General features: G+C 46.8%; 2 protein-coding genes and 3 non-coding genes across 5 annotated transcripts in view; 2 read left to right on the top strand and 3 right to left on the bottom strand.

Moving 5' to 3' along the window:
* Positions 1-3,956: 3,956 nt before the first annotated feature.
* Positions 3,957-7,351, bottom strand: LOC119378051 (uncharacterized). The gene is made up of 4 exons (XR_007414727.1): positions 6,735-7,351; positions 5,036-5,393; positions 4,732-4,923; positions 3,957-4,155 (listed from the first exon to the last, which is right to left on the bottom strand). It is a non-coding gene; the product is annotated as an uncharacterized LOC119378051 (transcript).
* A 12,143-nt stretch (positions 7,352-19,494) lies between these two features.
* Trnas-gga (transfer RNA serine (anticodon GGA)) lies at positions 19,495-19,568 on the bottom strand. Its single transcript has one exon. It is a non-coding gene; the product is annotated as a tRNA-Ser (tRNA).
* Positions 19,569-37,743: 18,175 nt separating this feature from the next.
* LOC119378053 (chorion peroxidase) lies at positions 37,744-54,937 on the bottom strand. The gene is made up of 7 exons (XM_037647300.2): positions 54,829-54,937; positions 52,972-53,107; positions 50,624-50,833; positions 48,505-48,630; positions 45,545-45,763; positions 44,304-44,473; positions 37,744-37,850 (listed from the first exon to the last, which is right to left on the bottom strand). The coding sequence occupies exons 1-7, from the start codon at positions 54,935-54,937 to the stop codon at positions 37,744-37,746; spliced, it is 1,077 nt and encodes a 358-aa protein (XP_037503228.2).
* A 7,585-nt stretch (positions 54,938-62,522) lies between these two features.
* Trnar-gcg (transfer RNA arginine (anticodon GCG)) lies at positions 62,523-62,596 on the top strand. The gene has a single exon. It is a non-coding gene; the product is annotated as a tRNA-Arg (tRNA).
* Positions 62,597-69,285: 6,689 nt separating this feature from the next.
* The window catches only part of LOC119378052 (uncharacterized), a gene marked incomplete at its 3' end in the record, with an annotated part of 1,176 nt that continues 143 nt past the window's right edge, over positions 69,286-70,318 (top strand). The window contains exon 1 of the mRNA XM_037647299.1: positions 69,286-70,318. This exon is cut by the window's right edge and continues 143 nt beyond it. Coding sequence (XP_037503227.1) covers positions 69,286-70,318 — 1,033 coding nt within the window.

Here is a 70,318-nt window from a genome sequence, read left to right as displayed (position 1 = left end):
CCTATTTTATCCAAGTCTTCGTCAATTTTTTCGTTCACTTCCATCTTTCTTCCTGTACCCCTCCTCCTAACTACCTTTCCTCTGTCTCCTCCCTCCTCCTGAGAAGGTGGCAGGCGTTGTGCCGGCTTTAGGTGGCAGTTGCCAGCTTGCTCGCTCCCTCTTCTCTCTGCGTCCTTGTGTATCTATGTATGCCAATGAAATAAATAATAAATAAATAAATAAATGTTGTGGGCATGAACGACGAGAGAAAACGTTCCGTTTCGCATTTCACTCGGACAATGACGTGACTGACTGCCAGGGGCTTAACGAGAAATTCCTTTCGGGGTGAGGAGGGGTCCCCTTCCCGATAGACACACGCCTCACACACAGAAAAACTCCGGGGAGGGGGAGGGCGGCATCTGGCGAAGGTGATGTTACAATGCTGACTACTTCCAATGACCGCTCACGGCAGCGTCGCCTTATGGTGCTCGTTGCGCAACGAACCTGTTGTAATTGCTTTCCAAATATTATATTAGAAAGATAAATAATATTGTCTCCCGCAAAGTATAAAGAATGTTCTTGTATTTTTAGCGCCAATAGCCATGGCGAAGCTGAGGCCACACGACGTGCTACTTGGATGGAGGGATGGATGCTATGAGCGTCCCCTTTATAACGGGGCGGTGACAAGTGTGCCAAGGATGCCCTTCGCGATGCGGCTACACGCTGATTAGCGGGCTTCGCGCCTCCACGTGGACCCTTCGGACCCCGAAGGGGAGTTATTTGCTTAGAGCCGTTATTGTTAAGGCACAGTTGTAGCCGAGAAGTCTTGACAATGAAAATACTCCCCCTTTCGAGTGGTAGAGTGTTCAAGTGCTCGTCTTTGACCGCGGACCACCGACGTTTTGTTCTGTGGTTCCTGCGCGGGCTGGGGAAAGTCGTTGAAGACAGAGACGACGGTCTACGACGAAGCAGGTGCGACCAGCGCGACGCACCGGACGGGAACCGGAGGAGACACTCAGTTGTCCCTCTCGCCTCTGAACAAAAGAGTCGCAGCAAATATATTTTAGGGAGGTGCTTGGAGACAATGAAGTGTACGCGAATGGATCCATATCGAGGTCCCCCAATTCCCCAGGCAGAGAATCTGGGGAAACGAACGGCTATTTAAATGAAGCACATCACCCTGTTAACCGGTCTAGTCAACTCCAGCATCCCGTTGTAGCAGGGGTTAATCAGTTAGCGTCGCACGGTATCCGCCTGCCGCTTCACTTTCTGAACGACTAGTTGAGGAATAGACGTCAAACCGGCGTCTCCAGACATCGTCTACTGTGCACCCGTGAGCAAAAGTATACGGACCACGGGAGCGCATGGTGGCGAGCCGTTTGCTGTCGAGGGTATTGTTCCGGCGAATACGTGGCAGCAGAATGTTCGACACTAAACACCGCAGACACCAATGTCGACACGCGCTCCCGTGGACCGTATGCTTTGGCTCATGGGCGTACTTCTAAAGTTAGCTCAACCTGCTTGACGGAAACCATCAGAGCTGGACTCCTGGCAACCCCATCGGACGCGAAGAGATTGCCGAGCACTCCGCGGGACCGCGGGACTCCTTCACTTCTTGACTGCTGGAGACTTCACGTTACCCAGCCATGTGTATGATCTCTTTGGTTTCGTTTTGAGCTTTTGATTTATTTACCCTCTGTTCAGCGTGTGCTGTTGAATTATTAGCGAACTGCGAAAAAGGGATGCTTACCTTAATTTTAATCCTGCTGGTTCAATGTCGCCAATTTCCCACAGGGTGGGTGCCCTCTCAAGCGACTATGTACTTCGTTCTGGCGAGCACCAGGCCGGAAGTGCGCTCGTATCTACTTTACCGGCATGTCTCTGCCCTCTCACAGCAACGGCGGATGCTCGACTATTTCACCAAGCCTGTGGTGGATCAAGGTTCGCCAAGGGCCTTTTACAGAATCTTATGGGGCCACCTTTCGAGATGAGTACCCGAGAACAATATACCGCCAGGTCGGTGTACTCCCCTTCACCTTAGGAAAAATCGGTGAGTTTTTTGGTCGGCGCTGGGAATCGAACCCGGACAAGTACCATCGGAAGCGGGCGCTCAGCCATGTAGCCAGCGCTGCGGTTGTTGCAGCGGTGGCTTCATCCACAGCTGCAAATTTGCGGCCACCGCTGCAAATTTTTTATGCTTACTTTCGCAGGTGGAAGCTTCAGATGCAGAAGCATAGGCTCGCCGACTTTATCTTTCTTGCATCATGTCGGCACCTCCCGGAGAAGCAATGCTATCGTCTTCTTATCGTCGTTTCCAGGTATAACCTTCTTAAAAGGTCCGCAGTCTAACAGTTATCCCCAAATGCTCTCTGTCTCTCGCTATCCACGCTGCATGCGTTGCCTTCAGCACAGAAATCATAAGACGGCACCGTCCTTTGAAATATTTACCGCTTTCATTTTCCGTTGTGCGGTCTGTCCGTAAAAGTATGACGAGGAAGCTGCAGTGTACTAAAACATTTGCAATGCTTATGTTACGTGCTCCCAAGGGATGTGGCCGAAAGATGACCTATATGGAAGACGCGCGCATGGTTGGGAACGCGGTCCCCGGCACAATGTTCACCTCTGTCCAATAGCCGAGCGTAAGATACCGAAGCACAGGTGGGCTACGAGGTACGATTGGCGCCAGCCGCGATTAAGCGAGCTGCAAATAAAAAAGAACAAGAAATGTATCCCCATTGTTTGTTATGTACTTTATTATACTAAATTAGTATAATTCTAAACGAACCATCTGAACTTTGTCGGCAGCACTGCGCAAAGCCGACGAGTGCGTGTGGAAACGTGAAAGACGCCGCATCTTTCCGTTGCCCAGAGGAAGTGCACGGCGCAGTGAAACGGAGGCGTTTGAAACGGTAAAAAGAAGAGACGTGCTTGACCTAGACAGCTCTGTTAAGACAGCTCTTATGTCGCCGTTTTTTACTCTTCCTGTCCATACAATGGTGCTTTTTCGAATATACATTCACTTGTTAGACTGCTGGGCCCGAGGGACGGGGCGGATGCTTGATACAAATTTTTTTCCCGCTTATAACAAAATCACTCCGACTAAAGTTTCGCAAATGAATCTCCTTTGTCGACCCTTCCAAATGAGTGCAAGCATGCGTTTTTACCTGGAACGCATCACCAACATTCATGTACCTGAACATGAGTCATTTCAGACATTTTTCTACGTTTGCACCTCTTCGAAACTACCTGGTCATCAACCTCCATATCTTTTTATGCGCTTACTGTCAACTATCCAGCCATGTGATTGCTTGTATTGTGCTCTCGAAATTTGCAATGTTTTTAATAATATCAATGTGGGCGCAGAATCGCCTTATTACTTCACCACAAAGCATATCGTTAGATAAAGCAGCATAGGCCAATCGGAGAGAATGAAAAAAATCCCACCCTTTTGTAGCAAACAGCGGAGATTTAAGGAGCTCCGTGTAGTGTTATATTTTTTTTCAGGGCCTTTTTCAGCAACTTTTGTTTCACCCAACAGGGCAATACTCAAATCACTTCTAAGCACATAAACAACAATTTTTTTTTTGCTAGCAGAAACACTTTTGAGGGCAAATAGTGCGCTAAAATAATTGCCCGCAATTTTTAGAAAACAAGCGCCGGGAGTCGAGCGCAACATCTGGGATGTTTGGCATGGAGTGACCCAAGTAGATATCGTTTTCATTTAAGCTAACCTGTATATTTAATATATAGGTAAGGCTGGTGACTTCATTCACCGATTAGCTGCGCACTTCATCTGCGAATGGTACGCTAAGCAGGGTGGTCAGGGCCTACATTTAACGGGAGCCGAATGTGGGCACTGCTTGAAGATTTTTGGGACATCAACAGTAATGCCATAATCGGTACTACCATGGACAAGTGTCCGGAAACACAAAACTTCAGCCATGATTTACAGATGCTTAAAGATGTTTTTTTTTTTTATTCGTGCAATTTCGGGCATCTGCGATAATATTTTCGCCGGCCTTGTTGCGGCTCTCCTGTTGCCATGTTGAGCTGTCATCCACCATTTCTGGGATGTCTTCAGAGGGCTTTTGTCGACTGGCTTCGTAAGTCTCTTCTGGCGACATCCTTTTCGAGAACTCCGGTCTTTCCTTCATTGGGTACTGTTCACGGATATTTCTAAAACAAGCACAAAAAGAAAAAAAATGTATGGTAAGTACAAGTTTCTCGCTGCCACACCACATGTCTTTCAGCGACCTGGTTAAAACAAAACAATGTTTGAGACCCCTACAATATTATTTCCCGTGCTCTCAAACCTGTGCTATTATTCTAACACTAATGTACCAGCTATCCCAGCAAGAAGTTTTACCGATTGTTCGAACCACGAAAACAGCTGCCGTCATGATCAAGTGCTACAATTTCCTACTATGTTTTTCAGAGAGAAACAACTTTTAATAATATTAAGGCTTCTTGGTTAATGTGGGTGTAGCCCCTTGTCCAGGGCCCTAACCTGCATTGTCAGTGACCTGAGAAAAATGAGTGCGTTATTCTTAGGTGGCACTGTATGCGATTCATCTATGAGAAAGCCTGCCAGATGTTTCGAAACTCCTGAACCAGAAGCCAAGCGAGTTAAGGCCATGGATGTTATAAACGACTTCGAAGCTCCGATGTTAAGCTTTAATCATTCCGAGCTTTCCTTGCTATTCGACCCAGTACGTCGTGAAACCAAAGATGTGAATGGCAGGAAGCGCTCACCTGTATGAATATCCGCCTGTAGAGACAAATTTGGAGACGCGTACGTAGACATGTGCGATGAAATTCTTGAAGCACAGGTTCACTGTTAGGCTTGACACCCGCAGTCTGCAGAGCAGGTTCCATTTATCCGCTTTCGCCGCGAGCCTTCCAGCTTCTCAGACCACCAGTTTCGAGAGAAGAGAGCAGTAAAATCTGCAAGAACAAACAAAGGGCAAGAAGCATAAGCACTCGTGTACGACAACAGAACAATATGGCTAACACGAAATCACACGTTTCAGCTCAAACATTTGCTAACTTCACGCACCTGAGAGTTAAAGGTAGCAGTACGTAGGGACGTCGAGCCGGGCTGTGTTAACGATGTTTCCGAGACTTGGACCCTTCCCCCACTTTTCGGGTCGCTCCTCCACGTATTCCTCAAGAGATCATCACATGGTTGCACTTGGGTGGTATTCAGTGTTTCGACGGCACAGGAGTGGCACTAGGTTGCCGGTAGCCAGATGCGGCCCTGGGCTGGGCGGTCATTCCTGGCCCCGGGCGATGTGATGGATGGGAGACGCTTGTTCCCCAGCGTCTCAAAGGTCCAGGCTCGAAATGGCGTTTGTCGACGCTACGGCTGGAGCGAGCGCCGCGAAGTGCCGAATTACTTTTTCGGCGTGGGTCACCTGCGAAAAGAGGAAAGGCACTCATTATAAAACACATTCGGTACTCTCCAAAAGGAAAAAAAATGACAAGGGTTAACGAAAACGCCGACCTTTCTTTGCTATTGCTTTGAGTCGAAGCGCCTGCCCTACTTGTTTTCGGAAGCTGACGGTTTTATTGCGATAGTGGACAGTCTCGGCTGGATTTTGCCGTCGCCGTCGCCGTCGCCGCCGTCATGCACCGTAATGTATAAGTATGTATATATATATAAAGGCCCCAAAGAAAAATAACTCAGAAAAATGCTTCCGAAGCGCGGAATCGAACCAGGGACCTCTTGATCCGCAGCGAGCGGCGCTATCCACTACGCACGAAACGCAGATCCTCCACGTAGCTAACGGCGAGGGTTATATACACATCATTTAGCGCTGGACGGACTCAGAGAAAGCAGGCGATAATAAGCGTTTCTTCATTACCAGCGAGGTGGCGCTAGGAGCCCGACGGGCGCATTTAAAAGTCGTCGGCGAGCTCGCTCGCTTCTGCTTATATTTGCGCATGGGAGAAGCTTGCCCTTCCGCTGTCTGCTCGCGCGGTTTTCTCGTGGAGAGGGGTAGAGGAATGTTTCACGCTTTCACCGTGATGTCCGCGCTCATGTTACGGCGCGTTTTTTTTTAAATTTCCACTACTTATATGCAGCTGACGATACCTAGTTTTCTAGTGTAGCTTGGAGGTTAATAGTGTAGATAAAAATATTCGGGCAATTAATGTGCACATTGCCTGTATTCTGCATTTTGCCTGCTACTCGCTATACCTACACAAGGAAAACCACGGAGACAGGTTCGCAGAGACTTGCTTCACTATGTGTCACTTGATCAGTTCGCTTGTAACACCTCAAGTAGATGATCGTACGTAGTGTACAAGGCATAAAAAAAACAAAAAACTCTTGACTCTTGGTGATATTCTATCGCCGCTACTTTCATTGTGAAGAAAAAACAGCGCTACAAATGGACGAGGACTAAGGAAGATGATGGAATCACCAACTAGCCCAAGTTTCTCTTCTAGCGCCGCTACTTTCTTTAGCCTTATTTGTTTTCCGTACTAATAAAAATAAACGAAAGCTTTGTACCACACGCGGCGCGCCCATGGATTAAGTCTCACAAGAAACGCAAATGCCCTGTTGGAAAACAAGCGCTATACTAAAGAAAGGTGCATGTAGAGAAAAAGAAGACTATGAGGTTCGAACGGGTCATCTGTGTCTGAGTCAGTCTGTCGCGTTTTTAATAATAGTTTGGTGCCGAAACCCCGGATCTAACAAAAGACCTTAAGATGGCCGATAGAGATGAACAAGAGGTCAATAGAAGACGTACCTCATCTTCGCTGAGGGCGTTGGTGGCCGAGTTGTTGGCGGGAGGGAGTACGCCCAGAGGCTGGCGAGTCGACACCGCAGGGGCCGAGGACGACAGCTGTGTGGGATGCGCTTCCAGCGCGATCTCCAGGTCTAGAATGTAGTCGATCACGTTCTGGATGATCTCGAGCCTCGTAAGCTTCTTGCTACGGGGCATGTTGGGCACCAGATCTTTGAGCTTGTCCAGGAGACCCTGTATGGCGCCACCCTGGCTCACGTTCGCGCTCCTCGCGGCTTGCGCGCCCTTTCGCCACCTTGGTCAGGCCGATCACCTGCTGTTGCTCGGTCTGCACCTTCATGGTCATAGTCCGACTGGGATGACGCCCGTGAAACAAAGAGAAGGCGAGCTTGCTATCCAGCTGCACGTTGCGCACGGCACTCGGTGTCAACAGGCCTTGTTTTTCGCCACGCCGAAATGGACGAAGGTGAAAACGAAACCTGGAGGGCACGAAGGACTGTACTGGAGAGAGTTCTCGAAGCAGGCTCGATCGCTCACGGCAGCACGGATTTGATTTCGGGTAGCGAGCGCTCCGAGCTTTTATACTGCCGCCCCGGCTTCCTCCGATGGGCGGTTCCCGTGGGCGGAGCGACTCGGATTCACTCATGGAGGCGGCTGTTGTCGTTCGGTCCTCGGTCGCCATGTGGCGCCACATTCGCGCTCTTTCTTTTTTTTAATACTCGTTATACTCGTTTTTATACGCGCGTTCCATGCGCGCCGTTTTTCGAGCGCTCGGTATCGTACCGGTTCTCCTCTAAATTCAGCTGTTGGGAGCGCTTGATCGCTACATTGACTCTCTCGCGCTTCCCCGCCCCAACACCGCTTCTCTTCTGTCACATCTGCCGTGCATATTCTCGGCTCCCTCACTTTCCCTTACCCAGCTTGTCGGCAGGCAGGTCTTTTTCTCCTTTCCCGTTTCCCACGGGCCGCGCTCGCTCGCCGAGCGGCTGCCGGCTGTCCAGGTGGTCAACGCGGATACCGCGGCACCTGCGCTGACGACCAAGTGCTCCCCTCCTCAAACAGTACGAGGATAAAATTAAACGCAGCGTAGGCGCTTAACCAGGGTCTCTTCTCTGACGCTGGCTCGGGCCATCTGCACATAAGACGCCGCAGACAGCTGTTTTTACCGTTGAGTAAATACCGGGATTTTCAAGCTCTTGTGGCCATTTTCCAAACGATACTGAAACTATCTCAGTCAATCAATCAGTGTTATATACTAGCCACATTCCAGGCACCGGCCTGACATCCAGGAGCTTTTCGGAACGCGTGTGACATGAAACTATCAATCCATCTAGGATCTTTATTTTCCTCATTGAGTAAACATCGTTTTTTTTTAGTTCTTGCAGTGAACCTCAAAGCGATACTACAATTACGGATATTGCGACTGTATAGCGAAACGATTGCTTTGCTGAAACATCTGCAGCCATTCTCAAAGCGATACAACCATTACAGATACAGGCACTCCCTAAATAAACGACTGCTTTCGTTGAAATCTATTCAATATTTATCAATCTGCTCACCGTTTTAAAACTATTCTCATCGTCGTTATCAGGCTCATACGTCTTCTGCTGATCACGTATTGCGCCGGAGCGGTTACCAGTGATCTACTTATTACCACAATTCCTGTTAAGGGGAAGAAAATGTTGCAGAGGAAAACTACTGCAATCATGTTAAATGTTACAACACAGGTCATACCCGTTTACTGATCGAAGCTCTGAAGCGCTTGCATCAAAATGTTCTGAACCCTTGTTTGAGATTAAAGCACACTAAATCAGTAAACCTGTACGTCCTGCGTTCAACCTTTATATCTGGCGCAGCCGACAGGATCCCTACATCGTGTGATAAATTTACCCACTGCTGTGAAACCAAGAACATTGCAGCGAAACCAAGAACAGTGAAACCAAGAACCAAGAACATTGTTGAGGTCATGTTCTTCGAACAGATCACCTTGGTGAACAAAAAATAAAAAAAAAACTCGCTAAGACTGCGTATATGTGCCGGCTGATCTGCTTTATTTAGGGGATCAAACATGTGCTTCGTCAATAATATCGGAAATTTCAAATATTTGCGCATTATTGTACGAACAAATCTATGCACCTAATCTCACGGTTACAACGCACGTGGGGGCATGTTTTCATTCATGCTGCTGTTAATCACCCAACGCCCGCATATTACCGAGCAGTCCTCTGAGACAATGCGCTTGAAAATCTGAAAAAAAATGTTAAATAAATATGGATGACATAAGCTTATGAGAGCAACCGTTTAATTCCATGCGTTTCAGTAGTTCTTAACTAAACATAGCTGCTAGTTCATCTTTACTTGAGAAAAACCAATAACGTAATATATAACTTCCTTGCAGTCAGCAATCTTGAGTTGTTACCCTGGGGTAAAACAAGCTTATATTATTCTGAACTGGCTTACTACCATTGCAGCTCATTGGTGCATAAGCTGCGAAAATTTTTCAGAAATAGCGCAAATCGCAAGCACTCTAAAAGTGGATGTTCGAATTTTTAGTAACTCGAAATCTGGCACCTTCAAATTAACACTTTCAAATTTATACCGAAGTTTGATGCCACAATAGATTCTGAAGTGGCTTACTATCGTTGCAGCTCATTTTAATTTTGCGAAAAATTTTCAGGAATAGTGAAAATCGCAAGCACTCTAAAGTGGATGTTCCAATTTTCACGCAACGCGAAATCTGGCACCTTCAAACTAACACTTTCAAATTTGTACCAAAGTCTGATGCCACAATGGGTAATCCCCCTTTAGCGATATAAATTTTCACTGCTTTTTTTTTCACCAATCATTCCAGGTTCGTCTACATCGTTTCAGTAGTGTCAATTTCTGTTGACTTATCAGTTCTTTTTTTCGGAGTACCGCACAGATGGGTACTGGGACCTTAATTGTTCGTATTGATGATAATAACCTGCTGCATCATATCGAGTCCGATATGCGACTCGAAATGTCAGGTTTACTCTTGCTTCTTTATGAAATTGGTACGTGCACCACTGACCATCACCATCCTTAAGATATTGTTGCTCGTTGCTGTAGATGATCTTTCACATGGCAGATGAAGCTTAACCTGAATAAAACAGTTTTAATGTGATTCATCACCCGGTAAACTCCATTGTGTTTTCTTTATACCCGTGGAAGACGTTTCCGCAAAAAAGTGACAGAACTCAAATAGTATGGTGCTTTCTTCACAACTCAATTTTCGTGACACTAGTACATACATGATATTAGTGGTTCATCAAAAAAAGTTGAGCAGACAAGAAAGTAGTTCAGGATAAGATAGAGGATTGAACTGACGCGAAATCGTTGAACAGGCAATGTCTCTGGAGGTCCCGCGACATCCTATGTTCAAGAACTTCTGATCACTAAGAACGGTGCGTCGTTGATGTCGCCAGATCACTTCTCTAACTAAAAAGACCAAACTTCATTCACATTAAGTGTTATATCATTAAGTGTTATATATATATATATATATATATATATATATATATATATATATATATATATATATAATATATATATATATATATATATATATATATACATGTGTGTGTACATGTGTGTGTAATCCGCTGTTTTCCATCTGTTTAGTTTCCCGACGTGTCGATTCTCTGAAATTATTACATTGCACCATTAATAAATGTCTGTCAAGCTCACGGTGGATACATATTTCGCAATGAAGTCATGTAGTTGTCATTACCTTTAAATGAGCCTTTCTATTCTCCCCTCTAAATGTCTTCTCATAGTTTTCTCTTCGCTTCGTTGATAGTTCAATCTCACTTTCTCGTTGTAATGTATCTGCCATTGCGTCAATTTATTCTAAAAATTCGCCATTGCTAACGTTCACATCATACATGCGTGCGTTAACGTTTAGTTTCCAAAGTTGAGCTGAAGTTTTTAAAGAGCACTATACTTATGATAGCGACCCGTATTCTGTGTGATGTCAGTGCATGTTTCAGAAAACCAGATGGTCGAAATTTGCAGTGCCCTCCACTATGGCGTGTTTCATAATCGTACCCTGGTTTTCGCACGTAGAACTTAACAATTATTATTAAAGGGACTATATTTGATGAATTTTTGTTTTTTTGCCAATGTGTTCAAAGTACATTAGTAGATTTTGACACGAGAGGAGCATACGAGCGACTTATGCCGAACGGTTAAAACATCAGGCTGTTGCTGTAGATATCGTATGTTTCATTAAAAAATTGCTTCGCATTGAAACAACGGAAAGCATAGCGTCGGATTACGGTTTATCGACGAGAGAGAACACAAAACAGACAAAAAATTAGCATTATAACTTCAAGTTAGAGCGACATGTTCGTCTGTGATTTGTGTTGTATCTTGTATGTTACGTGCGCTACACGCCACAATCCTTCACTGCGCTTACAAGCAAGCCCTGCGTGCAACATCGACTTATTTACTTATTAAATATTAAATTGAATGTACCAGCGCTCAGCTTTGTATAGTGCACAACATTGGCACATTTTCCTCTCCAGTGCTGTTTTGCGCTTCTGTGCCGTAAACCCGCGCTGATACCATAGCTTCAGTCGCTTCACGCAGCTGGAAAATTTGCAAAGTAGGCCGCACATCGCCACATTTCACGTAACCTTGGAATACACCATACATTACTCAGGCCTCTACTTCTAGACGGGGGTTGAAGTATACGTCTTTTACTTCATTCCACCGAAACAAACTCTGAGCTTTGTTGCGCGTTCTACAAGATGGCTATGGAGTGACGTAAACGGATGGGAACTGCCTAAAACGAACGCATGTGTCATCTCTGTTTGTGCGGGTGGATGGAAAAGAAAACACGCGCTCAAAAAGGAAGTGTTCCAAACGCGCGCAAATATTTGCGAACTAGCCGCGTATTCCTACGCGCTCCGCTGCGCACCCCACAGCCGCGAACGGGAGGCGAACAGGATGTTGATGGTGTGGCAATTGCCGCCTCCTGGTGATCCCGTTCACGTGTTTTCTCACTTTCACGTGCTTGCTTAATGTAGCGTGAAGTGGAGTGATTAGCAGGCGCAGACATGTGGTTGCTGGCAGGGCCTACTAATGACCACAAACTGCGCCTTGACTCTGTAAAGTAGGGCGCCGTTGTTTGCACCATATGGTCAGCGTATGTCGTCCCATTTGTCCGCGTTAGCTTTGGTTCCGCGCTGCCGCTGCTTCGAGCGAAACTCTTGGCAACACGTGCAACCTTTCCGCTCCGTTAACGAAAACGACCTTCCAATTGGTTCGCTAGAAAAAACGAAGTAAAGAAAAAGATACCCGGGGTTATTTCTTGTGTATGAAGTTTGCTGCGCGCATTACGTAGTACAGTCTTACGAGACGTGGTCAAATGATGGCTATTCTTAGCGTTCTTTGTCCATTATTGTCAACCCTCACACACCGACCTTCTGCTTTGCTCGCACAGCATTTAAAGACTAAAGTATTACAGCACACTACGTTAGGTAAACCTACCGTTGCCTTTTTAATTTTTATTTTATTTAGAAATATACGTCTCGCCGGCCGCGTATGGATATGTTTATGTAATAAGTGTTGGTGATTTACGTTTCAGAAACTCGATATGATTATGAGAGACGCCGTACTGGAGGGCTCCGGAAATGTTCTTTAACGTGCACCTATATCTAAGCACACGGGCCTCAAGCAGACAAGAAAGTAGTTCAGGATAAGATAGAGGATTGAACTGACGCGAAATCGTTGAACAGGCAATGTCTCTGGAGGTCCCGCGACATCCTATGTTCAAGAACTTCTGATCACGAAGAACGGTGCGTCATTGATGTCGCCAGGTCACTTCTGTAACTGAAAAGACCAAGCTTCATTTACATAAAGTTATATATATATATATATATATATATATATATATATATATATATATATATATATATATATATATATATATATATATATATATATATGTGTGTGTGTGTGTGTAGTATATAATATATATATATATATATATATATATATATATATATATTGTGAGCGCTGACTATGCAGTTCCTCGTCTTCACCTGTATACACAAAACATTGTAATGATCATTATATTTTGTCACGCAAGCTGCTCCGCTTTTGCCTCGCGCGACTGCGATGAAATATAACCTTACTGTCGTACCGGACATATTTATATATAGAATGCTGCTGAAAGTTTTTCTTGACAGATCTATGTCGCAATTTGACAGAAGCTTCGCCAAAGTTTCAAATACAGTGTGGAGGATCCCTGCACTGTCGCAAGAATTCCGCCACCAGTCGGGTAGTGGGAGGAGTATTTCAAATCAAATAACCTGCTCAACTGTTACGTTAAAAAATGAACAGTGGTAAAGGACACCACGATAATTTCGTACAGAATAAATGCTCTTGTGTTTTTCAACCGATTGAAAGCTTCAGTGAGATCGGGCTAATGGCGATGATACCAGAAATTACTATGTCTAGCAAACGGCGAAGACTTCCAACTTGACCTTAAGATGAGTATGATATATGATAAGCTTAAAAATTAGGCATGCCATATTGATAGTACGACCTAAAATTTGCTTTAGAATAGGATAAGCGTTTCGTTGCGTATTATGCATCATTCATTAGAATGATGTTATGCCGTCAGAGTGACACTTGGCGTTATCCTCGTTAAGATGATGAAAAGTCACCGTTTGTGGTCTCCTGCGATAACAATTGTCGCCAAAGTGGAAGTGGAGAGTACGACTTCATCACGCGGAGCTTATATGTGTCACTTGAGCACCTGAACAAAGTGAACCACGCCGGAACATATCACCTTGTAATGTCCAGTGCATCATGTATACCCTAAAGTGTGCGCTGTTCTGATGTCTCTAAATTCTAATTTATACGGCACTCATAATAGCACTCACCTGTAATAAAGCACTCATAATAAGCTGCATAGAGTTTAAATTTGTAATTAGCCGAGCAGACCAATTGAGAATTAATTGATTATTGTATTATTCAAGTTACAAGCTCTTATAACACTTCATTGTTTTATCTTATCTCAACTATGTTCTCAGTGGCAGGAAATCAAACTGAACAAGGCGCGTTATTCCTACTGTAGAACTCTGTTTGGGCGTGAATGGGCTAAGCGCTTAACCTTGCAACCCCCGTGGAAAGTGTCCAACTGAGTTTGAAACGCTGTTCATGCAATTGCGTTGTAGCAAAACGACCCGCTTGTGTTCCCGTGCGCGACACGACTACCACGTTTCTTACAGAAACCACCCACATAAAACGCCCTTCGATTGCACAAGGAAGAATAAGCCGACATTGTGTTTCGAAATACGACTGTGTGCGACGTTGGCCTTGGCCATTTCCGCCTTCCGGGGTTATGCACGCAGTACTCACAAGGTTGGCAAGTTCGCACTGACTCAATGACACAGAATCCTAGAAATTCAGTCAGCTTTAAGCGGGGCTCAATGTGTCCAAATAGACGAGAAAAAAAGGAAACTGAAACCGAGGGTCACCGAGATATTCGTACTTCCTCCTGCAGCAAATGCACAACTTCTTTTTACTTTCAATCGAACCTCAACACCAGCCACGCAATCTTGAACCACAAGCTCCACCTAGTCCGGGTTCCCACAAGCTTGCGTTATAAATGAAGGTTGCAGGGCGTCACTTCAAACGTACAGACACCTTCCTTGTTGAGGAGTATGAGGAAGGGAAAAGAGCAACCTCGAAGAAATGCGGACGATATCGTACCCGCAACGACACAATAAACCGGCATCGGAATCGGAAGAACGAGAATGCCCTTGAAACGAAACCGAGCTTCCTGTAAAGTGCGGTAAGTTTTGCTTAAAACGTCATCGAAAAGCTCTTCCGTTCCGCGAACAACGTGCGAAAAAAAAAAGAGAGAACTCAGTAACACGGATTTAATATACACGCGCACACGTTACTTGGAACGCGTGCCCTTGGGAACAACCCGCACTAGGGAGCGAGGTCAGTGTTCCGTACACTGTATGCACTCAAGGCCATGAACGCACGATGACCGCGGAAACCGACTGTCCTTGTCGACGTAACCTTGTCGTAACGCGGAAGGGGCGTTTCTTTTCTATTATTATTTTCGCCTTCCACTTCCCACCCAACTTTACGCATCCGGGCTTTCTGAGCTTTATGGGAACTTTAAAAACGAAGTACAACGTCTCACGTCGGATATATTCGTTATAAGTAGGTAGTTCGTTTTGCTGAAGCAGTCGGTGATAGTCTATATGTCTAGACGCGGGCATAAGATTCGTGACCCGCAGCGACCATGTTCAGGTGGACACAATTAAGCGATTACAATGATTTGTGTATTTTTTTGAAGGTGCAGTGACCTATAGTGTTATTGCTGGTACGTCAGTTAACTTCTATGTTTTGTCTTTGAGGGAATTCCAGAGTATACTTTCGCGTTCTTTTCTATGAAAGTTAACTGGCCCTAATTTTTTTTATCAAGGACGCAAAATGAAATAACAGTACAAAAGCTGCATACATCCAGAGCATACCAACTCCAGAACATTGTAGAGTCACGAGGCCGCTCATATGAAGCCGTTAACTGCAGTGACCGTGATTTTAACATTTGTTCGCACTGCAAAGTGGCACCGCGCGCGCGCACTCACACACACACACACATACACACACACGTACACACACGCACACACACACACACTTTGGAGCATGGGTTGTACAACAAGGCCCTATAGCATACTTTCCACGACCGAGCAGAGCATGCTCCGCGCACGGGCATTTATACTATCCGTGCGCGCTGTTATCGTATGTTCTTGGCTAAAAAACACAGAATACTTTTTGTTCTCGCTTTTTTTAGAAGGTGAAACAATACAAGTGGCAGTGGGTGTCATAACGTCGCCCCGCTTGCGCGGACAGCTGGGGCGTGACAAAGCAAAAACATTACGTCCTGCTTCTACTCCGCCCTCGCCAATAGCTTGCATAGTCAACGTCAGCTACTGCCTGAAAACGGGCTCATCAGTCATCCGCACATGAAGCTCGCATAAATTTACATCAAGTGTAAAACCACGGCGAAGAGAGCATTCGTGGGCGACCGAGAGCAGCAAGTTCACTGCAGAGAGAAACTGTCCAAATGAAGAATTTTTGCCGCATTAAAGAGTGGTTATCGGCATAAGAATATGCAGTAAGCTGAGGTTGCGTTCCTCAGTCAACACGTGAATTTATAACGCAGCAGAAGGATTTATTCTTTGGGCCAGTTGGTGCTTGCTAATAATCATCATGTAACGCGAGAAGACAAAACGGACACACAGAACCACAAACCACAGGCCACCATAACGCAGCATTTGGCTTTTAGTTTGGTTTTTATCATCCTTGTCCTTGATAATGTTTGGGGTATGGGGATCAAGCATTTTATAAATATTTTTCTCCAGAATAAAATATACGTCACTTGCCCGCAGCGTTCCATCCTGTGATTTCTACTGTGACGTTCTTTTTCGTGCTTTTTTACGTCATAACGTCAGACACCTCAGTGTCAAGCTTCTTTAAAAACTATGAAAAGAAACCGATTATACAAAAAAAAACAATTATTCGCAAGACGCATTAATCCACAGGGCTACTGGTTTGTGTAACCTTTCAAACATCTACTAAAGGTCTCTCCTTATGTTTTGCTCACTGTCTTTCACTTTTTTTTCGCTTTGCAACAGGTGCTGTCATTTCATGTGAACACGTTCTGCAAAATTACGTCCCCGTTTCAGCTAGCGTAGAAAGGGACAAGGTGTTGAGAAAATATAAGGGAGAGCTGTAGAAAACTCTCTCCTCTCCTTCGACACCGGTCTCGGCTATAACTTCACAAAAGAAGAAGCCAGCTCGCGGTTCAAAATCCGCGATGGAACGCGCGGTTCCCAGTGCTCCTCACCTGTCGATCCACAGCGTTAGTAATACCACGCCCGTTCAAAGCAGCAGCTAGTTCCTCTGCCTATTCCCGCGACACGGCTTCGGTTACCCCACAAACTTCCCTCCCTTCGAACCCTTGCCCCTTTTCCTCGGTTGATAAGCGTTCGCCCATTTCATTCACCGCTTTTCCCTTACTAGCCTTTCACTACTCTTGTCTGTCCAGCTCAAACGGCCCACCGGACCCGAGACGGGAATCTTTTTTTTTACCCCTCTGTAACGCACAAAAAAGACCTATTGGCGTCCCCGTCAATGAAACGGCCACCAACCCCCTCGAACCATCTGCTTCCCTTGCCCCGCGGGACGAGCGTCGTCGGTAGGGAGTGAAAAGGACGCGATCGGGAAAGCGAACTTGGGTCGAACGCCGGCTCCGCATGAGGAGGGGGGGGGGGACGAACCCGCGGCTGTGAACGAAAGGGCCTCGGAATTCCCACAGGAGGGCACGACGACTTTTGCAGCTGCTTGACCTGAAACGACATGCACGCACGACTCTCAGCGATGGTGCAGGTACCAGACGATGGGCGATGCAGTGCTTGTGTGGTGGGGCTTTGACCGTCGGGGCCAGGGGAAACACGTTGGGAACATATCTGTCGCTTTCTGTGCCATAGACGCAGGGCGCGAGGTCTGCGACGCAGGAAAGTGTAAATGTGGGCTGTATCAAGTGATTCCAAGTAATCAGCGACCCATTCGCCGCATACAGTGCGATCAACAAAACAAAAACAACTCGCAGGGTCTCTTGTACATTCACCTAAGACGACTCGAAGGCGAAAGCAGTCTTCTTTTTTTCTTCTCACTCGACGTACTAATCCTTCCCTCCTCTGGGATCGCCCACCTTTGACCAAGCGACGATGGCATGTGATCACGTCATCATGTCTTGTCACCTTATGTGATGTCATGATGACCTCATGGCGTGATGATGATTTTGTGCGTCGATCGCGTTGACGCCTCCGACGGTCACTTTTCACGTTTAATGAGCCGTATAATGAAACGTGATACGAAACGTTTCATTAAACGTGAAATTTTCACGTTTAATGAAACGTGAACATTGACCGTCTCCGACGGTCAATTTTCACGTTTAGGGAGGCACCTATGGCTCCTTGAAAATATGAGTTTACATGCCGCACTTCTCTGTACATATTCATGTAGAGTGTCCTTTGATAATTAATACAATTCATAAATGCGGTAAGTTATGCGTGCCATTATAATCAATGATTAGCGAATGATTGTTAATTAGCCAATGACTCGCTCTTGTTTTTACGCGCATTTATAAAGGCTACTGCTTGGTGTAATGATGCTCAACGATATTGCAACCTTCGAATCTTTTTTTTTTGTATATTTTACCCGGTGACTTATAAAAAAGAAATTCGGTATTGCATAGGAAACACTCCGTATTGTCCCGAGGTGATGGCACAATGCAGGTGTTTTGGTAAAATTTGAAGCTGGAACTTGTATGACAACGCCCCCTTTCCGCATCACCTTTTATTGAATTACGATGTTTCTGTGATCCCCCTTTCTTTACTTGTATATCGTCATCACTGTAGTAATCATCCTCAGTCTCCTTCATGTCGCTTTCTGGATGAGAGCCTCTCTGTATGATCTTCGAATTTGTCCTATATCTAGCGAACCGATTCCAACTTATTCCTCCGAACTTCTTTATTCCATCGCCTCAGCTATATAACTCGCCTTCGTCCTCGGCTGCATTTCTATCTTTTCGAATACGTTCCGTTCCTTCATCTGACTCCGGTTATCTGTCGTACGTATTATGTGGCCTGCCTAAGGTCCCTATTTTTTTTCTCGCTTAATGTCAACTAGAATAACGATTACACCGGTTTGTTCGCTCCCCCATTTTGCGGCCTTCCCATCTCCTAAGGCGACGCTAAAGAACAATGTGATTATTCTTTATTGGTAAATTACCCTTTTGTAATACCAAATCGCCACTGTTGCCGAGAGAAGATGCTTGGTAAGTGCACAGCCAAGTGCACTTACCAAGGTGGCGACGCCACGATCAAGATCCTGCACCAATCACCGTGACGTCATACGTTTCGACGGGGTGCAAGAGCGTCTACGTAGTTCTTAATCGGTAAAAATGAAGTATACAGTACTCACGGACGGAAACAGGACAATGTAGGGCTAAGCACATTCTTTCGTTTCTACAGTCTTCAGTTCTGGCCCTATCGGCATAATTTCGACTCTAACGCGTAGTTCAGAGGCAACATTATCTTTACAGACCATCGTCCCGATATGACGTGGTTATATATCTCGAGCAATTGCGCATACCAATGGTTATACTAAAAAAATATGCCGCGTTTGAATCCGTGAGTACTGTACGTTGTTATCGGGGGGCGCCAGGAACTAAACATACCAATTTAAGGAAATTCCTTTGAGATAGTGTGGCCAAAATACGACAAAACACTTTGAAATCCCTGACGTCGCGCTGACATAAACATGCCCAGATTTCAGGTCTAAATTTTAAAAATTGAATATTTGGTCTTTAGTTCCTCATCTATTAATAAACATTCATGTTTAAAACAAAAGCTTTTTTAAGCAATGATAACAGAAGAACTAAGAATTTGACAGGAAAGCGCTGTCTTGTCAAATTCTTAGTTCTTCTGTTCTCGTTTTATGTGCGCTTAAAAAAGCTTTTGTTTTAAATATGAATATTCACCAACTAGCCCATCTCGCCGTCTTGTTATTAATAAACCTATTATGGTGAAATTAGCAGCAGTAGAGAAAGGGAAAATAGACAACCACCCATTTGTAGCACGAAGCCACAAGGAAATCCATACGGATATCTCAGAAATAAAGCCTCTTAGTTGCCGAAAAATTCGTCCTGGTCCGGGGATCGAACCCGGGACCAACGCCTTTCCGGGGCGGTCGCTCTACCAATTGAGCTAACCAAGAAGCTAGCAATTGGCAGCGTGAGGGCGAATTCATCGACAACTCGAAGCAACCGGACACACATTGCAAATCAGTTCTGCGGAATTCCGCAAGGTGGCGGAAGGTGGCCCTTCCGCCACCTTGCGGGATTCCGCAGAACTGATTTGCAATGCAGCAGCAGTAGTTTTCAATTTGTGCTTTATCCGTCTAAGCAGATTCATTGTTTCACTTATAATGTCCCCTTAATATTATGGCTACCTTTTTTGTTCTGTCCCACGCTTCGTGTTCTTTAACCTTTCTTCGAGTCTCTTTGTTGTCCTCCAGGTCTCAGCATCATATGTTTCGAACTGGCAATATGCGATGATTGTACATTTTTCGCTTTAGTGACGCTGGTAAAGAGCTTGTCATGATTTCGGAATATCTGCCGTGTGCGCTCCAACTTACTTTATTCTTCGGTATATTTTCTTTTCGCGAGTGGGCTCCTGTGGAGACAAGTTGCTAATATTTAACTCTTGTTATTTCATCAGAATATTGCGCATAATATATGTTTTCAGCATATGAACATTTAGTTGTCCTGCTTTCTCGCTTTAAGTCTACCCTTACCTCTTGCTACTCGTCGTTGTCAATGCTGAAGAGCACAATGTCTTGCGCAAAATGCACGCTGCTGAAGTAACTCTCTCACAATATTTACGTTTCTTCACAATCTAGGCGTCTGGTTACTTCTGCTCGCAGTAAGCAACCCTGAAACGATCTGATCTCGTTACCCGATTTCTTTTAGAGCGAAAGCTGTACTGCTCCATGTCTCGCAAGGTTCCATCGCGTCACGATGACCTTGAGCCACCGGAGCGCAAGTGTGACAGGCGTGACGTCACGCCACGTGATCCGCTGCGGAGAGGCTTCGAAACTGCGCTCACTGGGAGCCTAGCCCCTGCGGTACCACGTCACCAGGTGAAGGTTTAAAGGGCCCTTTAACCAGAGGTCGAAAGTTAGTTCTGGCGTTGCACTCGTGCACGAGTCTACAGCGAATAATATAAACGCAGCACTTGCTCGTCTCGTTCCTTATATCACTTTGCTGCCTTCGTAGGCTCGTCTAAGGTATTTATGCTTTGAAGTCCACTTTGTGGCGCAGTGCTTTCAAAACTTCTGGTACTTCTGAGTCGAATGCCGTTTTGTAGACTATAAAACCTACATCAAGTGCTTTCTTGTACTCGGTAACTGTCTCAATTACTTGATCGATCGCATGGCTGTATTATATCGTTTAGAAAACCTCTCTGAAGTTTATTCTCTTTGTTGATGAAAGTGAAGCGTTTCTCTCATCCTGTTTGAAATTACCGTCATGAATATTTTATTCAATACCGAATGTAAGCTGTCTGGTCTATAAGTCTTCAAGTTTTGAAGTCGAAGCGATGGAAGCCTTACGCGAACGACGACGTGCCCGTAGATCTATGGCATATGCGAACGCTCGGTTTTAGCGCAAGTTTCTGTCTCTGGAGTTTGGACTGGAGCTGTGACTGTACGTCTGTGGTTTAACTCGAACCTCTCTGCGCTGAGAAGCAATTTAGAAACAGCCCAGCATCACGCAGCTAAAGATTAGCAACATCCTAGAAGGAGCCTAGAAACGACCTAGCATGATCTAGCTGAAGCCTAGCAACAACCTAGAAGCAAGCAGATTAGACTTCACAGTCATCGAGCTTGGCTGTTTCAAGCCTTGCGCGACTTAGGGCAAGCTTTGCCATTTTCTTTCTTTTCTCGTGTTAGTAAATTATTTTTTTTTAAATTCCAAAATCATCACTCTTACCACCAGAAGACGCTTGGTAAGTGAGAAAACGCAGAAGAAAATGCGGGAGGGGACGCCAGCTTGAAGCTTTTTCACCAATTACCGTGACGTCATAGTTTTTGACGGCGTCTATACTGCGGCCTACGTAGTTCCGAATCGGTAAAAAAAAAAATGAAGTACATTGCCCTCTGAGGGGGCCAGAGACTTCACATGCCGAGTTTCAAGAAATGTCGTCGAGCCAATGGCATCAAAATGCGGTCTCTCTTCAAGTGTTTTTTATGAAAGTGTTGGTGTTTTTCCCGCTTCTTGGCACATTTCAGGTGTTGATAGCAGGCACGTAGCCAGAATTTATTTTCGGGGGGGGGGGGTGGGTGGGGGGGGGGGGGCCCAAGGCCTAATTATTCGAAAGAAAGTCTTTTCATGGCAAAAAGAAAAAAAAAAGTTGCCCGGGAATATAAAAGGATGGACGAACTTCGGGGGGGGGCCCGGGCCCCCCGGGCCCCCCCTTTGCCTACGTGCCTGGTTGATAGTATTATTATTACTTCCGTTTTGATGCTGCCGCCTTATTTACTGTGGCCTCTATCTCTCTGACGTTAAAAATCTCTGTCTCAATGATTATTTTCTTGTTAATCAGCTTTCATAGTTTAGCATATTCCACTTGATCCCTTGAGGTCGGCCCTTTTATCTCTTGTCATTTTTCTATTAGAGAGTTTTAGTTTTGTGGAAAACAGCAAACGCGACCTTTCGGCATTCGCGTTTGCTTTACCTTCCTCACACACCGCGTACGCAGAACGTTGCTGGAGCTGTTGCGTATACGTGCGGTACGCTATTCTCGAAATTCAGCGTTGACCGCTAACGGACGCAAAGCGACCCGTACCTCGGGCAACATGGCGGCGTGTGTATAAAGTGACGGCCGTCCACATCGGGTCCTTGAAGTGGTCGGCCTCAGGACGTAGCCAGGGCGGTTGCTGTTGGACCGAAAGCACCACTAGTATACAGTGAAATCTTGTTGATACGTTTTTCACGGAAACCGCAAAATAAAACGTATTATGCAAAAGTCGTATTAACCAAAGAGCTTAAAAAAGGAGGAAAATTGCATACTCCATCAGCAATTAACTTCTATTGAGCAACATTAAGCGATGCACCGTGATAGATGTCGCGGTGCATCGCCTGGCGCATCATAGTAATGATCATCATCATTAGACGCAGCGGCCGCGCCTGGAACCGATCCTTTCACCGTCAGGCCGAGGTTGTTGAGGCCTCAGCGGCTCTGCAACGTGCATATCATTGCTTGTTGAAACGCGCTTTGAGCTAGTATACCGAAGAATGAATGAAGGATTTCCAGATATACCGGTCATAATCCATTTTCGCGGTCGTATTATTCTTTAATGGGGAAAATGTGATCGTAATAAACGCGTGAAAACGCATTATTTCCAAGGAACCTTGGCCAGGAATAAAACGAAAAACTTATTAGGCCGGAAAAACGTATTATGCAGAATCGTACCAACGAGATTCTACATGTCTCCCAATGCCATTCAATCATTTCCTAATGAAAACCAACAGACAATGCAGCTAAACGTGTTAAATTTACTATAGTAATTCTGAAAAAAGTGCAAATGAGTTACAGTGGATGAAATAAAGAGGCCTGCGCGGAAAGTGCAGCACAGTCACAGCGAAAGCTGGAAGAGCGGCATTTCTAGAGCCCGTTATAGACTATCTTGTGTCTACTAATACAAGTAAACTAGCAACGTACCCACTACGCTACAAATCATAATTTTTGTGAAGTTGGGAAGCACCCACCACGACATTATTCGTAATTCTGCGGAGAAACGAGCTACCATATGTACGGCGTTACGTGCAGTTTCTTGATGCGACGGTTGATGACGATGAAGAATTATGGCTGAGCCATTTGTAATGGGTTGGAAGCTTTAAACGAGCCACTATAGAACCTATAGAAGTGCACTTGCGAGGAACCCACTACGCTATAAATGATCATAATTTTTTGAAGTAGGGAAGCAGCACTATTTCATTTTTCGTCATTCTGCGGAGAATTGTGGTAACCGCTAAACACCTTTAAGGCATTATGTGCACTTTGTTGATGCTGTGGCTGATGACGGTGAAGAATTATGGAGGTGCCCTTTGTAATGGGTTGGACGCATTCAACAACCCACTCGTTGCGCAATTCGCATTGTGTGACGCTTAGTTACAAAATTCACGTTGTGTGAAGCTTGGTTGTCATTTTACTCTTCCACCACGCTACATTACATGTGTTAATGGGGTTCCTTCGCGGCATGAAGCCTGTATAGGGTCTTTACGCAACGCAGGTTCAAGCACCGGCATGGCTCTGTGGTAGAACATTGGGCTCCCACGCAGCGGACCCAGAATCGAACCTCATTCCGTCGTGGAAATTTTTTCTTATTTCGTTTTTTTTCTTATTTCGAGCGATAGTGGTTACGGACACCGGCGGCGGCGGCGGACAACTACGGTGCCAAAAACGGCCCTTGTTGTGATCTCATAACAGCTTTCGCTGTAAAATAAGCTTGCCGCACGTAGGGATCAAACTTACTACTTTCGGATAACGCGTCTGACACTCTACAATTGAGCCGTGCCATGTTTTCTCCAGTTCTTCTCTTGTCCAGAGTTTTTGATAATTCCAGAATATTTTTGTGCGTGTTATTTTTCTTTCAATCTTGCTCTCTTTACGAGGATGGTACATTAGGCCCGAGAAGGTTACACTGAATTTATAAATTCCAGTTTTTGGCAAATGGCTCTCCTTCAAATGAGACAGACAATATTCTTTAACGAAAATCCCGTAGAGGTTAGCCTGATTTGTCGCCTGGCTTGCTACTAGAGGTGTCGGGTGATGACTATGGTATATACAATGATCACATATGCACACAAATGGTACGTGCAGTCACAAACGCACATATATAGACAAAAGAATCATTCACAAACTTCGCTTAAGTCGAGTGTTCCTCAAGAACACCAACAGCGCTTTTTGTGTTGCGCATCGCACAACCGCTGTCTTGCCACGGGCCGAGAATGTGCCGCAGCTCCAAGCTCGAGCCGTGTTGCAAAGGAAGTGCTGCCTTCAGAATCTGTCGTTCGGCGTCGTAACGGGAACGACGTCGTACTCTGCGACTGTTCCCTTTAAATGAACGCATGTGCTTCATGCGTACGATGATGACGGTGAGTGCTTTAACCGGGCTCCTATAACCGGAGGGTCGAAATTCGAAGACGAAGACGTCGCTCTGTTCGATTCGCTGAACAGGCTGTCTTGCTGCACTTGTACGACGTATACTTGTGTCCTGTTTGCTTTGTACAGCGACAATACATCGTACACTTATTAAGGCCAAAGCCTTAGATGCCTCATCAAACACGAGAATTTACCGGCGTCCCGCGCCGTCTGCACCGACACGAGTGATGCGAAAAATCATCACCACCCGATGACGTTTCACGATGACGTCATCTCGTGACATCGCCCCTTGGTCAAAGGTGGGCCGATCACGGAGGTATCGTAAAACCAGGTGAAGCACAGGAAGCTTGCAACGGCTGCGAACCCCGTTACGTGCGTTAATTACGGAAAGCTTTCGGTGGGTGGCGGGGAAGGATCAGTGCATCTGCTGAGAATAAAAAGATGGCTTTCGCCTACGAGTAGTCTTAAGGCCTGAACACACGCACGCGTTGCAGCGCGTCAGCGCGTGACCTTTTGACGTGGCGCCACGCCCTCTCCCTATGCAGAGAGAGGGCGCGCAGCTTCGCGTAGCCGCGCGCCCTCTCTCCCTATATGGAGAGGGCGCGGCGCCGCGTCAAAAGGTCACGCGCTGACGCGCTGCAACGCGTACGTGTGTTCAGGCCTTTAGGTGAATGCATAAGGAACCCTGTGATATTTTTTTCATCACCTGATTTCAAGAGTCACTTTATCGTTCCTACAATCTCCTTCTTTAGTGTCCGCGTGTGGTTTGGTTGTTGCAATTGATCAGGCAGATTTCGAAAGCACTGCATCAACGCTCCGTAATCTTGTAAATGACGTATAATTAAAAATAGCTAAATGGAGTTGATTGACCACAAGAAACACCCATTTCTGGCCTAGCAATTGGGGCGGGTAGGTTGAATGAATAGGAACGGAGGCCTCAGACAGGCTGGCCGACATTTCGATAGGAGGACAAGGCGCCATGTAAGAGGCGCCTTGTCCTCCATTGACGTGTTAGCTTTAAGCGGGTTAGTTGTGAACAACTAATCGCCTTAAAACTAACACGTCGGAAGTGTCTCCCTGTATTTGGGCTCGAATGCCTTGAGACGGTATTGGTGGTACTTCCGCAATCTCATATTTTAGTATCTACGTCACATACATTCAACACCCACAGACCACTCCGCATGTCACTGTCGTAATTTTATACTAAATATAATTTTTATGCTTCCATATAGAGCGCGTTTTAAAGCGATAGCGTTAAAAAGCTCGTTTCACAGAAATTTCGGTGTCGGCGTCCGTGTCGGCGTCGTTGGTTGTGAGCGAAAAATTATCATTTGTCCGTGACCTAAAAATCAATGCAAATAAAATAAATAATAAAAAATCTTGTTGTGAGCGAAAAATTATCATTTGTCCATGACCTAAAAATCAATGCAAATAAAATAAATAATAAAAATCTTAGGTTCGAGTCACACGCGAACCCAGACCGTCTGTGTGGCAAGCAGGCCACAGAGCGACGCTATTGCTTCAAGCCGCTTCGGTGAAAACAAAAAAAAAACACTATATTAATGTCATGTAATGGAAGGATTCTCCTCAACGCATGTAATATTGCGTGGCACAAGCGTAGAATCGCGCCAGGCGTGGGTGTTTTAAAGGCCCACCAATCACAAAGCGCTGAGACATATTTAATCATCGTCAGCTGCGAAAGCGTGAACGAAGTGAGCAGCTGCGTAGGTTCGCGTGTTGCCTTATACGCACGCTTAGTGGGTCTTTCGCTGATTCGCAAAATAATTATGTACTTGCAGGCACTTGAATGCGTACTTATGAACTTCGCGCTTGAATGCGAATTATGCACTTGGATGTGCACTTGCGGTGCGCATTCTAGGATAGTTTGAAACGTCCGATGTTACGCGCACAGTCGTTCGTTTCCTTACAGCACGTTTGAGGCATGCGCCGGGAACCGAAGCTATAGGCTAGCGATTGAGAAGGCGATGCGCACGGAGCCCGATTGCGCTATCGCATTCTGCTCTTGGAAGCGAAGCTCAGGCGTCCTCTAAGTTTTTTTAGACCACTTCACAGCCATAGTACATCCTATAATCGTAAATCATTAGTCACTGTTAACGCCACATTGGCAGCCATATCGCACTTTGGCCACACGTGCCTCTTGGGCCGGTAAGAAATACATATAATCATCATCACGCCAAGGACGTCACGTCCCGTAGTGTCACTGCGGATATCTTGCCATCTGGAAAAGGAGAAACTGGAAAGGAAATTAATATGCGGCGAACATGAATATTTGGCACCAATCAAAGTGTCGTTTCCAACACAACGTACGGCCAGTTCTTGCCACTGGCGTGGTTTCAAAAGGTGGCGGGGTGCCTCGGTTGCGCTTAAGGTCGCGCTGCGTGAAGCGTGGCGTCGCGTGCCGAGTCGCGGTCGCACGCGCCACCATGCGGCACCGCAGGGTACCTCCCCCTTCCTCCCTCTTCCACGACTGTATTTGGTGCACCCTCCGTTCCGCTCGCAGCAAATGCATTCGGTATTGTTTGAAGCCACCTTTTCCACCCCTGGCAATGGGCCCCACTCCCTTTATCTCGGCTTATGGGACCACCGTGCGTAGCGCTGGGGACAATGGCTTCAGCCGGGTGGGTGGCCGGAACGGTTGCACTCGTATGTCGTGACGGGGACGAGAGCGCGATTGATTCATACGCAGACTTTGCCGCCGAATGAAACCCCCGGTGTACGGTACTTTGCGGGCTTTGGGCAGCGTGAGAAACGTATGCTCCGCTCGTTGTGTACATATGCTCTCTCCTCTGTCTGTAGCCTGTGGGAAACAACGTTAATCGGCCCTTTTTTACGCTGCACAAGGCTGCGCGTGTCAACGTATATAGTGTACGCGCTGCTTTTGTCATCTGGTGGCTTTCGTATTGAGCTCCCTGGGAGCCACACGAGGCCATAAATGTTGTGGGAAAATGTAGAATGCCGCGGTGCTGAATTTCTGCGCTTTCTTTCTTTTTTTTTAGTACGGGAAAGATGAACTCTGAGCTAAATAGCTTTTAATTCGGAAGGTTATGTAAAAAATAGACAATTACATTTGAGTAGTGCATGAAATTTCAAATGGGTTTCGTGTATACCTATATGCTGTGTTTTTATTATAGGTATGTGTTTGTTCATTCGAGGAAAAGCCACATTCCGTGAGATGAATAATCCGATGAAGCCCAGCACCTCCACCAAATTGTAAAGACGTTTATTAGTGGGCACTTGGCGACGATGCACGACAGCCACAGTCAAGGCGGGGCCGACTCTCATCACGAGGGGCGTGCTCTCAGAGAAGAGGACGATCACTAGAAGGCGCTCGAGCGGACGATCCATTACTGAGTTCGAACGCTTCTCTACACGCTAATTAAGCTTTCACAAAAAGGAAGAAAAAAAAGCGAATGTTTCTTCACAATCAACAATCTTCTTCACATGTATACGTACTCATCATCATCCGGCTTCGTCATCCTCAGCGCGATGTCTGCCAAAGCAAACTGTCGAGCTGACAGCTGTCACATGTGATGTACATAACCTACTAAGCATATGACAGATAGTTATTACGTACTTCAGTTCTAGTTACTCTACGGCACATATTGCAAACTGTAGCCAATCATCGCCAGCAAGCTCCGAAGGTTTATCCACTTGAAACGAGTTTTCAGTATCACGCCAATTTCCTATGTTCACTCACTAAGTGTGCGACGGAACGCGTTTACCTTGCAATTGCGTATGTGCTCCGACCAGTGCACGAAACGTTGGTTAGTTTAGAAAATGCGCGCGACGGTGCACTTTTTCTTCTGCTATGATGGCTCACATATCAATTAATACGCCTTGCAACCTCACCGTGGTGCTGTTATTTGCAATTTGTTTACCGCTTAGAATTCGACAATTGCAAGATGTGTTGTAAAGTAGCAAGATGAAACCTTAGCTGGCCAACTTCCGCGTAATTATTCGAATATTCAGGTTAGGTGTGCACAAAATGTCTCTTTGAGCTCATCGGGTTAAAAGATAATCTAACAAATTGTAAAAATCAATGTGATACCCTACATTCACAACCCTATAGAAGATGTTTCAAATGCCAAAGATTCAGTCATGCATCCCATGCATACAGAGGCAAAGAAACCTGCGCAAAATGCAGCGAAAGCGACCACGCAGCTGTAAACTGCACTTCATCGCCACTTTGTGTCAACTGTAAGGGGGATCACCCAGCGTACTCGCGCTCGTGCCCATCCTGGAAGAAAGAAAAAGGAGTTATTGCTATTTCTCTGACAATCAAACAAAAGATCTCATTTTACGAAGCGCGGAAACGGTTGTTGTATCTTTTCCGCGGAGGTTACGTTGATGTGACGCAGTCGGGGGCAGCCTTACAGAGGCCTCAGACGTCCTCCGGGTCCACACAGAGTGGTCCGGTCGTGACTCCTTCCGCCTCCTTGGGGGAAGCAGCGGCTGCGTGCTGCTCCATCCACCTCAAAGGACCCGCAGACTCCGGTCTCACTGGACCCTAAAATCAATCGAACGCCAAGGCCTGAGACCCGTGTCCGAGCGCCAAATTCTTGATCCTCCAGCGCCTCCGAGAAGGCAATGGAGGTCGAAACGAAAACCTCGGTGTCAAGAACACCGAAGGACAAGCGCTCTGAGGAGCGTGCTAAGACGGATGAATTCCCGATTGCTATGTTCAGGAAGAAGCGATAACCTAAATGGTTATCGCTCTAGTATACAGTAAAGCTCCTCAAGATAAGTCGCCTATCATCTTTTAAATTAACCAAACAATCCACAAACCTATGTTTGCTTAATTTTCATTCCCCGTGGCTTTTATCATTCACTGGAACTGTAAAGGGCTACTACACAAGTTAGGTGACATAAAGGACATTATAAACAAGTTTCATCAGTGGCATTCTGTCTTTAAGAAAGTAACTTTGGTGCAAAACATAAAATCCTTAAGGTCTTTACAGTTGCCCGAAAGCACCACGAATGCTGTAGCCGGCTGTCGGGAAGAGTAGCTATATTGCCGTGCTGGGCGGCACTCCTACCCGATATGTAAAACTGAACATATATTTCGAGGCCGTAGCAGTTGCCATTTTATCTTACATAACAATCGCCATTTGTTCGCTGTATATTTCAACCTACACCTATCTTACCATTAAACACCTTGAAAATCTAACAGAACAGTTACCGAAACCATTTATTTTAGTAGGGGATTTTAACGCTCATTCTACTGTTTGGGGCAGTGACAAAACTGATCAAAGATAGCAGACCGTCGGAGATTTTGTTGTGTCAAACGATATCCGCCTTTTTAAAGTCGGGTGCTTTTACTACTTTTCACCAACAAGCACTTTTAGTCGTGTGGACCTCGCTCTGTGCTAAGCATGTCTTTTTAGCGATCTTAAATGGGAAGTTCTAGAGACATCATATGGTAGTGATCACCAACCCGCCATCATCAAACTCCTACCATCAAACCAAACTTTAGCTACCAAGCCACGTCGTCGGAAATTGCAGCTCGTTGACTGACCGGTTTTTACAGAGAACGCGAAACTTGAAGAGGTTTATTCACCGGAACTCTCCGTTCAGGAACTTAACAAAAAGTTCATTGAAATTATAATTTCAGTGACAGAAAAGGCGATACCGCCGGCGTCTGGTATCGCGCGCAAAAAATTAAATCCTTGGTGGACGAAGGAATGCACCGAAAACAAAAAACAGCAAAACAAGGCCTGGGGAATCTTACGAAGGTTCCCGACCCATAGCAACCTCATAAGCTTTAAACAGGCAAAAGCCAAAGCACGATAGATTCGAAGGCAGGCAGAAAAGAGCTCATTGCAAGAATAAATATCATCCATTAGTAGTTCGGTCACTTCTAAACACATCTGGGACCAAGTGAAGAAGTTTAGAGGAAAGTACTCATCTTACACCATACGCAGTGATTCCACTCCTGCGCCAACTGCGCCAAACTGCACCAAAATCTCGGGTTTGGGGGCGTCTATCACCGGCAATCGCATCCACCGCCGGCGCGTCAGAACATGTGCAGCTCGATCATGGGGCTGCCAATAAAGTCGCAATAATGGACAAAGAATTATTCCGCTGAATAAATAGCGCTCGCGCGTGCGTTCCGGTAAGCCACGATGCCATGCACGGTGCCGACGCAGCTTCTGTTCTGCAAGTCGGCTCGACAGCAAAACGCGCTCTGCGCAGAGGCTCGTGACGTCTAGACCTATCGGTAGCGAGAAAGTGCGACGGCGATTCATAGGCGGACGTCGTCTGTTCCAGAAACGCTGCTGATAGCTCGTTTCAAGCGTCGCACGGCACGTAAGGAATGCAATGTTCACTAATAACTACATGAGTGCCGCTAAAATGTCTGGCACTTCTGTTTCCGGACATCGCGGAATGAAATCTGGGATCACGCGCAGTAGATATAAGGGACAATATCGAATTTTCCTTGTTTCGCGTTTATGGAAGAGCACGCGAACGGTGGAAACGCGTTGACACTTTTCCTCAGATATACTTTATCCATGGATCTTCATCCAGAACAGCTTTTTCGTAATTCCTTCCGCCAGCAAGTCCAAGTTTGTAATCTCTCTGCGGTAAATACCCCCTAAAAGGCCCTGCCCTTTCGAGCTCAGGTGCTAGGGTTCCAATTCGATTTTCTTTCTTGCTTTTTTAAAAATGTCATCTCATTAGTAAAATCATATCTCCTGGTCGGAGCAGCCGCAAATGCGCAGCTGTCAGTAGCGGGCCCGTCGCTGACGGCCCACAGTGAAGCGGCTACGCCTTGTTACACGTCCGCCCCTCGCTTTTGGGGGTGAATAGCTGACGGTTAAAAAAACTCAGTTTCGCTTAAGAGCGAAGCAATGAATGCGATACCAAAAAATTGTATTGTGAAACGAAGTAAGACTAGCAGCTAACTCTTTTGGATCCGATCTCGCGTAACTCAACAAAACGCTGGTTTAAGGCAATATGGCCCCTCCAGGAACCGAAGCCTTTTCTTGCTCTGAGTTCTCTAAACGCGAAGCAAGCATTGAGAGTACAGCAAGTTTACGAGCCGTCTCCTGATGCCTCGAGATAGCGAGCGCGCAAGCGACTGCGCCCTTCGAACGATGCGCCCCCCCCCCTTCCGCTCCCCTGGCGTCCCTTCATGCTCCTTGCGAAAGACGGGCGAGGTGTTTCCTCTCTGTTTGATGAGCAATCGACGGCAGGCCCGCACGCGGGAAGATGTTATCTCATGCGCTGTCCGTGCGGCGGAGACAGACGGCCGGCTAGTTTAATCTCCGCTTCAGCCGCGTTCGTCGCCAGCGCTCGCGAGCTTTTACCCGCGGCTAGAATGCGCGTGGTGACGTTATTAATCTGGACTTTATACGGAAAATTACGGCACCGGCGACAGCAAAAATCCGCCGAGAGTGTCCATATAATCAGGGTCAATGTACGGGGCAGATTTTGCGCCCCCCCCCCCTCTCAGGTAATTAGGGGGGGTGGGGCGGCGCCCCCCCCGCCCCCCCCCCCCCCCCCCCCCCCCTGTGCGCACGCCTATGCTCCTGAGATGACTTTTTTCATGAGATTTGCAATAAATCGAAATATTTCTAGCCTTCATAAGAGCCCCATAACAATAATCAGGTGCTCTGTATTGCACTCCAGGATGTAAAATTCGCTGCTCCAAAGTGCTCCCAGATGCAAAATTGTCTGCTCCAAAGTGCTCCAAGATGAAAATTTTGCTGCTCCAAAGTGCTCCAAGACGGAAATTTTGCTGCTCCAAAAATTGCTCCAAATCAGAAGTCATCGGTAGCATCACTGAATACGAATGCTTACAATTCCAGACACGTAAACAACACTAGAAGACCAGGCCAACTAATTAGGAGAACGCATATACAATGTCTCATGCTCAGCGAATTGCATAAATGCATTCCTAAAGTACAAATGATCAGCTCAAAACAGAGAATTCCTATTAAAATTGCCTCAAATGAATGTTATAACCATCCTCTCACACTACACAGGGTACTTCCGTCCGGTAAAAAAACGGGGCTTGACCAGCCACACTACACAATGCTGGCGCACCTGTCCCAAGCATCGGCGGAGGCACTTATCTAAATTTTTAACAAAATATGGGAACCTGTGATAACGCTTGAACATCGGAAAAATGCAACAGTCGTATTTTTCCTAAAACCTGGTAAACCCCCAACGTCCCCGAGTAGCTACAGACCCATCACATTCTCGCAAAAACATGCGAGAGCATTTTAAACAGAAGACTCAATTTCATTCTTGAATCAGAACACCTAATAGACTCACATCAGTGCGGATGCAAGGAGGGCTGCTTGACCATTCCCCATCTCGTCAGAATACAACACGAAATATGAGATGCTTTTCTACAAAGCAATACTGTCTCGCGGTGTTTCTTGACTTAAAAAAAGCATATGATTCGACTTGGCGATATGAGATTCTAAGAGACCTAGCTGACTTAGGAATTTGCGTAAGAATGCTAAAATGCTTATGACATTTCCTATCGAATAGAACATTTCAAGTATACGTCTCGGTACAGTGCTCTCACGAAGATTTATCCGAGAGAATGGCGTGCCACAGGGTTGCATTCTCAGCACAACTGTTTTCATAGTCAAAATGAGCTCTATTAACGAGGTCATTCCCTTCACAGTCGTCCACTCTGTCTATGTTGATCATTTTTAAATTGCCTGTCGTGCCGCGAACCTATCAACTTGTGAACGGCAATTCGAAACCACAATCAATAAGACCCCTGCAGGGGCGTCTGCGCAAGCAGGCGTTTGTTGTGTAGCGACACCATGGACCCGAAATACCGAGGGGCCTTCCTCTGTGATCTTTCGCTTTGCTATCTTCTTTCCTTGCTGTCCTGTCTCCCACTCCCTTCAGTAACTTCCCAATTTTTGTAGGCGGCCTGGGTTGACCTTGTGCAACTAGCCAACTTTGCTCTATGCGCATTGGGTTATCGTAGCGGTGTACGGCTGGCGTCTGCATGTTTTCCGCACCATGAATCTTGTAGCTTCCCCATGTTGGGCTCCATGGTGGGTGGCCGCCATCGCTGCTGAATTTTATCCTCACATCATGCATAGAGCATTCCCACTGCTAAATGATCGTGCCGCTTCAAAGCGCGTACGCACCGAAGAGCTGACCTTCCAGAGCCGACCAGAAGAAGTATTCCCCCCACTATCATGTGCTATATAGTCAGACGTTCGAAAAAACAGTGAGGACCGTACTTCCTTTTGTAGTTTCCAGATCACTAACAAACACCCTAGGTACTGGTTATAAAAGTTATTAAAATGGCTAGTGGAGACCTTCTTCTAGAGCTCCGTGACAAGGCGCAACTTGAGAAAATACAAGACCTCGTAACTTTTGGCGACATTCCGATCACATCCCATAGATCCTGAACTCCGCATGTGGAGGCGTATCAGACGCTAGGTATCAGAACGTATCGAGCTCAGACGTATCAGAGGCGCATCTCCTTGACCTTACCGAGACCGAACTCCTCGAAGGGTGGAAGGACCAGAACGTGACCAGTGTAAAGCGAATTGTCATCAGAAGAAACGACCAGGAAATCTCCTCTAAACACTTGATACTTACCTTTGCCACTAGCGATCTACCAGAAAGCATAGAAACTGGCTACGCAAAGACACCGATCAGACCGTACATCTCAAACCCCTGCCGATGTTTCCAATGTGAAAGGTTTGGCCATGGCTTTCAGAGCTGTCGTGGTCGACCTACCTGTGCAAAATGTGGTATCCAGGGGCATGCCTCAGACAGTTGTAACAAAACACCGCATTGTGTGAACTGCGACGGAGACCGTGCTGCATATTCACGTTCTTGTTCGAATTGGAAAAAGGAAAAAGAAATTTCATTGAAGGTTTGAGAGAACATCTCATTTAAAGAAGCACGCAGAAGGTGTTTGGCCTTTCACAGCCCAACCTATGCTGATGCGGTGCGTCAGGGGGCAGCGTCGCATCGGCCACCGCCACTGTCCCGGCCCACGAAAAGTGAGCCACCAGCCGTGGCGGCTGCCCCCGTGGTTGCAGCAGTTAAGGCTGCTCTATCTACGAAGCCACAGATCCCGGAGACTCCAGGGTCTTCGGGTATCACGACCACGCTTCGCCAAGCGAGGTGGGAAACAAGAATCAGCAGATTGCATAAGCGTGCTTCCAGTGCCTCACACGAGGCACTGGACACAAATATATTGGCAAAACAGGAAAGTTCTCCCGAGGCCTCAAGGAACACCAACGTGACATGACTATTAACAGTCACAAGACGAACTGGGATAATGCCACTATCGTCGCCCAGGAAAAGAACTTGTCATCCCACTGCGTTCTAGAATCGCTAGTCATTCGGTCGGCGCCAGCTACAATGAATAGGACAACAGGGCCTGACATTTACGCCCGCTCGCTGCGTGACCTACTGGCTACATAATTGACGACTTTCAGTCCAGCTCGGTGAACAGGGAACCCGAACGTGGTTCCGAAACTTCGGATAATTTCAACGGACTTAGTGACCGTGTTTCATCTCATCCAATGCCTGACCAGACGAACTTTCGTCAAACTCTTGACTATGCTCTCTCAAATCAAATGGCAACTTTAGCTAACTTTATGCTTAACGAAAATTCTTTAGGTAACATTTTACGCCAAGAATTTCTCTCTTTCTTTCTCTCTCTCTCTGTACTTGTTCACTCATCCATCAAAGTTATCAGCATCGTGCGCTGGACAAATCGGCGCACGTGTTCTGTGAGCGAATCAGAAGATGGAGAAGAGGACGAAAACAGCGCGTGCCGGTTCATGATGATGATAGTTTTCTGCTCGTAAAGAGATAGGAAACAACATTGGCAGTTACATGGATCATTGCAACCCAAGAGAAAGTCCCTATGATCTACGCCTTGACCGTTTTCGATTACCTTTATTTTAGGACAACTTACGGAAAGTAAAACCTTATCTTATCAAATACCTCATCTAATACACAACAACAGCTATATTCGTGAACTTCTAGAACAAAGTAATGCTAAAACAGTCTGAAGAAAAAAGTTAAGGTGTACTTCTTTTCTTGTACCGTGCCCTCAGTAATATCTATTACAAATATTTCTTTTAGTATTTTTTGTGCATTTGTAATATTGTGTAAAAGTCTCTTTATTTTTTCAAATGTGTCTTTCTGTGTAGCACTTTGTCTTCTGACTTAATATTCTCATAGTGTCAGTTTTTTTTTTACATATTGTTTTTTGTCGTGCTAGGGGCAAATTGGTGTTGGCTTTCGCGTGATATTTTAAATTGTATGTCCTCAGGTATGCTTTGTAGTTTTTGAATTTGGCTTTTATGTTCCCCCGACAAAATTGGGAAATATGTATTTTTTGTTGCACTGCTTCTGAGCAAATGTATGGGTGGAGGGACCCTAGTCAGGCAGAGGCAATCTGCCTTTAGTCCCTTCAACCCAGGCAAGCTTTCCTTTTGTCTAAATAAACTGAATGAATGAATGAATGAATGAATGAATAAATGAATGAATGAATGAATGAATGAATGAAAAAGGCTCTCCTGTTAAAATGCAGCCAGCCGGCGCAGCTTCCCACACCCCCTCTTATATACAGCAGAATTTTTCTGGAACAGGTAGCACCAAGGTGCAAACATTGCTCACATCCGGCGGCACTCATACATATGGTGTGGACGTGCACGCGCTACAACGCAGAGAACACAAACACCCCAGAGTCGTGGGAGTCCCTCTTGCGTGCCTCCGAGCCAAGACCAACGCCGGCTCATCCAGCGCGCGGTGGAGGCTCCCAAGGGTACTCCGCCGACCTCCTCTGAAATAGCGCAACCAGACTTCGTACTGGTCCCCTCTATATTTCTTTTTTTTTTCTGTTCTGGGAGAAATAAAGATACCAGCACCACCACCACCCCGTGAAAGCCGTTGAAAGAGCAAAGCTAATGCCCCCCTTCATCAGGTTATAGCCTTTCGTTATTTTTTTTTCAGGTTTTTCTCAGTATTTCTGCGTTGTACTTGTGTTGTATTTATTTGCAAGCGCAGGACAGGCGCTGTTGTGTAACTCAAAGAACAGCAAAAAACAAATAACATTTTTTTTCTGTTGCCTCGGTACATTCCCTTCGGAACGAAATAACAATAATACACATAAATGTCATTTCTACTCACTTGGAAGTTCGAATGCGCCTACTACTTGAATTCGCATTTATTCACATTTCATTAACTTTAATTCTCACCCGTGGTGCGCGATTATTCAGCACAGGTGTTTGGTATGCCAGTCGGGCTCACGCCGACGCCGAATCCTTTTTAGTCATGAACCTTAAAGGCTTAATAATGATAAGCCACGTTAGTAGCAATGTGTTCGGAAAAGCAACGTCTATACTCAGGCGACAGAATAAGGCACGTCGAGCAAAAGTGGTGATTTCAAATGTCACCGTTTTCAAAAGATTTATTCCATCATAATACAATTCGTGGTGTATGTGGCTGGCGTAGAAGAAGTTTTTACGCCCACAACGAGTAGTCCGTGTCTGGGAGGTAGGAACATGGTGGCGTCTGCTGATTTCTGAAAAAAAAAAATGTCACGATTTGTGCAACTGCAATTCCTTCTAACTCAAACTACAAAGGCTACAATGGCAGCTTCAGAACATTTCCATTTACCGACGTAATTCATTCTTAGTGGTTCGCAAAGTCACTTCAGCATAGAATGAGCGAGCTCCGCTGCATGCCCAACTCGCCATAGCAGAAGTGAGCAGGGTGATAAAGTTTAGCCGGCACCGAAAATAACAGGCAAGATCACGCGATACGGTGCTATAAAGATTGAAAGAAAAATATTGGGCTCATAGCGAGAGATACGAGGCGTTCAAGCAGTTAAGGCTCATTCACCGCTGCGAGTTGTAGCGGTCGCGCGACCGTTTGCGACTGGCGACCAAAACGCGACTCATGCGCCAGTGTATCCGTCGGCACACCGAATTCGCGGCTGCTCCTCACAGGATAAGCCGGCGCCCTGTTCCTGCGCATCTGATTGGTTCCGAGGTTTGCGACTGCAGTCGGGGAGCGTGCTCCAAAGCGTCCGTTTGCGACTAACCAGGTCACGCGACATGTGCTAGTCGTAAGTGTGAATGGGCCTTTACACAGAGCAGCGGTGCGTGAAACCTCTATAGTGAAGCTGTTAAAACGAAGGTCAGAGTTAGTGTAGCGGCTATTGCATTCTGACTCGGACAGGACACACCGAGCGCCACTCACCCAAAGCCACTGGGTCGAAAGACGTTTGGAGTGACCGAGAGCACGTATGTGTTCTCGCAGATGATCTTGGCAAAGGATATTCGTCGAATCTCATTAAGTTGACCTGCAATCATAACACAGAAAGAAAAGGTTGTCGTTGTTAAATTGCTATGAAAAATCAGCTCAAGTTGGCTGGTTGCTTGAAACGTCACTAAGCAACTCTGGCTGTGAAAGACGTCGTTGTTGAGGGTTCCGGATAATTGCGACCGCGAAGTGTTCTTTAACGCGGGCTGACATCGCACACAAGCCTCCGGCATTTCGCCGGGATCGAATGCGCATCTTACACGCAAATCAGTTCTGCGCAATCCCACAAGGAAGGGGACAATGACAACCACCTTTTCCTAGCTTAAAGGGGTGGTGCCACCAAATTTGTGGCTTGCGCGTTCTTTGCTGTAAGCGTTTCCTATAGCTCCAGGAAGCATGATGCACGCACCAAGATTCATGCATTCTCGCTAAATAATTTAATATCGCCTTTTGATTTGGACAACTTTCAGTTTCGGTTTCTGGGCGCCGAGGTTGGGCAGTGACGTAGAAGTGTAGGAGGCGTGGTCACGTGACCACACAAGGCTGTGACGCACATAGCCAGGAAGCGATCGAAACTCGGCGAGTGATGTAGCAACCGATGCTTTGCCGGTACTATAGTGAACTAGAATATATTCTAGTTCACTACAACCGGTACGTACGTTGCGGAAGTGGCGGAGGTCCGGAGGTCACTCACGTTGCTACAGCAGATGTGGTGTGACGTCACTACAACTTTCGTTGCCCATCCTACAGATCTACGTCAGTGTTGGCGCGCTAGCGATGGATTTCGATCGGGAGAATGAGCATTCAGGTACACTTTGGAAGGGAATTAAAATATATTCTAAACGTTTGCTGTGTCCGACCCTTCGTGTGGAATGTCCTTGCATACAGAGGAAACCCACAACAGGCTTGTTATAGCCTCGAAATTTGATGGCACCACCCCTTTAAGAAAATCTGCAGCGTCAGTCCCGCATAGAGGTTGGTCCCGGGTTCGATCCCGGCACCATGCAGAACAAATTTTCCGTCAATAGGAAGCTTTACTGTATGAGATATCTGTATGTATTTATTTGTACCTCTGTGCTACAAACAGCTGGACGCCAATTTTTTACTTTCATCACTTAGAATTGGATGCTATATAATTTTAAGAAAGAGCAGGTGTCGACCACAGGGCGTTGTTAAACTTGTTCAACTTAAAAGCATCATCACACAAAATGAATTCGTACGGCTGAATTGATTTTTCAGGGTACTAATTGGCACATAACAGTACATAATTGTCGAGTAGCTTACTGTACAGAAGTATACAACATAATAACCAGACTGGTGCGACATGTTTTTAGTCTTATATGTATCCTCTGTTTCACAGGTGTGGACGTATCTATCTATCTACAGAAATATCTGTCGCCTATATATACGTAACGCGTCCTAGCACTTAGCAACTAAGCAGCTGCCTGTCAGAGCTGCCGGACTATATTGGCCAACTTATTTTACAGTTCTCGCCGCGTTATTCGCAATATGGGCGTCGAATGTGGACGCAGGCCGCTCGTCCTACCATTTATACAGCGAGGCTGTTAAGCTTTCCGTTATGCCGTGTTGCGACACTAGAAAACTATCATCATCATGAACCGGCACGCGCCTTCTTCGTCCTTTTCTTCATCTTCAGCTTGATGCAATAACTCTTGGGCAAGAGAACGAGTACCGAAAGAGAGAGAGGAAGAAAGAGATAGAAACAGATAAATAGGGAGAAAGAAAGGGAGAAAAAGATAGAAGACGAGAAAACAAGAAGAGAGAGAGGGAGGGAGGGAGAAAGAGAGAAGGAAAGAGAAGAAGAGAGATACAGAAGGAGACAGACACAAAAAAGAGATTGAAAAATTAGAGAGCCAGTATAGCCATGTATATTATAGCAAGAGGTGGGAAAGAGAAATGAGGTTGAGGAGGAGGCCAACCCAACCAGCTCCGCTGCCTCTTCACCCTTCGCACCACTATGGCGCAGCTGCCCCACTTTTTTATGAATGCGGCAGTTACCGGCACAGAGGAAAGATGATCCAAATTTGAAGAATCTTTTCTCCCACAGGTTCGGCATTCACCCTTTAGGCCCTGGAATTTTTATTTTTGTCGGAGAAGCTTGTTGTGCGTGTTTTTCTGATAATTAGGAGCTCAGAAGACCACACACAAAAAAATGAGCCTGTGGTGTAAATATTTATGGATTTGCAAGCATGGCATCAAATTAGGTCATCAGGGCTCAGTGGTCGTGAAACTAGGAAAATGGCTTCTTGATGCCTGCTGCTCATTAGAGTATAAAAAATCTGAACCGACGTCGTATTCGGCAGTGTGGAAGTCCTTGAAACAAGTTCGGGGCTTCGTCCTGACGACGGCCCTTACCCGCCTCAGCTTAACTGCCTCGGCGTCACCCATGACTTCGGTCAAGCTTCTTCTTTGTGGCTCCGAACTCCGCAGGAACGCCACAATGATGATGTTAATTGCAGTGGGGATCATTGAAGATGTACTGCCCCAAGAATGAGCAGTTTTGGTTTCCTTTCCGAGGTTCTAGGCAAAATTTTGTTTGGCGTCCTCAGTTGACGACGCCAGGCGGTGGCGTAGCCAAGGGGGGAACACCGGGCCCGTGCCACCCCTCCCCTGATTTTTTTTTTGCCATGGCAAACAGAGCTCAAAATGACACTCGTTCACATCTGCCTGCCCTACCCCCACTTCAGATCAAGAAGGTGCCCCCCCCCCCGAAAAAAAGTTCTTCCTACACCCCTGACGCCAGGGCCGAAAGGGTTAAGACAAAGAGCATGATAATGCTTTTTTAGCATACATCCTCCGAACACCGCGTAGCAACGACGACTCCTTCCGCTGATGAATTGACGTAGGTTGCTCTCAGACCCGACCGTGGGCATTGCACCTCGCTTTGAGGACTGCTTCCTTTTTGATAGCGGTGCAGCTGTAGGAACCCACCTCACGTTTCGAAGGACCTGTTTAACGGACCGGTTGTACACACTATCAGAACCCAAACCACGCTGAACCGTCGTTCCACCGTAACGAAACTTCATTCAGCGTTTACTGTATCAGGGTGTCTACGAATTTGTTCTTTCCGAATTCCCTGACTTTGCCAGCTTTTTCATGATGAGTTAAAGCAAATTCCATGGCCTGCTTGGACAACTCTGCGCACTGGAAACAGACCTTCGAGTGGTAAAAGAAAAGGATCCATGGGTCGCTATAGTGTTCAGACACAATTTGTCTTTTTGTGACACATTTCTTGACTAGAAAACCATTTAAAGATGCTTTCCCCTCAGGCGCTATGGCCATTGGCTTAGCAAGCACACTTTCAGCACTCGTGCTTGGCACAGCAGGTACACATTCACTCGTCGCAGTCTCAGAACACTAAAAAAACGCGCGGATGTTTGTCTAGGAAGCCCTTTGCGACAAGCTCACAGTGCCTAGGTGTTTCTTGCTCACAGCGTGACTGGAGACAGCAGCGATGCCCATATTACTGAGCGAGAAAGTCTTCTGGCATGCTGCGCACTGAGACTTACTTGCGTCGTTCGGCACTGCTCTAATCCGCGACGAGTGCTCGGATATTTCCGCGTTCAACCAATCAGAGTTAAATGAACACTTCTTTGCGGCAAGCGTGGCGACTCACTGCATCGCAAGAAAGATGGCAATATGGCTGCAGCCTTAGCATGTGGAGTGGATCTGATCCGACCTGGATTATCGTATTTACTTTACCATTGCTTTGTGTCTCCACCTAATTTGCGCACCCCTAAAATATATTTTTCAGTAAAAAATAGCTACTACTCGCCTATTCTGTGAATTTTGCCCAGACAACGACCAACGACAATGTCACAAAAACGGAGTCGTACTACGCGATTTTCTTTTTTTTTTACACGATGGGCACACGCATGTTTTCATTTTATTTACCTGGGCTCTAATGCTTGGTACCCAATGCAAGTCATTCGACGTCTGTAATGAGAGCTGGGGGTTGCGTTTAAAGCGCTGACCAATATGTGGTGGCAAGGAGGAATCTGTCAGGCTGCAACAGACAGCGGGGCAGCACCATGGTCGTACCTCAATTGCGTAGATGACTCACGGATGCCGGCGTGTTCCTTTCGTTTACGTGCTCTGCTATGGACGCGATGCTAAAGAATAATCACAGATTTAACAACATGATCTCAAGAAACTGAAATGACAATTTTCGCTGTAGTTACCCCGTGCTACCAGCGTTGCGTAGCTGAGGACGTTTGCCGTTGCATTGCCAATGAATAAGCTTGACATGGCCCGGCAAACCTCTGCTGATGACACTTCTAGGCTAACCAGAAGTCCTTCAAGCCGAGCCAAGATCGTGGCCAAGACAAACATGCACAAATTTATCGGCGTGAGTAATGCTGTGCTTGGAAAGCGAGATATGCTGTGCGGTCTGCAGAAGGAACAGTTATGCTCGGCCTACTTTCTTTTTACGCTTCTGCTTAGCTGTTCGCTATGGTTGCAGCCAAAGGAGCGACTTTTTAAGCTTTTATCAATGGTAACGATTATTTTCGCGACGGTCACAACAGACTGCCGTCAGTGTCCATGACCTGGCCAGGTTTTTCAGAAATTCCATGGCTATATTCCCTGACTTTTCCAGACATGTCCAAGTTCCCTGACTTTTCCAGATTTTCCAGGTTGGTAGACACCCTGTGTATATTAAAGGGACACTAAAGGCAAATAACAATTTATGTCAGAGTGAAAGACCAATGTATGACAACTTCAAAAACGGCAATATTATCAACAGCAGTGCCCTACTTACCGAGAAATTAAGCTAAATGTATCACATGATGAGCGCCACGGGTGGTACATTTTCGAAGTGATCCCGATGACGTATGGATGTCGGCCTACAATAAATCACTAGTAATCAAACTAGCAGCAGTAAAAAAAGAACCTTCCGAGCATCAAAAGACGTAATAAAATGCTGTTTGTTCGTTTCCGCTTCATTCATGGAAAAAAGAACGCCCGTGGCGTTGCCATATGGGGAACGGCGCGCGTGGTTCAAAGGTTCCGTTTTCGCCGAACTGCGCCTCGCCCGGCGCCCTGCTTCGCTCACGCGGTCGCGTCTCAGTGGTAGTTTCGGGATCGCGTACTGCCGCGTGTGTTTTGCGCGCTCGTGAAAGTCGCTCTGACCGAAAGTTCGACAAAATGCCGCATGCATGTGATATTGCCGGATGCCCGAATGGTGCACAACGCCAGTGCTGCAGCAAGGAAACCGGTGTGCCTTTTAACTGGGTGCCGCGGAATGAACCCTTACGCTCGATGTGGCTTAGTGTCATGCCATTGCGCCAGTGTGCTGAACAGTCAAAACCTCTGCGTGTGTGCTCGCTGCGGGACTGCGGGACTGCCGTAAGCTTCGATGGCTTCGATGGCCGTTGTTGCTACTGTGGGTCCCGCTACTTCCGCTCTGGTGCTACTAGTGTCGGCGGCCGCGCAGTAAAAGCGGGCAACGTTGGGCACGGCAGCAGTGACGTATGAAAGTCGTATTTTCAGGCGGGAGATTTGAAGCGCGCTAACGCGATGCGGACCACTAAAAACGTGATTTTATTTCAAAATAAGCACTTCCTTGGCATAAAAGGAGCACTACGAGGTTTCTGGACCGCTATTTCAACAATCAACGTCGACTTAATATTTGCCTTTAGTGTCCCTTTAAGAAAGGTCGGAAAGGAAAAACCCACGCACTGATTATGTGTTTTTACCAGTTGGAGTTGCTCTCGAAGGATACTTAAGGCCTTAAGTTGCACGGTGACACGGCAGACGTACAAAAACCAGCGTGACCTTCTCCAAGCCAGGTGCTTGTGACTTCATCACACGACATGGTAGTAGTGCACCACCACGTGAGGTGCAGAATGATCTTTAATGCGCGCCTCTCACGATGAAGTCGATGCCCAAGGTATGTCGATTGTTTAACTTAATAATGCATTACCAAGAGTGCCGCAGGTTTTCGCCGTCAAGTGCCCAACTTTTGTTTCTTGCCCTTGGTTGAAGAACTTATCGAACAAACATTTAGTAGTGCTTCCACTGGGGCTAGTTAATTGGTATGGCATTGCTAAGTGAAAATATGCGCTGCACAGATGAACTGAGACGAAAAACAGAACACGAAACAGACAAGGACCTTGCGCTCCAGGTTTTCCAGGTTGGTAGACACCCTGTGATCGCAAGGTCCTTGTCTGTTTCGTGTTGTCTTTCGTCTCAGTTCATCTATGCAGCGCATATTTTCACTTCGCTATTAACGAACAAGTACTAGTGTATACGTACATCAAAATCAAGGTCCCATTTCTTACTTCCGACATGGGATTTTGATGCTGACAGCCTGTACGATATTATCTATGTGTAAGTTACAAAATTTTCCTCGGAAAGTCTTCAAGGCCTGCGGCAGAGCGATTTACGAGCCACTATTTGTGTGCTTTCAATTCCCGGTGAAGGGTGTCCGAAAATATGCGCTCTTTAAGGAAGGCTGGAAATAGTGTTGCACCTGTGGTAAGTGATCCGGCCTGTGATCCGTGCTCGTAGTAAAAGCGGTCGCCGTACTTGAGCCTTCGGAACATCTGGGCCAGAATACAGGAGAACGTGGGCCCCACTATTCCACCCGGCACCGAGAACTCCGATATGCCGGCAGTGAAAAGGTCCACGTCCCGCACGTTTCTGATAATAAGGAAAAATATGGGTTCAACCTGAGCGTATTTTAAAGCAGTCAGGCTCTGGAGAACGTCATCATCATGACACTAAGGAGCATCGTGACGTCACTAGTACGGTGACACCAAAATAACGCCATTGATGCAGCATTTCGCTCAGGTTTCGCGATGTATCTTCAGGTCTCGCCAAGTATCTTGACTCATGTGACGTGTAAGGCCTTAACAACTGCACTTTGCAGCATTGTCTGAATAGGTTTATCTGCGGCAAGGAAAGTCGTTTTCCGTGCCCCTTCATTGGGAGCACCAGATTCTCTGCGGTGCAGGCCGCACGTGCGACGCTTTCGTACCTTGGCCGCCAGAAAGACAAGCAGACTGAGCGGTTATCGCTTGAAGTAACAGGTTCGTCATCGCGCAGCCACTGTGCCGTCGCATTTTAAGCCGCAGCACAAGTGGCCTCATGCTACGGTTATTTTCATGCTGAACGCTAAGGAGCACAGCAAATGTAGCGCGCGAGCGGTAATATCACGTGGTATTTTTTTTTTGTATTTCGTGGACATCCGCAGGAAGCACCCGAACACTAATACTTAGTAACCAAAAAGATAGAAACTGTCTAATTAGACGTTTTGCAAAACGATCTACAGCTTTATAATTAGCCTTTCTTTCCCCAAGCTTCGTTGCTTTAGAAGTGAGTTCATTCATCTTGCCTAATTAAGCGGAACACAAAAGAATAGTGCTTCATGCAACAGTCACCAACTTGCATTTGGTTGCCTCGTCGTAAAGTCCATCGGCGTATTTTAAAACTATGGCTAGGGTTAGCTGCGGTGCCTTGTATATACGTGGCCTTCTTACGCTCGTTCCTGAGCGGAAAATTTTGAACGCGCATTGCACGTTTGCACATTATCGATTCTGACGCTTTTCGAGGTTTCAAAGATCTTGCACAGTCAACTCTCACACGCAGCTCTCACACGGAACTGTTCAACGTGCCATGCAAAAGCTGCTTTCACGTGTACGAGAATCCAGCATATGGAGCATGTTAGAAACATGGCAAACGAAGGTGAAAATGAACCCAATGTGCGCTTACTTGTACAACACCTTGTACTTCTCGACCGAGTCGCTGTCCATGTACTGCTTGAGCGCATCGAACGACGTCAGGTTGACGCCCGTGCAAAAGTAGAAGTAGTCGACGTAAGAGCGGATGCCGTGCTCCCGAGCACGCTGCAGGTTCAGCGCGACGAGGTCCAGGCCGAAACTCTCGTTGCGCAGTCGGTACAGGTGATTGGTAACGCCGTCGGTCACGTCTCTGCGCCAAAGTCATCATTCGTGACACTTTTGCTGCGTTGTGGCATGGCTTAGAGTGAGCTCAGTTGCTGGTACTTTGAAACCGATGTTTTCGTTATGGGGAATATCGTTATGCACTGAAACGTACTACTGTAAGAAAAGAAAACCAGTTCACTATTATCGCTCTCAGACAACGGCTGCCATGTGCTGTACAATAACGCTGGCAAGAAATTCACAACTACCCGTTCGTAGCACGAAGCCACAAGGATTTCTCAGAAACCCATACTGATTTCTCAGAAAGAAAACTTCTTAGTTGCCGAAAAATTTGTCCTGGTCCGGCGATCGAACCCGGGACCAACGCCTTTCCGGGGTGGTCGCTCCACCAATTGAGCTCAATCGGCAGAGCGACTGCTCCGGAAAGGCGTTGGACCACACCGGAACGGGGGGAATAGAATTGGGAAAACTTAACGCTACTGCGTTAAGTAGCCACGTCGCAGAAAATCCGGTGCCGGAGTCGGTGGCATTGGCGATGAACGAAAAATTACGATGGACGTGGATAACGAAAGTCACGGTTCGAGTCGGATTCTGACGCAAGCATTCTACGTGGCAGTCAAGCATTCGACCGCATATTAGCGCCTGCAACTGCTAGTTCTCCTTTAGGTACTTACAGCCACGGCCACGTCTGTGTAAAGCGCGCAAGCAGGCGGTTGGATCGATGGATGCTATGAGCGTCCTCTTTATAACGGGGCAGTGACAAGTGTGCCACCAGGCTCGACAACTATATATATTTATATTGTCTTCTATTTCTTAATGTTGGCCTAAGTCTCTGGATGGATGGATGGATGGATGGATGGATGGATGTTATGAGCGTCCCCTTTATAACGGGGCGGTTACATATCTGCCACCAGGCTCGAAGAAAAAAAAGAAAAAAAAAACTTCCTTGTTTCAAGTTGGCTTAAGACCTTATCTACACTGATTAAATCTATGTCATTATACAAAAAAATATCAATTCACGGTCCATCTCTCTGCCTCTTAAGGCAGAATGACCTTATTTTTCCCCATTATTTATTTTTGTACTTTATCTCTACTTTTCTGCCACCAATACTCTAACCTTCTCTTACTTATTTCTAACGCGGACGTGTTCAGCTTTCCATTGTTGTCCCTAAAACCCAAGGCTTCATGTAGACTCGTGCCCACACGTATACATGGGTGAATATCGCCACATTCAATCAGTACATGTTCCATCGTTTCCTTAGTTCCCCCGCAGCATGTACATTGTTCTTCTTCGCTATTGAATCTCGCTTTATAACTACGCGTTCTAAGGCAGCCCGACCTTGCTTCAAACAGCAAAGCGCTTCCCCTTGAATTATCACAAAACCTTTCCCTCCTTATTTCGTTTTTTCCCTTTCGGTAGTTACTCAGAGCCGGCTTTTTTTTCCACCGCTGCCATCCAATAAGTCCTCTCCGCCTCTCTGACCTTCCGCTTAATGCTTCTTGTTGCCATATCGCCCGCACTGCTAGCCGTTTATTTACTGGTGAGCCTCCTAGTTCTTTTCCTCCACTGCGTGTCAACGCTTTTTCTATACAAATACCTGAAAACCTTCTCTGCCCATCTACTCTTCTTCATTTTCCTCAGCCTCTCTTCGAATCTCATTTTCCTCTGAGCTTCCCTCACTTCAAAGCCTGTCCATCCCATATCACCCTTTACAGCCTCATTTGTCGTCTTCCCGTGAGCGCCCAACGCGAAGCGGCCCACCGTCCTTTGATTTACATCCATTCCTGATTGTACCTCTGACTTCATGCACACCACTGAGTTCCCAAATGTAAGCCCCGGGACCACACACCCTTCCACAGCCCTCGAAGCACCTCGTACCTATTGTATCCCAATAAAGCTCTGTGCTTCATAATTGCAGCATTCCTCCTTCCCTTTGCTACCGATGCTTTCTCTTGTACCTTCATATATCTGTCCCCCTCATTTACCCATACTCCGAGGTACTTGTACTCGCTTACCCTCGGTATTTTTTGGCCCTGTATTATGACCGCATGGTCTTCGTGATCATTGAATACCATCAATGCACATTTTGTTGCACTAAATCCTAGTCCTGGAGCCTCACATTCCCTTCCGCATATAGCTGCCAGTCGCTGTATATCATCTTGACTGTCCGCAAATAAGACAATATCATCAGCATAAAATAGACCTGGAAGCTTCTGCTCAACCATCGTGCCGACCTGTTTGTGTGACAAATTAAATCCAATGTTGCTACCTTCTAGCGCTTTTTCCATCCTCACCATGTACAGCATGAATAACAGCGGGGACAAAGGACATCCCTGTCTCAGCCCCTTCCTAATTTCAACGCTGTCCTTGCTACTTATTCCTTCCCATTCTATACAAACTGTATTTTCTCGGTATATTTCCCTCAAAAGCTGTATACAGTCGTCCCCTAGGCCCACTTCTTTCAATATATCCCACACAATTTCCTGTTTAACGTTGTCATACGCCCCGGTGATATCTAGATAAGCTACGTATAAGGGCCTGTTTTCTGCGGTGCGACACCTTGAGGCAGTTTCGGGCTCTGACGTGGTGTGCCAGGAGCATGCGCGGCCTAGTAGGCTGACCACGTTAGAGCCCGCAACTGCCTCAAGGTGTCGCCCCGCAGAGCAAAAACCGGCTGCTCGATCGCGCACTCTACACAGACGTGGCCGCGGCTGTGCATTGCCGTTTTTCAAAGGACATTTTCTTTTTTGCTCTTAATTCTCACCCACCTGTCGAACGCTTGTGCACGTTGTTGCATAAGGCCCCGAAGGACTGGCTCAAGGAAGCCGTTGTAGAACTCGAACGGGAAGAAATAGTTGTTTTGCAGTTCGAACGTAGTTCTGCCCATGTACTTCCTGTAATAAGAAGCATCAATCGAATCAAAGCGGTTTCGTAGCAGTTCTTTTTTTAACACGAAAGTTTTTCGCCGGGGTCCACTATGACTTCAGTGACGTATTTCCGTCACGGAAATGACGTCGCGAAAATGCACGATCAGATCGCAAAGAAAAAAAGCTTCATCAACGGGAGTCGAACCCACGCCCTCTCGGTCCGCGACTACAGGTACCGGGCATGCTATCCACTGCGCCATGGTCACACACTCTGCAGGCTCTACAAACGCGCCTTTTATATCTCCCACTTTTCCTCTCACAGTGCTCGGTCGGCGGGGTTGGTGCCGCCATCTAGGAGCGGTAAATTAAAGTAATGCGTTATTAGCGTGGTTTCTGCGATTAGCTCCTGCAATGCGTCGTTGCTACGCGTCCGTCCCATTCGGCGCGTTTCCAAGAGCAATTTTGTCAACGCCTTAACGCACCGCGAGGTGGCGATCTTAGCCCAAGCCTTGGCCTCGGTCATAGTATCCGTCCATGTTAAAAACAGCTCTGCGACGCGTGCCTGTCTCACCTGGCTATAACACCGCTTTCCCCGCTTACACTCGCCTCGAGAAAAAACGCGGCTTGGCTAGAGGGTAGACACGGCACGTGTTGCGTTTTGCTCTAGTCCCGCCGCAGTGTTCTTAAACTCTTTAAGATGGCGAGCTTAACTTAAATTCGGTGTCTAATAAGCGATGCCCTTCTGGCTGACACACCGCTGTCTCTGAGTACGCTCTCACCGTTAACTACTACAGCTACCACAAAGGTTTGTTTAACCATTGATCATGGACGTTAGTCGTCGGGCCACCAAGCGTCAACGTAGGTGCAACCACGTTAGTGCTATAGCTGCCTAACCCCAATAGACATTGTGCAAGCTCTCTTATATCAATGTACAGCAAACATTTAGCTACTTTTGCAAAGACACGGTTTACTTTCGTGTTCTACCGATATAAATAATAATAATATCTGGGGTTTAACGTCCCAAAACCACGATATGATTATGAGAGACGCCGTAGTGGAGGGCTCTGGAAATTTCGACCACCTGGGGTTGTTTAACGGGCACCTAAATCTAAGTACACGGGCCTCAAACATTTTTGCCTCCATCGAAAATGCAGCCGCCGCGGCCGGGATTCGATCCCGCAACTTTCGGGTCCGCAGTCGAGCGCCATAACCACTAGGCCACCGTGGCGGGGCCGTGTTTTACCGATTCCTATGACGGAAGGATCAACCATGTTTTTTTTTATATAGCATGCAGTGGTGCTTTCAGTGGTACGAGGTCACCCGCCAAGAATTTTGATTGTGCCAGTAGTGCTCGTGTTTCGTATATTTGCGACAGAGAAGCGGTTTTGTTATTCTTGCTTCCGGCATAAAACACGACCAATAAATAGAGTTAGCGTGTTATTTGGTTGTTTAGTATGCTTGTCAGTACAGTGGGAGAAATCATTACACAACGGTCTCATGACAACTAAAGCCTGCAAATGAAGGCATCAATTATTGAAGACTAATCAACTGACGGGCTAGTAGCGTCATGATTCTTGCAACTGCGGCAAAAATCAAACGTAATATTGCCTACCTGCAGCACCGTGGTCATCAAACAAGCGGAGCCATGCAGTTAGCGTGATCGGATTGTTGAACGCTGAAATGTCTCTTCATTGAGGATCTTTCGGAGCTTACAATCGCTATCACCTTTACGATGTCCTAATTTAGAATATAAATAACAAAAAATACGCTCTACTTGAAAGTAAGAGTAGGATTTTTTTGAAGTTTCACACACATTTATGATTTAAGCCGCGTCAGCTTTTCAAAAAAAAAAAAAAACTAAGTTTGGCGCACTCTCGAAGAAAAAAACAGAAAGATCCAAAGCCAGGAGATTCGCTTTTTCACAGGTGACAAGAAGTCGGGTGTTATGCTGGCGTGATGTTCAGGGCGCGACAATGCAACCACCGTCACATGTATACTGATGCAGTGAATGGGGCCTCACGCATTGAAGGTTCCATCGATGAGCGTGTGTCCGAGGCGGAAGGCGGCGGCGGCGAACTCGTTCAGCATGGTCGCGTCCACGCTGCCACTGTAGGTGGTGTAGCCGCTGGAGAGAGGTGCGAGCCCGAAGCGAATCATCGTATCTGGCCCCACGATGATGGGCAGCCACTCCGAGTACACGATGTGCTGGAACTGGCACTCCACGATCCGCCTGCCAAAGCACACGCTCGATACCACCACCTTCCAAGACAAAGCGTAAAGGGGTACTGACACCTTCTTTCGAAGCCGAGTTTGCTCTGCCATACAAATCTCCTGTATGCAGAGATGGCTCTGAGCAAGTGTGAAGCTCAGCAAATACAGATAAGATAGTTTAATTTGATATTAAAGTCAATTTTTCCCTGGCGCACCTACTGACATCGACACTAGCTTGACGTCAGGCTACAGTACAAATCCTAGTGACTTCGCGCAGCAGTATGGCTAGTTATGATGACGTTAGGTACCAAAACTTCCAAGGTGGCCACTTGTGCGTCATCAAAACTTCCTAAATGGCCGTTTGTGGGTCACAAACGGAGCCACCGTGCGGAGCGGCCGTGGAAACTTCACTATATATTGTGCGAGCACGTGACGAGAAGCTCATACCGTGTTGTGACGACAGGGTACAGTACGAGCCAAAACTAGCTTTTAAAAACATACTGTAATTACTTTATCAGAGTTCACTCGCGCTTGGCACTACATTTTCTAGGCTCTTGAAGGCTTGACCCTTCATTTGACGCAAAAAAACCACTGAAAATATTCGTGTCAGTACCCCTTAAAGGTAAGGCTAGACTGCTTTTGTTGCATAGGTGTTAAAAAGCGCTAAAGTTGCAGGGTACGCAAAGTTAGGGAGGACACATGGTATACGAACGAGACACACTGAGCGTAAACTATCAACTGGACTTATTGAAAAGAGTGGAGGGCGATGAGGCAGATCAATGGCGCGTGAAGCGGAACGTCATTACTAATAAGACGCACACAGTTTTCTTAACAGTAGCAATACTTCCGGTATACTAAGCAAGACTAACTGTGCCTCCGTTTCTGCACGACATTTCGCTATTTTCAACGCACACTACTAGAAGGTGGGGCACTAACACATAACATTTCCATTATTCGCCCTATGTTGGCTTTATCCCCTTTGGCGGTTGCGCGCTTCTCAACAAGTGTCATACCTCATATTAATTATTTTTACTGTGAGACCAATTACAAGACCACTGGAGGTTAGAATAACAGAGAGGTGAGCTAGTTGGTAAGTATTCATTCTAAAAAGACAGGGCGTGCAAACACGGGCACAAGAAAGATGTCGGGACACCACAAGCGCCATTTGTGGTGTCCTGTGGCGTTTGTGGTGTCCTGACTTCTTTCTTGTGTTCGTGTTTGCACGCCCTGTCCACTGAAGGTGAACATCACCGTCGCCAAATGTACGAAAAAAAAAATTTCAGCGGCTTAGCTCGGCTATGCCAGGATATACGTAGCGTTAGCAAAGGTTCAGCTGATTATTCTTAGCTTTCCAAATTGTCTAGGATTATTAGCCTTCTTCTGTTCATTCTTCGTACGCTGAACCGCTAATTGCCAGGCAACTACTTCGGGATCCGATGAGATAACCTTCTCGGCTCTTCTGCGCCGTTGAGCAGCATTTGCGCTCTCCTTCTCAATGGCGTTACCCACATGCAAACGCCAGTCAGAGGCGCTATAAAGCGGCTCCAGCGCAGTGTCAGACGGCGACTGCACAGCGAAGGCGAATAGCTGCGCGCGCGCCGGCGCCAGTGTGTCTGCCATGGCTATACAATGTCACTCCTCTCGAATGAGCAGACCAGCAGCGGCGAGTCGCTCGCGGCGGTGGCGGAGAGCGCGTGAGCCAGCTGTGTGACATCACTGATCCTCGTGCATGCGCAACATGGCTCACGAGGATCCACGCGAAGTCGGCTCCGGCTAGGCAAGTGTAGCTAACGCTACAAAAGTGAACGAAGCGCGCAGAAAGGCTTGGGCACACGGCCGTACCGACGAGATGCCAGCATTTCGCTCAGCCGCCCCCGCGTTTGGATAGCAAAGTAGCAAAGCAGCTTGCACGTGACCTCATGAACACAAGTTTTCAACGTGCATGACGGCTTTGGTGATGCCAAGGCAGCATAATCACGCGCCTATTAACCTGCTTCAAAGTGATAACGACGCCGCTGGAACGTTTTTTGGCCTCATGAATAACAAGAGAACCTGCATGCCGACATCACAAACCCCACCATGTTGGTGGTGCTCCAGCATGGCGGTTTCATTGCATAGCATCTGTACACCTAGCGTCCTGTGTGGAACGAGCCTCACTTGGTCCTTTGGAATATCTCCTCGTCGCTAAGTCGGATGTTGAGCTGGCCCAGAAAGCCCGCAATGCGGTTGTGCTGACGCAGGAACGTAGTGTGGATGGCTGTCAAACCTGGATGCTCGTTGACACGCTCATCACCTGCAATGTTAAAAAAGGGCAACGTCAACGTTCGTGGGCAGCAGTGCTGTAATATGATCATTGAACAATACTTTTTCTCAAATCATTACTGTTACCGCTCCCTCATGCACTAAACTGGGATCCGTTTACATTTAGTTAGATCTATTGGCACAAAAACAATTAAGGCTGTCCTGCGCCAGTCATGGGGTGATAAAATTTCGCTAGGAAATAAAGCATTCGCTCAAGTTTATTTTAAACATATGTTTCATCTAAAAAACTGACCACGTCGGTCATAGGTGCAAGTGCGTCCTCTAGAAGTATATCAAGAAACGTAGCATGCATAACTTATACGATGTGCTCTACAGCGAAACTGTGTACGACTCTTTGGTGGGATTTGTCCTTGTCTACCGACAGGAAACTCCCAGACATGAACCAATAAATGGAAATAAATCTTGCTAAGGGAATATATCTGAACCATAGGAATGCCTAGAAGCCACAGTGAAAAACAAATGTAAAGAAAAAAGCCTTCTATGAAGGCTTCGCCAACTTTCGTGGTAGTGGTTGTCAGGAATTGGTAGGTTGGATACCTGCCCTCTCCGTTTAGATGGGATGGGTGGACAACGGACTCACGTAAGCGGTTCGACAGTGACCGGCGATAGGTCGACGCCTGAGCGAACGCGGGCCATGGGCAAGAGACGGGAGACAGCGTACATACAAAACAAATGTCCAATTTACTACAACATAAAAGCACACGAGACAAACAAAAAAAAAAACGCCGACTACGTGCGAGAAACCTCGCTACCTCTGCGCGACACACAACGCGGACCACATGGTGACTAAACCCCCCAAAATAGTCAGAACTACCCAACCCACTCGAAGAATACACGCGACATTATGCATACGAACGCTGCGCTAGCATGTAAACAGCAAAAACAACTCGCGATGAATAAACAATGGATATAATAATAATAATCTCTGGGGTTTAAAATAAACAATGGGTGTAACACGATTAAGAAAGTCCTGACGAGAGCCGTTGAACGCGGCGCTTATCTGGTGTCGGTGCCTCGTCGAAGGTCCGAGCTGCTGGGCTCCGGTCTGCTGCTTCTCTGCCTTACGCCGCTAGTCGAGGTTGAGCAGGTACTCGAGTTATACGCCACAGCCGAAGACTGCCCGAACTCGATCCACGATTTCGACTGCGCAGTCAGGCTGCCGGCCACCATTTTGCGTGACCTTCTACACCACGTGCACACGCTTCCACCGTCCAACGAACTCTGTCCTCCACGGCCGCACTTTTCCCCCCTCCCTCGTCATGTGCCTCTCGTCATTCACAGAACCGGTCTTCTGAAAGTCCCAAGGTTTTCCCCTCTTCGTTCTAACAAGGGGAAAGCTAGGGACTTCAGGTCTTCTGGTACAAGGATAAGCGATAGTTAATCCCCCCCCCCCCCCCAGCGGGCGCTCAGTGATGGTGTCCAGTTCACTCTACAACGGTTGAGACCCGTGCGCGTTGATTCTCCGCATCAAATTAAATAATAATAATAATATATAAGATAATAATAATAATAATAATAATAATAATAATAATATAATAATAATAATAAGGAATAATAATAATAATGAACGCGAAATAACGATAGGCTTAAAGATGAATGCAACTTCCTTTTTGCGCGTCAGGGCATTTCAGAAATAGCTAAATGTGCGGATTATGCGCACAACCCTTTTCTGCTGAGTCTCGTGTTACTCACCTGCCCTAAAACAGTACTGGCCCTGTGATGGATTGCTGCAGCGGTCCTCGTTGACGTGGAAGCTCCGGGGAAGCAGCTCCCCCACGAAGTAGTCGTACTGGTTCTTCATGAATCCTGCGAATAATTGCGGCTCATCGTCGACGCTTTCATAATAATGGCCCTTTCCGTCAAGGTTCTCGCTATGTTTTATCACGTGTTGCCAAAAAAAAAGTTCGGTCGCATGTTACACTCTCTCGAAGGCGAAGGCCTGCTTATACAATCGCGGACCAGACTTCTTGCAAGACACAGTGAGTCGCATTTTGAGAGACACGCGTTAAATTGCCTTGACGTTCACAGTTCATTGCCTAACCTCAAGCGCGCCTTTCGCGGGGTTGACAAAGGTGTATTGGAACCAAGGAGCCGGTTAATCGGCGTATTTACCGGGGTGCAAGGGTCCTCCTGCCCATGGGCGTCGGCATGATTTGGTCTTGGGGGGTGTAAACCCGTGTTGCACAGCGGCTGAGGTCGGGGGACTCTCAATTCAGTTCAGTTCATGGACATCTTGAAAACAGCGGAAGAACGACAGGAACAAAAGAAGACAAAAGCCCTTCTAAGTGCTGTTACCAACTAGCCTAGCCATCAATTCTTCTACAGTTCACTTGAGTTTAATACCTTAAGTATCCCTCGGGAGGTATTACATAAGGGGTCGATACATGATAGACAAATACGAAAATGCTCTTTATACAATTCAAGAGGTGTGCAGAGGTTTGCAAGAAGTGTGCAGCGTCGCAGAAAACGCGTCCGGGTGGGGCACTGCAGAAGCTGGGGATAATTTTGACGCAGCTGTGTCCAAAGAGAACTTGGCCCTATAGTTTTTGGCTTTCCAGTGCGCTGCCGACAGCATTACCGAAGCATTAGGGGCGGTTCGAAACCACGCGGCCCCATTTTTTCACTCCGCGTTTTCATATGACATATTGCCGTGTGTATTAATGAGAACTAACAGACAATAACGCCAAGGAAAGTATAGAGGGGTGTTATCTGTAGTGTTTAGAATATAAATGTGAAGAAGTAAAGTGGACGAAAAGATAACTTGCCGCCGGCAGGGACCGAACCTGCGACCTTCGAATAACGCGTCCGATGCTCTACCACTGAGCTACGGCGGCGGTCATCCTCCCGTCCACTTTATGGGGTATATATGTGCATTTAAACCTCGGAGTGTTAGTCAGCGCCATTCGCAGCCATGGCGGCGAGTGTGGAACACTCCTTTCTCTGCCTTTCTGGGCGTCACGTAGCACGTGATCTTTTTACGAGCTGGCAGCTGACCAATAATCCCTCGCATACTACCTGAAGGCATCAAGTCTGCCAGAACGAGACCCCGCTATGAATGAAGGAAAGATGATGACTCTTAAAGGGCTCGTTTTCTTTGTTAGACACAATATTAATGAGAACTAACAGACAATAACGCCAAGGAAAGTATAGAGGGTGTTATCTGTAGTGTTTAGAATATAAATGTGAAGAAAGTAAAGTGGACGAAAGATAACTTGCCGCCGGCAGGGACCGAACCTGCGACCTTCGAATAACGCGTTCCGATGCTCTACCACTGAGCTACGGCGGCGGTCATCCTCCCGTCCACTTTATGGGGTATATATGTGCATTTAAACCTCGGAGTGTTAGTCAGCGCCATTCGCAGCCATGGCGGCGAGTGTGGAACACTCTTTCTCTGCCTTTCTGGCGTCACGTAGCACGTGATCTTTTACGAGCTGGCAGCTGACCAATAATCCCTCGCATACTACCTGAAGGCATCAAGTCTGCCAGAACGAGACCCTCGCTATGAATGAAGGAAAGATGATGACTCTTAAGGGCTCGTTTTCTTTGTTAGACACAATATTAATGAGAACTAACAGACAATACGCCAAGGAAAGTATAGAGGGTGTTATCTGTAGTGTTTAGAATATAAATGTGAGAAAGTAAAGTGGACGAAAAGATAACTTGCCGCCGGCAGGGACCGAACCTGCGACCTTCGAATAACGCGTCCGATGCTCTACCACTGAGCTACGGCGGCGGTCATCCTCCCGTCCACTTTATGGGGTATATATGTGCATTTAAACCTCGGAGTGTTAGTCAGCGCCATTCGCAGCCATGGCGGCGAGTGTGGAACACTCTTTCTCTGCCTTTCTGGCGTCACGTAGCACGTGATCTTTTTACGAGCTGGCAGCTGACCAATAATCCCTCGCATACTACCTGAAGGCATCAAGTCTGCCAGAACGAGACCCTCGCTATGAATGAAGGAAAGATGATGACTCTTAAGGGCTCGTTTTCTTTGTTAGACACAATATTAATGAGAACTAACAGACAATAACGCCAAGGAAAGTATAGAGGGTGTTATCTGTAGTGTTTAGAATATAAATGTGAAGAAAGTAAAGTGGACGAAAAGATAACTTGCCGCCGGCAGGGACCGAACCTGCGACCTTCGAATAACGCGTCCGATGCTCTACCACTGAGCTACGGCGGCGGTCATCCTCCCGTCCACTTTATGGGGTATATATGTGCATTTAAACCTCGGAGTGTTAGTCAGCGCCATTCGCAGCCATGGCGGCGAGTGTGGAACACTCTTTCTCTGCCTTTCTGGCGTCACGTAGCACGTGATCTTTTTACGAGCTGGCAGCTGACCAATAATCCCTCGCATACTACCTGAAGGCATCAAGTCTGCCAGAACGAGACCCTCGCTATGAATGAAGGAAAGATGATGAGTCTTAAGGGCTCGTTTTCTTTGTTAGACACAATATTAATGAGAACTAACAGACAATAACGCCAAGGAAAGTATAGAGGGTGTTATCTGTAGTGTTTAGAATATAAATGTGAAGAAAGTAAAGTGGACGAAAAGATAACTTGCCGCCGGCAGGGACCGAACCTGCGACCTTCGAATAACGCGTCCGATGCTCTACCACTGAGCTACGGCGGCGGTCATCCTCCCGTCCACTTTATGGAGTATATATGTGCATTTAAACCTCGGAGTGTTAGTCAGCGCCATTCGCAGCCATGGCGGCGAGTGTGGAACACTCTTTCTCTGCCTTTCTGGCGTCACGTAGCACGTGATCTTTTTACGAGCTGGCAGCTGACCAATAATCCCTCGCATACTACCTGAAGGCATCAAGTCTGCCAGAACGAGACCCTCGCTATGAATGAAGGAAGATGATGATGACTCTTAAGGGCTCGTTTTCTTTGTTAGACACAATATTAATGAGAACTAACAGACAATAACGCCAAGGAAAGTATAGAGGGTGTTATCTGTAGTGTTTAGAATATAAATGTGAAGAAAGTAAAGTGGACGAAAAGATAACTTGCCGCCGGCAGGGACCGAACCTGCGACCTTCGAATAACGCGTCCGATGCTCTACCACTGAGCTACGGCGGCGGTCATCCTCCCGTCCACTTTATGGGGTATATATGTGCATTTAAACCTCGGAGTGTTAGTCAGCGCCATTCGCAGCCATGGCGGCGAGTGTGGAACACTCTTTTCTCTGCCTTTCTGGCGTCACGTAGCACGTGATCTTTTTACGAGCTGGCAGCTGACCAATAATCCCTCGCATACTACCTGAAGGCATCAAGTCTGCCAGAACGAGACCCTCGCTATGAATGAAGGAAAGATGATGACTCTTAAGGGCTCGTTTTCTTTGTTAGACACAATATTAATGAGAACTAACAGACAATAACGCCAAGGAAAGTATAGAGGGTGTTATCTGTAGTGTTTAGAATATAAATGTGAAGAAAGTAAAGTGGACGAAAAGATAACTTGCCGCCGGCAGGGACCGAACCTGCGACCTTCGAATAACGCGTCCGATGCTCTACCACTGAGCTACGGCGGCGGTCATCCTCCCGTCCACTTTATGGGGTATATATGTGCATTTAAACCTCGGAGTGTTAGTCAGCGCCATTCGCAGCCATGGCGGCGAGTGTGGAACACTCTTTCTCTGCCTTTCTGGCGTCACGTAGCACGTGATCTTTTTACGAGCTGGCAGCTGACCAATAATCCCTCGCATACTACCTGAAGGCATCAAGTCTGCCAGAACGAGACCCTCGCTATGAATGAAGGAAAGATGATGACTCTTAAGGGCTCGTTTTCTTTGTTAGACACAATATTAATGAGAACTAACAGACAATAACGCCAAGGAAAGTATAGAGGGTGTTATCTGTAGTGTTTAGAATATAAATGTGAAGAAAGTAAAGTGGACGAAAAGATAACTTGCCGCCGGCAGGGACCGAACCTGCGACCTTCGAATAACGCGTCCGATGCTCTACCACTGAGCTACGGCGGCGGTCATCCTCCCGTCCACTTTATGGGGTATATATGTGCATTTAAACCTCGGAGTGTTAGTCAGCGCCATTCGCAGCCATGGCGGCGAGTGTGGAACACTCTTTCTCTGCCTTTCTGGCGTCACGTAGCACGTGATCTTTTTACGAGCTGGCAGCTGACCAATAATCCCTCGCATACTACCTGAAGGCATCAAGTCTGCCAGAACGAGACCCTCGCTATGAATGAAGGAAAGATGATGACTCTTAAGGGCTCGTTTTCTTTGTTAGACACAATATTAATGAGAACTAACAGACAATAACGCCAAGGAAAGTATAGAGGGTGTTATCTGTAGTGTTTAGAATATAAATGTGAAGAAAGTAAAGTGGACGAAAAGATAACTTGCCGCCGGCAGGGACCGAACCTGCGACCTTCGAATAACGCGTCCGATGCTCTACCACTGAGCTACGGCGGCGGTCATCCTCCCGTCCACTTTATGGGGTATATATGTGCATTTAAACCTCGGAGTGTTAGTCAGCGCCATTCGCAGCCATGGCGGCGAGTGTGGAACACTCTTTCTCTGCCTTTCTGGCGTCACGTAGCACGTGATCTTTTTACGAGCTGGCAGCTGACCAATAATCCCTCGCATACTACCTGAAGGCATCAAGTCTGCCAGAACGAGACCCTCGCTATGAATGAAGGAAAGATGATGACTCTTAAGGGCTCGTTTTCTTTGTTAGACACAATATTAATGAGAACTAACAGACAATAACGCCAAGGAAAGTATAGAGGGTGTTATCTGTAGTGTTTAGAATATAAATGTGAAGAAAGTAAAGTGGACGAAAAGATAACTTGCCGCCGGCAGGGACCGAACCTGCGACCTTCGAATAACGCGTCCGATGCTCTACCACTGAGCTACGGCGGCGGTCATCCTCCCGTCCACTTTATGGGGTATATATGTGCATTTAAACCTCGGAGTGTTAGTCAGCGCCATTCGCAGCCATGGCGGCGAGTGTGGAACACTCTTTCTCTGCCTTTCTGGCGTCACGTAGCACGTGATCTTTTTACGAGCTGGCAGCTGACCAATAATCCCTCGCATACTACCTGAAGGCATCAAGTCTGCCAGAACGAGACCCTCGCTATGAATGAAGGAAAGATGATGACTCTTAAGGGCTCGTTTTCTTTGTTAGACACAATATTAATGAGAACTAACAGACAATAACGCCAAGGAAAGTATAGAGGGTGTTATCTGTAGTGTTTAGAATATAAATGTGAAGAAAGTAAAGTGGACGAAAAGATAACTTGCCGCCGGCAGGGACCGAACCTGCGACCTTCGAATAACGCGTCCGATGCTCTACCACTGAGCTACGGCGGCGGTCATCCTCCCGTCCACTTTATGGGGTATATATGTGCATTTAAACCTCGGAGTGTTAGTCAGCGCCATTCGCAGCCATGGCGGCGAGTGTGGAACACTCTTTTCTCTGCCTTTCTGGCGTCACGTAGCACGTGATCTTTTTACGAGCTGGCAGCTGACCAATAATCCCTCGCATACTACCTGAAGGCATCAAGTCTGCCAGAACGAGACCCTCGCTATGAATGAAGGAAAGATGATGACTCTTAAGGGCTCGTTTTCTTTGTTAGACACAATATTAATGAGAACTAACAGACAATAACGCCAAGGAAAGTATAGAGGGTGTTATCTGTAGTGTTTAGAATATAAATGTGAAGAAAGTAAAGTGGACGAAAAGATAACTTGCCGCCGGCAGGGACCGAACCTGCGACCTTCGAATAACGCGTCCGATGCTCTACCACTGAGCTACGGCGGCGGTCATCCTCCCGTCCACTTTATGGGGTATATATGTGCATTTAAACCTCGGAGTGTTAGTCAGCGCCATTCGCAGCCATGGCGGCGAGTGTGGAACACTCTTTCTCTGCCTTTCTGGCGTCACGTAGCACGTGATCTTTTACGAGCTGGCAGCTGACCAATAATCCCTCGCATACTACCTGAAGGCATCAAGTCTGCCAGAACGAGACCCTCGCTATGAATGAAGGAAAGATGATGACTCTTAAGGGCTCGTTTTCTTTGTTAGACACAATATTAATGAGAACTAACAGACAATAACGCCAAGGAAAGTATAGAGGGTGTTATCTGTAGTGTTTAGAATATAAATGTGAATTCTTCACATTTAGATTCTAAACACTACAGATAACACCCTCTATACTTTCCTTGGCGTTATTGTCTGTTATTCTCATTAATAGTGTGTCTAACAAAGAAAACGAGCCCTTAGAGTCATCATCTTTCCTTCATTTCATAGCGAGGGTCTCGTTCTGGCAGACTTGATGCCTTCAGTTAGTATGCGAGGGATTATTGGTCACTGCCAGCTCGTAAAAAGATCACGTGCTACGTGACGCCAGAAGGCAGAGAAAAGAGTGTTCCACACTCGCCGCCATGGCTTGCGAATGGCGCTGACTAACACTCCGAGGTTTAAATGCACATATATACCCCATAAAGTGGACGGGAGGATGACCGCCGCCGTAGCTCAGTGGTAGAGCATCGGACGCGTTATTCGAAGGTCGCAGGTTCGGTCCCTGCCGGCGGCAAGTTATCTTTCGTCCACTTACTTTCTTCACATTTATATTCTAAACACTACAGATAACACCCTCTATACTTTCCTTGGCGTATTGTCTGTTAGTTCTCATTAATATTGTGTCTAACAAAGAAAACGAGCCCTTAAGAGTCATCATCTTTCCTTCATTCATAGCGAGGGTCTCGTTCTGGCAGACTTGATGCCTTCAGGTAGTATGCGAGGGATTATTGGTCAGCTGCCAGCTCGTAAAAAGATCACGTGCTACGTGACGCCAGAAAGGCAGAGAAAGAGTGTTCCACACTCGCCGCCATGGCTGCGAATGGCGCTGACTAACACTCCGAGGTTTAAATGCACATATATACCCCATAAAGTGGACGGGAGGATGACCGCCGCCGTAGCTCAGTGGTAGAGCATCGGACGCGTTATTCGAAGGTCGCAGGTTCGGTCCCTGCCGGCGGCAAGTTATCTTTTCGTCCACTTTACTTTCTTCACATTTATATTCTAAACACTACAGATAACACCCTCTATACTTTCCTTGGCGTTATTGTCTGTTAGTTCTCATTAATATTGTGTCTAACAAAGAAAACGAGCCCTTAAGAGTCATCATCTTTCCTTCATTCATAGCGAGGGTCTCGTTCTGGCAGACTTGATGCCTTCAGGTAGTATGCGAGGGATTATTGGTCAGCTGCCAGCTCGTAAAAGATCACGTGCTACGTGACGCCAGAAAGGCAGAGAAAGAGTGTTCCACACTCGCCGCCATGGCTGCGAATGGCGCTGACTAACACTCCGAGGTTTAAATGCACATATATACCCCATAAAGTGGACGGGAGGATGACCGCCGCCGTAGCTCAGTGGTAGAGCATCGGACGGCGTTATTTCGAAGGTCGCAGGTTCGGTCCCTGCCGGCGGCAAGTTATCTTTTCGTCCACTTTACTTTTCTTCACATTATATTCTAAACACTACAGATAACACCCTCTATACTTTCCTTGGCGTTATTGTCTGTTAGTTCTCATTAATATTGTGTCTAACAAAGGAAAACGAGCCCTTAAGAGTCATCATCTTTCCTTCATTCATAGCGAAGGGTCTCGTTCTGGCAGACTTGATGCCTTCAGGTAGTATGCGAGGGATTATTGGTCAGCTGCCAGCTCGTAAAAAGATCACGTGCTACGTGACGCCAGAAGGCAGAGAAAGAGTGTCCACACTCGCCGCCATGGCTGCGAATGGCGCTGACTAACACTCCGAGGTTTAATGCACATATATACCCCATAAAGTGGACGGGAGGATGACCGCCGCCGTAGCTCGTGGTAGAGCATCGGACGCGTTATTCGAAGGTCGCAGGTTCGGTCCCTGCCGGCGGCAAGTTATCTTTTCGTCCACTTTACTTTCTTCACATTTATATTCTAAACACTACAGATAACACCTCCTATACTTTCCTTGGCGTTATTGTCTGTTAGTTCTCATTAAATTGTGTCTAACAAAGAAAACGAGCCCTTAAGAGTCATCATCTTTCCTTCATTCATAGCGAGGGTCTCGTTCTGGCAGACTTGATGCCTTTCAGGTAGTATGCGAGGGATTATTGGTCAGCTGCCAGCTCGTAAAAAGATCACGTGCTACGTGACGCCAGAAAGGCAGAGAAAAGAGTGTTTCCACACTCGCCGCCATGGCTGCGACTGGCGCTGACTAACACTCCGAGGTTTAAATGCACATATATACCCCATAAAGTGGACGGGAGGATGACCGCCGCCGTAGCTCAGTGGTAGAGCATCGGACGCGTTATTCGAAGGTCGCAGGTTCGGTTCCCTGCCGGCGGCAAGTTATCTTTTCGTCCACTTTACTTTCTTCACATTATATTCTAAACACTACAGATAACACCCTCTATACTTTCCTTGGCGTTATTGTCTGTTAGTCTCATTTAATATTGTGTCTAACAAAGAAAACGAGCCCTTAAGAGTCATCATCTTTCCTTCATTCATAGCGAGGGTCTCGTTCTGGCAGATTGATGCCTTCAGGTAGATGCGAGGGATTATTGGTCAGCTGCCAGCTCGTAAAAAGATCACGTGCTACGTGACGCCAGAAAGGCAGAAAAAGAGTGTTCCACACTCGCCGCCATGGCTGCAACTGGCGCTGACTAACACTCCAAGGTTTAAATGCACATATATACCCCATAAAGTGGACGGGAGGATGACCGCCGCCGTAGCTCAGTGGTAGAGCATCGGACGCGTTATTCGAAGGTCGCAGGTTCGGTCCCTGCCGGCGGCAGGTTATCTTTTCGTCCACTTTACTTTCTTCACATTTATATTCTAAATACTACAGATAACACCTCCTATACTTTCCTTGGCGTTATTGTCTGTTAGTCCTCATTAATATTAACTTTTCGGGTGACACTAAAATGATTGCACACCCTCACAGTGACCGCCAGTTTCCAATGTTGGCCGTTCTACACACAAACACCCCCCGAAAAAAATTCCTGGGTACGGCCCTGCCAGGATCCCCTTGTCCCCGGACATGGCAAAGCCACGCACGGCGAGGCATGGGAGGGGTTGAAACCCCCCCGTTAGCTCGGGTCCATGGTGTCGCTAAACACGAAATGCCTGCTTGCGCAGACGCCCCTGCGGGGAGCCCAGCTAAGGAGAAAGGTTCGTTGTACGCCTCGTATTTTGTACATTTGCGCTATAATTTCTGTTTTTTCTATTCTTGTCGTGTAGCATTGGAAAGCCTCAGAATAGTTAACGTCTTGAAATGGGCTGGTTGGTACATACTGCTCATTGAACGAAGAAACAGCTCTAGAACTAGAACTGTTTGTCTCCTCTCGTCTTCGTTCTTGTTCTAGCACTGTTTCTCCGTTCAATGCTCAGAATAGTGCGACGAGCTGGACACTTGTTCGAATGTGTGCTTAGGAAGTTCACTTGGTCTTCAAAGCTGTCGCCTTGTATGTTTACTAGAGGCAGTGAAGTACGCTTGTCGGCCGGCTACCCTACTAAGCATGTTCGAGACTTTACTCTCATGTGTATATGAATTGATGCCTGATAAAAATTTCTGCCAACTCTCCCTTCTAGCCTGTTGGCGCGTTCACCTGCCTTGGGGCTTTACGTTCTTAAAATTTGTAAGGTTTTCTGCTGTTGGAGAGTCCCGAAGCAACCTCCATGCTTTGTTTTGTTTGTTGCGTGCATTTCGACACTCATTGTTCTACCATGGAACACGCCATTTGCCAGACAGTCCAGTTGTTTGTGGGACACACTTGATTGCAGCATCAATCAAAAAAGCTTGTAAAGTAGCCTACAGCTTCATCTATGCTTAAAGCGCAATGTCAGTCCAACTTTAAGAGAGCACTTTACGAAACTGTTGCCAATTGGCTTTGTCAATGTGCCATTTGGGATCCCTGTGGAGGACATTCATTCGATATTGGTGCACTCAGAACTGTTGGAAAATGGTCACTTCTGTAAGGATATTAATGACTTTCAATTTAAGTAAGGGTAGAAGCGATAGAGATGTAATGCTAATATCTATGGACGAATAGGTATAGTTAGCAAGGCTATAACATGTTGGCTCTTTCCTGATTCAATCAGACAAGTGCCGGATGAGAAAAGGGCCTGTTCAATTAGACTACCTCGTGCATCGCACGAGAGTCACCCTACAGACTGCTATGTGCATTAAAGTCCCCAAGGACCAGATAAGGTTCTGGAAATTCATCTATTAAGGACTGGAATTCATGTTTTTGCAGGCGGTAGTGTGTAGGTATGTAGAGAGAGGCAAATGGTGATGAGTTATTTAAAAGAACGCTCAAACAGCCACTGCCTAAAGGGAACGTTGGAGTGGTACAATTGTACATGCTATTCCTTGACTAACTGCAAGAGCTGCACCACCGCATGACACCATGGCATCATCCCGGTCTTTCGGACGATAATGTAACTGCGTAGAAGTTGGTGTGTTTAGACTTGTAAGCGTGTTTCTTGTACACACAGCACTTTTGGTGAATATATGTCTAAAAGTTCTTGGACATCGTCGAGGTTTCTAAGGAGTCCTACGACATTCCATTTTATAATTGTTGTGCTTCTATATTGGAAGTAAAGTAGCACTATGTGTATGAAAAGGAATTTCTTTGGCTGCTGGCAGTTCCCTCACGAAGTACAAAAAGAAAGTAGCTATGGTTTAAAAACGGAACGTTGGGAACTTAACAGGGTTGTCGTCGGGACCCCGTTATCAGCGTTTAGTGTTTCTTAGCGTGCTCCAAGGTGCTACGCAGCTCTTTCGGCACCAGGGGTACCAGAGTTGTGTCCATTGCCTTGTGTAAGGCACTGGACGCCTGCGTACACAATCTGCTGGTTCGTGTTTCCGACCTCACCTGGCGAGGCGTGGTCATGAGACCCAATGACCCTGGAGTCGCCGGGACCTGTGGCTTGGTAGGTGGAGTAGACTTAACTGCTTGCTACCACTGGGGCAGCGCCATGGTCGATGGCTCACTTTGCGTGAGCTGGGTCAGTGGCGGTGGCCGACGCAACGCTGCCCCCTGACACGCCGTATCAGCATAGGTTGGGCCGTGAAAGGCCAAACACCTTCTACGCACTTCTCTAGATGATATGTTTTCTCGGACCTTCAGTGTGATAATTTCTTTTTCCTTTTTCCAGTTCAGACAAGAGTGTGAATAAGCAGCATGGTCACCATCGCAGTTTGCACAATGTGGCATTACATTACAGGAGTCTGAGGCATAGCCTTCGACACCACATTTCGTACAGGTAGGTCGACCACGACAGCTCAGAGAGCCATGGCCAAATCTGACACTGGAAACATCGGCGGGGGTTAGGGATATATGGTCTGACAGGTGTCTTAGTGTCTATACTACTGAAATGGTGCCACCAGGGAGACGAATGCACACGAAAAAGAGGACACGAAACACAACCGCTTAGTGTAGACAGTTTGTATGCTTCGTGGTAGTTTGCTAGTGGCAAACATCAGTATCAAATGTTTAGTGGGCGTCTTCTGGTTGCTCCTTCCGATGACAATTTGCTTAACATTTCTCAATTTCTGATCTTTCCAGCCTTCGAGAAGTTCAGTTTCAGATACGTCAAGAAGATCTGTGTCTGATACAACTCCACGTGTGGAGTTCATGAATCTATGGACCCTGTGAATCTATGAATCTACGGGTGTTACACCCATGAATCTATGGGTGTTACAGTGATGGGGATGCCACCGAAAGTTACGAGGTTCTTTAGTTTGTCAAACTGTATGTTGTCACAGAGTTCGAGAAGGAGGTCTCCACTAGCCATTTTATTAACCGTATAGCCAGCACCTAAGGTGTTGGTCAATGATCTGGATATTATGAAAGGGGACACTGTTCTAGCTGATTTGTCAGAATTCTCACTGTGCACTACATGAGAGTAGGGGAATATTTCATTTGGTCGGCTCAAAAAGGTCAAATCTTTGGTACGTACACGCTTTGAAGCAGCACGGTCATTAAGCAGCAGAAATGCTCTATGCATGATGTATAGAGCATTTCAAGGGGGGGCCTTAAAGGTCCAATCACCCAGAGTCGGCTCAACCCCCAGGATCCTTTTTTCCCCGGACATGGCAAAGCCACACATGTCAGGGCATGGAGGGGTCGAAACCCCCTGTTAGCTCGGGTCCGTGGTGTCGTTACACACCAAACGTGTGCTTGTGCAGATGCCCTGCAGGACAGTCCTGTCAGTGTTTGATCCAGAGAATCGAACGGTAGTTTTGGCAAATGTCTCATCGTTTGGGTTGGGTGCAGTTGTGCGAAGCAAGCAGATGATGGGGTCTGCAAACCTGTAGCACGTTCCTCCCATAGTCTGCCAGAAACAGGAAGGAGGTACACACAAATTGAGAAAGAAGGCCTTGCATGTGAGCAGAAGACCTGAGCATGTGAGAAGTTTCAGCAGTATGTCACAGGCTTACAGTTTACCACTGAAGCTGACCACAAGCCATTAGTTCCGATTTTCATGTAGAAAAATTTGTAGGACATCACGGCCAGGCTACAAAGGCTACCAATGACATAAGTGTCAGGCAAAGAACTTGTCACTGCTGATACTTTGTATCGACAGCTGCTACCTCACCGAGATAGCACAGAGCTCGAAAAAGAAGTTGCATGCTACAATGGAAGCGTAATTGCCAATGTTCCATCTATTGACAAGAGACTTGTGGAAATTCAACAAAAGCACGCGAAAGATCCAATTTGCACTAAGCCAAGCAACCACTGCAATGATGGATGGCCAAACCATAAGAGCTTCCGTTCAAATGTAGAGGCTATTGGCAGCGCAGGTCAGACATTGCTGTTGAAAAATGGCCTTCTGATGAAAGGGTAAAGAAAAGCAATTCCTGGGTACACACACAACGAAATACTCGCGAAGATACACCAGCGACATCAAGCGACATCAAGGTGTCGAGCATGAGCTACGAAGTCAGTATGGTGGCCGGGTGTATCAACGGAAATTGAAGAGATCGTTCGGTGATATACACAGTGTGCTCAAGGTAACAGATATGAGCCGCTGATGCCATCTGATTTTCCTGACAGGCCATGGCAGAAAGTAGCCATGGATCTGTTGCACCATGAAGGATGGAACTAGTACCTGCATGTGACCGATTATTAATGCGACAGCGTCAAAGAGCTTGTTTCTCAGGAATTCTAGCGTAGGCAGCAGCTTCGGTGGTTGTGAACGAAAAATCGGTGTTGCGCTTGAGCGAAAATTCGATAGGTGCAAATAAATAATAATAAAAATTTTTCAGTCTGAATGAGAATAAACCCAGAACTTCTGCATGGCAAGCAGGTGTCCTACCAAAGAGTCATACCAGTGCTTGAAACAGCTTCGCAAAAAAAAACGCTATAAGAATGTCATGTAGTGGGAGGAGTCTCCTAAATGCACGTCATATTGCGTGGCAGAATCGTAGAATCGCAGCAGGTGTAAGAACATGTGATTGCGCAACGAGTGGGTGGTTTAAGGCTGTCCACCCATTACAAAGTGCGCAGCTGTGCAGGATGCATAGAGCGTACTTTGCCAGTTTGCAAAAAGAAGAATTACTGTGCAGTGGGCACTTCACAAATGCACTTGCAGTAGGCATTCTAGGACAGTTTGGAACGGCCATTCCTTTCCTTGCAGCAAGGTTAAAGGCGATGTGCATGGGGCCTGATTACGCTATTGCCTTCTACTCTTGAAGGCGAAGCTCAAACGTCCTCCAAGTTTTTCAACGTACCTTGAGATCATCCTGCTTAATAGTATGATGACGCAAGAAATCGTCAAGCACGTAAAGTCTGTTTTCTGCAAAGCTACAATTTCGTAAAGAAGAGCGTACAGAAAACGGGTGTCAGTTACACTGCTCTTCAAGTGTACAGAGCCACGCCGCTTGCAAATGGGTTTAATCCTGTTGCATAAAAGTGCAGAAAGGAGCAACCTGGAGTGTGCCAGACTCTACCGATGAAGAGGAAACCGAGGCGGCATCGAGGGCGTGTGCACGTGGCCGGTGCAGCAGTTCGCTTTTAGCATTGCCATTAAACGGACGTCTCTTTTTCACGTCTGGGGAACCAGTCATTTCGTGACATTTGGTGCCGAAACCCGGACTGCCCCTCGAGAGACGCCTTCACGTCACAGCCATGGTGAACTCGGACCAGCTGCGCAAGAAGCGTGGTGCGCTCAGGACTGGTGTCACGCGGGCCCTAACACAGTTACCGGACCTGCTACAGCAAACGGATCTCGACCTCTCGGAAGTTAGCGTGCAACTCGACTACCTCAAGGACAGGGAATCAGCATTACCAAGACTGGCCGATGCATTGCTTGCAGTAACAGATGAAGACAATCTTGACAGCAAAGTCGAAACGGCACAGGTTTATCGCGACAAGATCAGCTACGCCTTAGCGTGCGCCAAGTACTGGCTGCAAGAACGTCATCAGGCTACCAGAACGCATGCTCAAGCTTCTGGATCCGGATCGAGCAACTTAGAGCTTCTGAATTCCGTCGATGCTCTGGACCAGGTGAGAGAGCAGCGTCAGCGATCAGTTATACTACCTAGACTACAGATACCTACATTCGACGGCAACCTTGGTGAATGGCAGGCCTTTTGGGACCATTACGACGCCACGATCCACCAGAATAACGAATTGCCTCGCATAGAAAAGTTCAAGTATTTGCTCACGTACTTGACCGGCAGCGCGAAGTGGTCCATTGAAGGCATCTGGTTAGCCGAGCAGAATTACGAGCTCGCAATCAAGACGCTTACGGGTCGCTTCGGAGGGCGAGATCTTCTCATTAATGAGTACGTGGACCAACTCTTGGCGTTGATTCTCGTGAAGAGCTCGTCAGACGTTGCCAAGCTTCGTACACTCCACGACAATGTGCAGTCCCGAGTGAGCGCATTGGAAGGCCTCGGAGTATCACCGGATCAGTACATCGTGGTGGTGAATCGTGTTATGATGCGCTGCTTGCCAGACGATCTGGCTATCATGTATCGGCAGAAGATAAAGGAAGATGACGGTGCAACTAGTGGGACTGAGACTCCCGAAGATAGAATGCGTCGAGCGAGGGACCTTTTAACCTTTCTTCGCATCCAAGTGGAAGTGATGGAGGAAGGTCGCCTACAGCTTTGTCGCCGTCCATATGAAAGCGAAAATATGAGCATGGCGACAGAGA

Source organism: Rhipicephalus sanguineus, unplaced genomic scaffold, assembly GCF_013339695.2.
Source record: "Rhipicephalus sanguineus isolate Rsan-2018 unplaced genomic scaffold, BIME_Rsan_1.4 Seq6646, whole genome shotgun sequence".
Classification (NCBI taxonomy): Eukaryota; Metazoa; Arthropoda; class Arachnida; order Ixodida; family Ixodidae; genus Rhipicephalus; species Rhipicephalus sanguineus.
This window is presented reverse-complemented; position numbering and strand designations above follow the sequence as displayed.

Coding starts and splice junctions, on each gene's coding strand:
- LOC119378053 (XM_037647300.2), bottom strand. CDS start 54,937: ATGAAGAACCAGTACGACTACTTCGTGGGGGAGCTGCTTCCCCGGAGC. Junction 45,764..48,504: donor CGTGCACAAGCGTTCGACAG/GTGGGTGAGAAT, acceptor ACTTTGGCGCAG/AGACGTGACCGACGGCGTTA. Junction 44,474..45,544: donor AAGTACAAGGTGTTGTACAA/GTAAGCGCACAT, acceptor CCTTATTATCAG/AAACGTGCGGGACGTGGACC.